We start from the raw sequence: 70,757 nt of genomic DNA, 5'->3' as shown, positions 1-70,757 counted from the left end.
GCTCAAGAGATTATTGTATTGAAGCACATAGGAGAGAGATGAACCACATAGCTACCGGTACAGCCCCGAGCCTCGATGGAGAACTACTCCCTCCTCATGGGAGACAGCAGCGTTGATGAAGATGGCGGTGGTGTCGATGGAGAAGCCTTCCGGGGGCACTTCACCGTCCCGGCGGCGTGCCGGAACAGAGACTCCTGTCCCCCAGATCTTGGCTTCGCGATGGCGGCGGCTCTGGAAGGTTTCTCGTACCGTGGCTTTTCCGTCTCGTGTTTTAGGTCAGGGACCTTTATATAGGCGAAGAGGCGGCATCAGAAGGTCAACGAGGCGACGACACAACAGGGGGGCGCGGCCCAGGCCCTGGCCGCACCGCCCTATCATCTGGGCCCACCAGGGCTCCCCTCTGGTGGCTCTCGGGTGTTCTGGAAGCTTCGTGGAAAAATAGGATGCTGGGCATCGATTTCGTCCGATTCTGAGAATATTTCCTTACTAGGATTTCTGGAACCAAAAACAGCAGAAAACAAAGAATCGGCCCTTCGGCATCTCGTCAATAGGTTAGTTCCGGAAAATGCATAATAATGACATATAATGTGTATAAAACATGTGAGTATCATCATAAAAGTAGCATGGAACATAAGAAATTATAGATACGTTTGAGACGTATCATCCGACAAAGTGACTCCTTGATTGTCTGGCCTCTCCACCCTGTTCTGCTGAAGCAGCTCTTGGAAGAACTTGTTTTGCTGCTCCATCGTCATCCGTTGCCTTTCCTCCAACATTTGCATGTATTGGAGGAAATTCTGCTGCGTCATGGGTGGTGGTGGTGGTGGAAACTGGTTTCTGGCTGCTTCATCATCCTCCTCCTTCTGCTTAGCCTCGCGCTCGAGACGCTGTGCTTCGCTCTCCTCACCCGGCGCTCCCGACATACCCCCCTAGTTCTGCAACACAAAGTGGTACTTATAATTACTCCATGCGCAAGCTTTCTGAGCTCAACTTTATGCACAGAACTAGTCACACAATGGAAATCAAGAAGCAAATCCAAATCATACAAAACATATACCATGTATATACATACTTAAGTGGTTTATTACAATACTCAGTAGCGATGTGAGTATGCAAACTCACTTATTAAAGTATATGTACAAATTTCTACAAATATTACATACTACAATACATGTGGTACAACTGTATTGTAGTCTCGCCTCCCATGGTGGTCTCTAGTCGTGCTTCACTCCCGGTACATCCCAGGCTTCCATCCGGTCGAACGTGTAGTCCTCCTGACAGAATCTGGAACATAGGGTCTTCCAGTCGGCTGATAGTCAGAATCAGAGGATGATCCTAGGGAGAAATCTGTGCTCATGAACTGGTCATTCAATGCATCATAATCCACCCATCGGGTGTACTCCCCTGTGACTCCGCCGTAGGTATTTCCACCATCAGTATCAGACTCAATCAGTATAGGATAGTCATTATAGTCTCCCCTATTATACTGAACGTTCTGGAACTGGGTTGTGGCGTCCTCCTCCATCTCAGAATTACCTCTGACTGGATCGCCATAGGTTCCCGTGTCTGACCCCCAACGCCAACCTGTGGAGTTCTCGATAGGAGTCTCGGAACGCTGATGGTTTCCGGATTCCTCTCCACCCTCATATCCTCCATGGGAACTACTAGGAAAGTACCTAGGTGTAATAGGTGTGGTTTGTTGTTCTGGATGGTCAATACTAATGAAGTCACCAGCTGAATAAACTGGTGTATGAACCTCACTCTCCATTGGTTCTTTCCCCTTAGTCTCCTCCTTGGGCTCAGTGAACTCTTCCAGCATTGTGTCAATTGCTCCCGACAGATGTCGGTTCAACTGAAAGAACAATGACAGTAGGTTGCGGCTGTTATCCATGTACTTAGCGGCTTCTGCTGGTTTGTGTTTTGCATACTTGAAGTGGTTAAGCATAGGATCATCTTCCTCCTCCATATGAGGAATGTGTGAGAATTCGGAACCAATAAGCTCTTTAGTCTTATGTTCCCGAATATCCGTGATAGCTCTCATGATGGCTATGTGGTAGGCTGTTTGGATAGTTCTAGCCTCACCTGCTGGCATCACTACACTCATTCCTAGGGATTCTGGAAGTCTTAGTCCTACCCTACACTTCGCTAATACTGTACCGTCGTAGTACATGTATTTCATTACTTGGATTTGGGGATCGCACCCAAATTCAAGCAACATAGCACGAAGAATGTCCGCAAGTCCTCCATCATATTCACATAGGTTTGATTCCATCACCTTCACGTTACGTCCCGAACGTGAACTTGCCATAGTTGGCTGTAGAATAGAAAGAATATTATATTAGTAATAATGCATCATAATAGAGATAATAAAGAATTATCGCACTAAAAGATATGATGGTTTTATTCTCAAGTGAATAGATACCATATTTTTAGAGAATTCTTTACTAATCCTATTTGACTCCTAACGTTTTCGTCCCATTTACTAGGTTCCAACCTAAGGTCAAAGCTTTTGATCTGATACCAACTGTGGTGACCCTGCATACCACTGCATGTTGTAGTATGCCAGTCGTTGATATAACATTCACGAAGTACCAATCCGCAAATATTACATCCCTCAGAGTAGTACAACAGAACATAGCAGGTCCATAACTCATTCACTTATTATTACAAGCAACATGTACATATCATCTCGGAGCTCCTCTTGGGTCCTAAGAGGGATACTCCTGGGTTCGAGGCGAACCCAACTTAACTTACAATATAACAGTCTTACTAGGTTACACATTTTATTCTCCTCGAGCAGTTAAGTACTAAGAGTTCGCACTGCTCGGATACTACTACCACTCGGTAGGTCTAAGCTTGCTCTCCTCCGGAACCCTCCCCGGTTCCGTAGACTATGAGGTAGTCTACTCCTTCGATACCTCCGGAGAGGTCTGGTTCTTCATAGCCGATGACTTCGGCTCCTTCAGGGTCGTCGTTGTCCTCCTCCAGTCAATTCAGACAGTCTAAGCAGGGGATTTAAGAGTGGTATGAGTACGAGCGTACTCAACAAGTTCATTATAGAAAAGAGGTGTTTAATGCACTAGCTACGGTATTAGACCAGAAAGTCTAATACCAATGCAGGTTTTCATCATCATTTCTTCAAAAGGTTGCTTTTATTCAGAAGAACTATGTCCGTCAGCCTTCACCGGTTTACTAGAACTTCATGGAGTTCCTTTCCAGCAGCGTTCGCAGTTCCAAAACCCGGAACAAGGAGTGACTGGTCACGATTCGTTACACTCTGCAGAGGTGTGTTGCTTTACCCATAAGAGATCTTAACCTTGGTGCCAACCGGGCAGCTTTCCCGTCCACACTTCCTTTGGTGTGAGGCCCGGTATAAGGTCCTAGCCAATTATGTTCCTCCGCTACCTCGAACACCCACCCTTTGTTGCAATTCCGACCTTGGGTCCTCGCCGGCCAGCGTATCCTAAGATACCATCCGACCTCGACTACTATCAGGCACGACGGCCTGATACCTTCGCCGGTCGTTGCAACCCCTCATATACCGCAATACCGTGGGGACTTAGGACTCCCCAGCCTCACCACTTGCTCCTTCGGGCGACAAGTGTACTACGGACAATGCCGTGGGGACTTAGGACTCCCCAGCCTCACCGCTTGCCCCCTTGGATTACAAGTGTACTACGGTAACGCGCGTCCGTTGATGAACGAGAGGTGGAAACACTTTTGACTACTCCGTCCCACTCCAGATCTTACGGCACAAGAATCACTGGACGACATTTGTTGTTTAATCCTAGATGGATATAAACCCTTGCAATGGAACCTCCACCATATCAACACAAACCATGGTTCCATTGCCCACCATTTATTCATATTCATCGTTATGAAAATAGTGGTTTTGCTTTTTTTTATGCAATAGTGATAAATATAGTATTTTGCAAGTAATTTGGTAAAAATACTTAAATGGCATGAGCAAGTGATGAACTTGCCTGAACACTGCAAAGTGTTGCAGTTGGATGGTGTGGACTGACCCTTGTCCTCTGTTGCTGAAAAATAACATCATTGTCCGATAAGGGCAATGGTTAAATAAGCAATTATGCATGATTCAGCTTTTAGGGTTGTTCCCCCCTTCCGATGTTTTATTATTTTATGTGAGAGGTTAATACTAAGAACAATTTAGGGATACTCTGTTTAGGGTAAAATACAACCTTGAAATGTTGTCAAGGTGTTTTTAAAGTCCGAAGAATTTATGGACTTATTTTCATTATTGAAAATATAAGGTGTGATTTAAATGATTATTTTAATCATCAATTTTGGCTTAATCATGTTTGTCTTCAAAAATTCCATTTCATATTTTATTATGACAGAGAATTTTATTCTTAGTGATTTTCATATTTTTAATTATTTTTTTAGAGCTATTTATTATTTTCTATGCATTTTCAAAGTTTCTGTTTATTTGAAAATGTGAAAAGTCATATTTGCCCCTGGGCCCACCTGTCAGGGTGGCCCAGTGGTTAAACCTAACCCGAGCTGTACCGACCGGCTCGGTCGGACTCAGTCGCCCCCTTCCTCACTATCTCTCGCGAAACCCTAACTCCTCGCTCCCGCGACGCCCGCGTCGCCTCCGCCGTTGACGAATTATTCCGGCCACCTCCGGCCATCGCCGGCGATGAGATGGGGCGCATCTGAACCGCCTCTCAACGGCGCACCAGATCCTCCGCGTCGATCTGGCCCCCGTCGCCTCCTCGTCTCGCCCCAGCGTGTCTGCCCGCAAGACCGTGGGGTTCCGCGGCGATTCGCCGCTCACCGGCGAACCAACGCGGTGACGCGGCCTTGTGCCTTGCCGTGGTGATGCTGGAGCACTTGTGCTCGGCGACGCCAGGCTTGGCCGCGGCTTGGCGCTGCCGTGGTCGGCCCGTGCCGCCGTGCCGCCATGGGCACGCCGTGGTGCTCCTGCTCTAGGTATGTGCGCCTCCCTCACTCTTTTGCTTGCTCTACCTCTTCTCCTTCCTCTGAATGCCCTTGCATCCATCTTCTTGGTGTGCTGGCCTTGCCAGTACACCATTACCTGCTTCTGCTGTGCTGCGTTCATGGCCTTCCTATGCCTGTGCTATGACTGCTGCGGATGTGTGATTAGCCCTGCCTTGCTCTAGCCATGGTTGCTACTGTTGTACTGCCATGCTTATTTCTGTTATGATGTCCTACTGCTGCTGCTACTGCTCCTGCTATATCTATGCTCACAGGTGTGTTGCTATTGCTGCTGTGATGATCCTGGCTCTGCTATGCTGTGCTAGCGACTAACACATTCTTTGGGCACCCATGTGTAGTAGTGATTCTTGCTCCTGGCCTGATTACTGTGAGTAATCCTTGCTTTTAGCAAGTGCCAGTGCCCCTGATGTGTTTGTTCATTGGGCTCCTTTCATGGAAATGCTCCATTGAGCATGGTTGTTGGCTAGACAGCTCCATCCTTTGATGGTGTGCTTCTGGATACAATTATATATGATTTATTTACTTATCTGTGATGCAGTTTATTATGAGATGTGGCTATCTAGTTAATCTAGTCAATGTGTTGGTGCTAGGCTTGGCTCCAGCATGTTCTTGTTAAGCCCTGATGGTCATATGATCATCAGTTACTTGGTAATTGGCTGTTGTTCTATGCCTGTGTCTCACCGTTGCTTACTCTGTGCTGTGTGTGCATCACACAGGCTTGGCCTGGTGTGTGATGGTGCTTGCTTAAGCATCAGTTGATGCTTGCAATGATCCCTTGGATCATCTGTAAGGCTCTGGTGCAACAATTACTTGTGTAATTCATTTATCTGTCTAGCTTGGCTTGATCATAATGATAATTGATGTGAACTGCTTGTAGTTGTGATCATCCTATTAACTATGGTAGGGCTAGATGGATGCCAACCACTGGTTGGGTACCCTAGCCCACTACTGAACCCTATTGGGTGATGATGTGGTGGCTTAAGTGTTGGCTGTGGGTGAGGTGGCCCTGACAGCCCTTTGGTGCTGTCATGGTAGCTCCCCCCTTCTCTGTGGCTTGCTGTGGTGCATAATTGCTCACTGGTTGATCCAAAACTGGACTTCTAGTGGCTTTTAATGCTGAGAGTTTATATAGACAAAAGTTTGTCTATTTGTCTGATGGTATTGCTAGCTATAGGTGCTAAGTGTTCATGGTTGACTAGATAGGATCAACCCTTGCTGGATTTCCTTGGTGGTTTCAGTGCTTTGATCCAACCAATGTTCCCTTGGTTGATTAACCTATTGGCTTCTTCCATATTTGCTTGCACCAAATGGTTTAGTAACCAGATGATGACACAAACAGGGTTCTACCCTTCTTTTGCTTCTGTGGCTTATGCATATGCTGGATTTGTATGAGCAAAACTTTGCTTGCTCATGATCTATTGGTATACCTCACTCCAGCTCCTAGTGATTTGTGTTGGTGTAGAGGATTGCTTCTGTGATGTGCTTGTGCTTGCCCTTCTCCTCCTTGCAAGCTGATGTTACTTGGTTACTTTCTGTGGCTGTGAGGATAGGTTGAACAGCAGTGGCTGTTCTTCCTGTTCTTGCTGTGCTCGTGTTCTTACCCTGGAGATTCTGCCGATGGAGCTGCTAGGGTTTTGGCTTGGTGAAAAGGTTTTATACCTAGCCCACCTTTCTTCCCTGGTCGACAGCTCCACCAGTTCACTTTGGTGACTCACTGTGTGTGTGTTGCTGTTGTGCATGCACACATGCTGTGTGTGATGCCTGTGTGTGTGTGTGTGTGTACCAGGCTTGGGAACTTGAGCTGTGAGAAGATCAGCTCGGCAGATCTTGATAATATCCTCTCCAGTACATTATTTCTTTGCTAACCTGCCAAGTGGCAATGCCACTTGGCATAACTTGTGTTTTGCTTTGTTTGTGTACAGGGATCTTGGAGATGATCAAGATGAAGTGCAAGATCATCTTGATCCAAGATTTTATGAAGTGCAACTGGTAGTCTAGGATAGATTATTTCGTTGTAATTTTCTTTCTTTTTCTTTTTCCATTTTATCAATTCTTGTAATGGGTTGTAATATTTTATATTTCAAATCTGGATATTGTAAAGACAATGTATCTTGTGTGGTTATCAATAAAGCTCCAATTTTCTCTAAAGAGCTTTACTTAATATTTGTATTGTTCATAATCTTTATTATTTAATATTTGTTTGAAGAATTACCTCAATATTGAATTATGAGATATTCAAATGGTGTTTGAATTTGAAATTCAAATGTAACTTGTATTTGAATTCAATCATGCAACTTAAGTTGTAATGCAATAACTCTCCTCTCTTCTCAAAACCCTAACTTAGTTGAATGAGAAGCAAGTTTGTCGCACTCTCGAAAACCTAACCCTGTAAGGTGTCGAGAGAGAAACTTGTCCCCCTTCGATGCAGTTTTGTTTTAAAAGCGCGAAATTTCCCCAGAATTTACGATGCAATGCACATCCCTTTCTAAAATCTACCCCTCGATCGTCTCTAAACCTGGGACATTACATTCCCTCTCTCATAATAACTTTCAGTAGCATCATGAACAAACTCAACAATATAACTATCACATGAAACATTCTTATCATGAGCTACATGCATAAAATTATTACTCTCCACATAAGCATAATCAATTTTATTAGTAACAGTGGGAGTAAAACTACCATAACCATCATTGTAATCATCATAAATTGCAGGCATGATATAATCATAATAACCTTTATCCTCCATAATAGGTGGCACCAAAATACCACTATCATTATAATCATCATAAATGGGAGGCAAAGTATCATCAAAGAAAATTTTCTCCTCAAAACTTGGGGGACTAAAAATATCATGCTCATCAAAACCAGCTTCCCCAAGCTTAGAATTTTCCATAGCATTAGCAACAATGGTGTTCAAAGCATTCATACAAATAACATTCCCATTAGCATGCATATAAAGTTCCATGGGTTTTTTAATTCTCTCTTCAAACACATCATGTCCTATGTCGAGGGTGCTCCTCGGCAATGCCCTCCGATAGGGGCTTAGGGTTGATGGAATCCTGCAAGCTGACACGAGACATCGGTACACAGACAAGCAGGGAGAGCGATTTACCCAGGTTCGGGGCCCTCGATGAGGTAAAACCCTTACGTCCTGCCTGTCTGTTCTTGATTATGATGAAAACAGGTTACAATGGGGTGCCGAATAGTTCGGCTGTGATCTCGTCGAGATAGCTAATTGCTAGGGTAACCTAGTTCTAAGCTTCTGTAGGCTAAGATTGCTAAGATTGGTTGTGTCCCTCGATAGCCCCTCTCCTGGCCTTTATATAGGTGGCCAGGTCCCGAGAGGCCTAATCGAGTACGAGTAGGTTTACAGTAGATCCATCTCCAACCTTTCCTTGTTCGGCTTCTTCCGTGTCTTGTACTCCAAGTAATCTTCCGCCGCACCGCCCTAGTGGCCCATCTCGCCATCGGGTACCTTCATGGGCCTCCAGTTGGACCGTGTAGGGTAGAGCAACATTGGTTACCCGAAGGGTAATGCCCACGTCAGTAGCCCCCGAGTGTCTAGTCGAACATAGTTCGGGTAGAGACTAAAGCACGTCTTCTTCCGAAGGTCTTCTCCTCGATTATTCTTGCCTTTCTTCTATCTTCTATCGGGTGCGCGTCAGCGCTCCCGATGGGAGTAGCCCCCGAGTCTAGGTACGGATGCTTGCAATCCGTGCGTAGACTCAAGTTGCACCACTCGAGCATCTTCTTCTGCCGAAGTTTTTTTTCTGCAAGTCTTCATAGGCCATCCGATACATTTTCTTTACGCAAGGGATAACGAATAATGTGCCCAACTTTTGTTAGTTAACTGCCGATGGCAAAACAACGTTACTCTACACAGAATCAAGTCCCCGGGCATGATCCTGGAGTGCGAAAAAAGTTTTATCGGGTGCGCGTTCTGCGCTCCCGATGGGAGTAGCCCCCGAGTCTGAGCACGGGCGCTTACGTTCGGGTGCAGACTCGAGTCACGTTTTTCCTTTGAATCTTTATTCTATCGGGTGCGCGTCAGCGCTCCCGATGGGAGTAGCCCCCGAGCCTAGGTGCGGATGCTCGAAATCCGTGCGTAGGCTCAAGTTGATCACCCGATACTTTCTTATCTCTTCGTATGTAATCAACAGTGCCCATGACGTCACTGATGACACGCCGTTGTTGTGACCTGATTGACAAGACTTAACCTCCCGAGCCCACCCTAGTTCTGCGCAGGCAGTTTTTAGGTTTTGACCAGTGCACGCGTAGCGACCGAGGCGTTTCCTCGATTTTCGCGCGACATGGGAATAATGGGCCGCCGGTTCCATCCTGTTTTCAAGCGCCACGTGTACAGCTAGATTCGCTCCACCTCCCACGACGCCCACGGAGTTATGGCCACGATCTCATGTTAATCCTTATGGTATAAATAGAGGGCTTCCTCATTTTTACTTTTTTACACCTCCTACTGCTCATCTCCTTCGTGCATCCTCTCCTTCTTCCTGCATCCTTCCCTCAAAAGCTTCAAGCGCCATGGGTAAAAAGAAGGGTGCTAGTGCTTCGGAGGCGGCCAAAGTTAGCCGTGATTGGAGTGCCTCCGCCATTTCCAACCGCGACATCAACAAACTGCGGGCCCTCGGATTCATCTCCGCATCTGAGGACGATATTCGCCTTCCAGGTGCAGTTTCTCGCCCAAAGCCCCCAAAGGGCTTCACCGTCATGTTCACTGCTTTTTTGTTCCGCGGCCTTTCTCTCCCAGCGCACGAATTCCTTCGCTCTCTTCTTTTCTTCTACGGGATTCAGCTCTGGCAGCTGACCCCAAACTCCATCCTCCACCTTTCTATCTTCATTACTGTCTGCGAAGCCTTCCTTGGCATTGATCCTCACTGGGGTCTCTGGAGGAAGATCTTCTACGTGAAGCGCCATAATGACAGCAACGGCCCCCCCGTCGTCGGTGGCGTTGGCTTTGTTGTTAGGAAGGAAGTCGACTACTTTGATTATCCAATGAAGGAGTCCGTCCAAGGCTGGCGCAACAAGTGGTTTTATCTGCGAGACCCGTTGGTGCCTGGGCGACGCTTAAACCTTCCTCCCTTCGAAGATAGGCTGATAGCTAAGCCGAAAAAATCTTGGCAAAACACTCTTTCTCCCGAAGAGAGGTTGACAGTCGACAGGCTGTTCGACCAAATAGTCATTCTGAAGAACACGGGAGGCTTGACAATGTGCGGTACTGAGGTTGTCTCGGTGTTCCTTCAACGTCGAGTGCAACCGTAGATGTCTCGCCCCCACCAGCTGTGGCTTTACACGGGCAAGGAGGATGAGTCCAGAGTTAGCTCTGCCGAACCTTCGGCTGAAGACCTCCGGGACGAAGTCCGCCGCTTAACGTGCCTTAGTATGAAGGACAACATCCTCCTGACATCGGCTCGTCCTCCTTACGATTATGATCATCCTCCAACTGAGGTAATCCTTTCTCTTGTTTCTTTTCTTCTGCTGTTATTATTCCTTTATCCGTCGTGTCTCACAAACTTTTTTTTTCTTTCGGCAGGCGCTCGCTGCTGCCCGATGCTATCCTCCTACACCCGAAAGCGGTGTGGTACTAGAGGATGACGACGAGGATTCTGACGGAACCGAGGAGGCCCCGCACGCCCTTGAGGATAGCGATGTCCAAGAGGAAGAGGCTACTGAAGACGACGCCTTCATCAGGAGTAGGCGTCGGAAGCAGGTACACGATGACTTTATCACTTCGGCTGAATCAAGTCCTCGCGGAGGAGATAATGATGCCGATGAAGCTGCCGCGCCTCCTCCCGTCAAGAAGAGCTCAAAAAGCTTCTTCGCAGGCGAAGATGACCTTGACCTGTGAGTGTCTCTTACTCCTTCCTTGATTTATTTCCCATCATCTTGCATGTTAAGTGTGCACTGTTTTTAAGCAGCTCTGATGATGATGATGATGAAGTCCCTCTTGCAAAGAGGGCCAAATTTTTCTCTGAGAGAGCTGCATCGGCCAAGGAATCCAATCCTTCTCCCGCGAAATCGACGCCTCCCACGCGAACGGTTGTAGAGAAGGTTCCAGTGTCGACGGTTATCCCTCCTGGCGATGTTCCTACTTCATCGGCTGGTCGCGACCATGTAATTATTCAACCTGCTCCATGTTGCCGAGTTTTTCTTTATATCGACTGAATCCTTATGATCTTATTTTGCCGCAGCCAATTTATGCCACAGTCGATGCTGTGGTGGAGTTCGCCAAAGAGTTCACCCGACTAGAAACCGAAAACTCCCAACTTCGAAAGACCATCAGATCTTCGGCTGATCAGGTGCTTGAGGCCAACAGGCTTGCCACTGACGCTAAGAATGAGAACGTCTTGCTGAAGGAGGAAGTGAAGAGGCTGAAGCAGCAACTGAAGGATGAGCTAGATGCCAAGCACGCAGCGGCGGCCGCAATCGACAAGAAGGAAGGCGCTCTTCGTGATTCCATCAGGGATTTGTTAGGTAAAGCCCATAGTTCACCATTTTTCGTCTTGGTGTTTCTAATACTGATTGCTGATCTGTCTTCCTTTCAGATGCTGCCGACCTAACCGTTACCCAACGTCATCAGCTTCGGGAGGACTCTACAGCCGATGCCTTGTCACTTGCTGCCGAGTCTAATGTCCAAGTACTTAGTCTTTTGAAAAAGACCAAGGGAGCGCTGTCGAGGTTATACTCGATGATCTTCCCGAAGATGAAGGAGGACAAGACTCTCGACGAGATGGCGGCTTCTTTCCTTGTTGACCCTTCCGAGCCTGTGTAGGTATTGAAACGCCGTAGCCGTTTATTTGGGGCGGTTCTTACTTTCCAACTGCTCATGGGCCATGGGATGGGGTCAGAATTGGAGGAGTTGTCCAAGGCGTTGCCTGTCGATAATGACAATCATTTAGTCGACCTTGAACCTTACAAGCGATCGGCAGTTACTTGTGCCAACCGACTTCTGAAGCTAGTAGATGAAGCTCAAGCCAAGCCTGCTCCCGAATCTGCCCCTGACTCATCGTCAGCGAATCCTTGAACTTTTCGTTCGGCTTGTTGTAAATAAGATCAGTCGTAACTTCGTCATAGTCAAATTTTATTTCGGCTCTGTTGCCAATTTGAACATGCTTTTGAATGTATCACATATGCCCCGCGCTCCCGATGGGTTTTTTACTTTGATACTAGTCTGAATTAAGGATTGCACTGCAGATTCCTCCGTCTTCTTCTCGTGCTGAACCTTTTCCGAATCCTTCAAGTAATGATGAGTCAAGCCTCGTTCGCCGCTTGCGTGACCAAGTGTCTAGTTTAGACAGAGATATCACTTCTCTTCGTGCGATGGTGGCCTTGGTGAAGAAAAAGGGGGAGATAGCAACAGCTATCAAACAGTACGCACTTGATGGTCTCCATATCGCTACCGAAAGTTTGGGTTGTAAGTATTAACCCATGCTCTGCTTTCTGCAATAGTTTTGAATATTCCTTTAACTAGTTCTTATTCCTTTCCAGTCGTAGCTTCAGATGTGACTGAGGAGAACAAGAAGATCCATGAAGAGGTTGAGGCAATGACTGACGTTGCGCACTCGAATCATGGTTTGTGGCTGCATCGTCCGAAGGCTGTTGTCATGGCGAAGTTTAAGTATCGGGTGGGGAAGGCGCATTATTACTTTGATAAGTTCCACGCTCATCTCACGATGGTTTGGAACACCTTGTTTCCCCTGGACCAAGCACCCGAAACCTTATCTACCTTGTTCACCCGATTCAAGTCTCCCGAAAGGATTCGGCAGCTGGTGCGGAAGGAACTCCTGGCTGGTGCGGAGCTTGCTTTTGCTTCAATATTGGCATGTCATCCATCCCTAGATTTGGGAGCCGTAGCAAACACCGAGAGGAACTTAGGCCAGTATTATGATGCCGCTAGAGGTCCTGCATACACCATTGTTTCCCGGATGGAGTCGTGCCTTGAGAAGGATCTGAAGGCCCATTGGGACCGGGAAGCTCGGCTATGAATGTAATAGCCTTATTTCCTGCATAAGATTATTTTGTATAAATTTATTGCGTACGTTGCACGCTATGTTAATTCGATTGATATTTTATTTGTCGGGGGCGGCTAAGTGATCAGTTCAGCCTGCTCTCCCGACGACTTCGTTGGATTATGCAATGTTATTGCGAAGCCTTTGTGTAAGTTTTGTAAAAGCGAGACCCGTCGACTTAGTCGAGGGAATTAGACGCTTGGCATCGTCACGCGGTGCACCGGTTTGAGCCTTATTTTGTGATAATGTAACCATCGACTGCAGCACTCGCGTATTTTCTCGAGGCTTGGATTGGTTGTTTTCTTTTTGTGTGTCACTAATCTTAGCTCCCGTTGAGAGTATTTGATTAATGACACTGCATGTTTTCTGGGCCAGCGCTCCCGATGGGAGTAAGAGCCGAAGGTAGGGGCCGCAGTCGACCTGTTCAGGTGGTGGGCCTAAATTGAAGAAAGGAGGCAGAAAACCTGATTAAAACTTTTTTTATAAGGAAAAGCAACCCTGAAGGCTATTTAAATAATAAAAAACCATCGCGCCCTATGTATAGAACCGTCGCAGGTGTGCGATATTCCATGGATTTCCGACATCTTTTCCCGAAGTTGGAGTTTTGAGCCTGTACGCTCCTCCTGGTATCACTTCGGTGACGATGTAAGGTCCTTCCCATGGAGACTCGAGTTTCGAGGGCCTTTTTTGTTTCAGCCGAAGTACCATATCCCCAACGCTAAAGCACCGGTTGCGTATTCGTCGACTGTGGTAGTTCCTCAGCGCCTGCTGGTATACCGTGGTTCTGGCTAAAGCAATGTCTCGAGCTTCATCTAGTAGGTCTACAGCATCTTGTAGTGCGATGTTGGAAGAGGATTCTGTGTATGCCGTCACTCGAGGTGCTTCGAATCGAACATCAGCTGGCAGGACTGCTTCGGCTCCATGTACCAGAAAGAATGGGGTGTACTGCATCGACCTGTTAGGCGTGGTACGCAAACTCCAAAGTACTGATGGTAACTCTTCGACCCAAGCTCCCTCTGCGCCTGTAAGACGTTTCTTGAGACCGTCCCCTATTAGACCATTGATCCTTTCCACCTGACCGTTTGTTTGCGGGTGAGCCAGTGATGCAAATTTCAGTTTTATTCCTCTGTCATCACAAAATTCTCGAAATTCTTTGGAGTCAAAGTTAGTCCCGTTATCTGTGACGATACTGTGAGGCACGCCGAATCAGCATGTTATTTCCTTGAAGAATTGGACTGCTGTTTTTGCCTTCTGGTTTCGTACTGGTACTGCCTCGATCCACTTTGTGAATTTATCGACTGCAACTAGTAAGTACGTGTGTCCTCCAGGCGATGATCTCGGCAGTGGTCCAACTTGATCGAGTCCCCATTGGGCGAACGGCCACGCCAAGGGTATCGTCATTTGGTCTGTTGCAGGGGCGTGCGGTTTTGGGGCAAACCGTTGGCAAGGGTCGCACTTCATGACCAGATCTCGAGCATCCGACGCCGTCGTTGGCCAGTAAAATCCTGCCCTGAAGGCTTTTGCTACGAGAGCCCTACTTCCCGCGTGATGCCCGCAAGTTCCCTCGTGTATCTCACGCAGCAGTGCTCTTCAGTCGTCGATGGCGATGCACCTTTGGAGGATGCCGGAAATGTTGCGCTTGTAGAGTTCACCGTTTACTATGGTGAAAGCTTTCGATCGCCTGATGATTCGTTTTGCTTCTACTGGATCTGCCGGCAGTTCCTGCTTTGCTAGGTACGCCAGGAATGGTTTAGTCCATAGTGGCTCAAGGAGGAGGACTTGTTCGGCTGGGAGAGTTGGAGCTTCGTCGGCAGCTTGCTGCGGGTTTGCCTCTGCTTCCTTAGTCGATGGTTTTAGAGGTGCTGGCGCCTTCTCTTTTATTGATCGCTGAGTGATCACCTCGTAAAATACTCCATCTGGGATGGGAGAGCACATGGAGCCGATGTTTGCTAAGGTGTCGGCTTCCTCGTTGCTGGCTCTGCCGATATGTTTGAGCTCACATCCCTCAAATTTGGCTTCCATATTTTGATACAGCTGCCGATAGGCGATCATGTTGTCGCTAACTGCGTCGCACAGATTCATCGACTGTTGTACTACCAAGTTTGAGACCCCGTAGATTTCCAGGCGAGTCGCCCCACACGCCTTTGCCATCTTCATTCCGTGCAGCAGTGCTTCGTATTCTGCTTCATTGTTTGTCGGCAGCGAGAAGTTCATACGTAGTATGTTTTTCATCTTATCTCCTTGTGGTGATATCAGCACCACTCCTGCTGCTGCGCCTGTGCTTCGTTTCGACCCGTCGAAATAGATTATCCACGATCCCGACATGTCGGGTGCCGCTGGTGTTTGGAATTGAATCCAGTCCGCCACAAAGTCTGGGAGGATTTGGGATTTTATAGCTGTCCGGTTAACGTAAGTTATGTCGTGAGGTGCTATCTCGATAGCCCATTGGGACACTCGACCTGTTGCCTCTGGATTGGTCATTATATTTTTCAACGGTGCTTCCCTCACGACGACAATCGGATGCTATGTGAAGTAGTGCCGTAGCTTGCGGGCTGACCTCCATACTGCATACGCCAGCTTCTGATGGTGAGGGTACCTCTGTCTTGCGGGTGTGAGTACTTCGCTGAGATAGTACACGGCCTCTGCACGCCATGAACTCTCCCTGCTTCTTCCCGTTCGACGACCAAGACGCTGCTGAAGACTTGGGCTGTTGCAGCTATGTACATGAGCAGCGTTTCCTTCTCGCGGGGGGTTACAAGGACTGGAGATGTCGACAAGATTTTCTTCAGGTTGTCGAAAGATTCCTGCGCCTCCTTTGTCCACTCGAACTTTTCCGATTTTTTCATCAAATTGTAGAAAGGCAAGGCTTTTTCTCCTAGCTTGGCGATGAACCTGCTGAGCGCTGCTAGACGTCCTGCCAACTGCTGCACTTGATGCAGATTCTTTGGCGGCTCCATGTCGAGAATAGCTTTGATTTTCAGAGGGTTGGCTTCGATCCCCCTGGCCGAGATGAAGTATCCTAGCACTTGCCCCCCTGGTACTCCGAAGAAGCATTTTTTGGGATTCAACTTGATCTTATACCTGTCTAGGTTATCGAAGGTCTCCCGCAAATCGTCAATGAGGGTGGCAGTGTGCTTTGTTTTTACCACGATATCGTCAATATAGACTTCGATGTTTCGCCCGATCTGCTCTTCAAGGCAAGCTTGCATGCAGCGTTGGTAAGTTGCTCCCGCATTTTTCAATCCGAAGGTCATGACGTTGTAGCAGAAAACGCCGTGTGGGGTGATGAACGCGGTTAGCTCCTGATCTTCCTTCTTCAATTTGATCTGGTTATACCCAGAGTAAGCATCGAGGAAGGAGAGGCGGTCGCATCCGGCTGTGGAGTCGACTATCTGGTCAATTCTAGGCAGCGGGAAGTGATCTTTCGGACAGTGTTTGTTGAGGCCGGTGTAATCGATACACATACGCAGAGCGGTGGTGTCCTTTTTGGGTACCATGACAGGGTTAGCCACCCACTCTGATTCCTTGAGCTCTCGGATAAATCCTGCGTTACGAAGTCGATTGATTTCCTCACCAATTGCTCTCCTCTTGGGTTCAGAGAATCAACGCATCGACTGCTGCACTGGTTTGGCTGTCGGGTCAACATTAAGGGCGTGCTCAGCGAGTTCCCTGGGGATACCTGGCATGTCGGATGGTTCCCATGCAAATATCTCCCAGCGCTCACGGAGGAACTCGATGAGCGCGCCTTCCTATGCGACCGTAAGGTCAGCCGATATATTGACCGTTTTCTTCGGGTCAGTGGGGTGCACTTGCAGCTTCTTGGCTTCCTTTGTAGCGTCAAACTTGTCGGATCTTACGTTTCGGTTGTCGGCTGGTGGCTGCGTATGATCCACGGCTGCGTCGATCGCATTGAGTTCCTCCTTAGCGCCGAATTTCGAGGCGATCTTCTGGAACTCCCTGTCGCAGGTGTCTGATCGAGCAAAACTCCCGTGAACGGTTATTGGGGTTCCGTTGTTGCCTGGCATCTTGAGTTTTAGGTACGCATAATGAGGCACGGCCATAAACTTGGCGAACGCCGGCCTGCCGAGGATGGCATGATACTGGGACTCCCAGTCGACAACTTTGAACTCGATCCTTTCTTTCCTGAAATTGGTGGGCGTGCCGAAGACCACATCCAACGACATTTTTCCAAGAGAATAAGCGGGTCGAGTCGGTATAATGCCATGGAATCCTGTGTCGGATTCCCTCAGCATATCGACTGTTAAACCCATTGCTTTCATCGTGTTGGCGAATAGTAGGTTTAAGCCGCTTCCTCTGTCCATGAATACTTTGCTCATGTTGTACCCTCCGATCTGCGCCTCGAGGACCAGAGCTGCATGACCTGGTCTAGGGACGGCTTCGGGTGGTCCGTCCTGTCGAAGGAGATACTTTGCTCCGACCAGTCGATGAATTCGGGTGTGTCGACCATAGCGACTTCTGCGTACTTCACTTCTCGCGAGAATTTCTTGATTTCCCTTTTTGAAAAGCTGGTTTTATGGATCATGCTGACCTGCCCGTGCGGTTCTGGGAATACCTCGGCTGGTACATACTCTTCCTTCTCCATTGGTTCGTACGGCTCCGGCACGTACGACTCTGCCCGATAGCTGTAGGATCTTGCCCTCTTCTCCATCATGTGAACTCTTGATATAGCTTCACTCCTGAGGTCATCACAGAACTGTCGAATCTCCAGGAAGTGTCGGCAGTTCTTTAATAGGTGACTGGATTTCTCCCGACCGTCCTTTGGGTCGATGTAGGAGTGGAGATAACATGGTGCATCGAGTTGCTCCGTGGCCGATAAGTGCGGTGAACGAGCGCGGCCATGGATCGATTGCACGCCCTCCTGTTCCCGTTCGGACTGACGAGGGTGAGGCGCTGCACGTTCTTCTTCTCCATGGTATAATTCCCTTCGCCTTTTCTTTCGCCCTGTTGTGGGATCGAAACTTCCTCGGCTGCCTCCATGCGTGCTTCTGGGTGGAATTCCCAAGGTTGCTACCAAGGTATCCTCTGCCGAAACCGAGGGCCCCAAACCGGACGTATCTGTCCTAGGGAGGCGAAGAAAGCCTCCGGAGTCGATGATGAAATGGACGCCTCCAAAGGTGGTGGTCATGTCGTCACACGATTCCGCAGGAATCGAGTGCGACGACTTGAGGTGTGGTACGAACTCGAAGGATCCGCAGCGAATCGGATCTTTTGGACCTGGAGGTGTTGGTGACTCGAGCACGAACGCTGCAGATGTGACTGGTGCTGCCGATGCCCTGCCTTGTGCCGACAGGCTTCCCACGGACGGCGCCAATTGTCGAGGGTGCTCCTCGGCAATGCCCTCCGATAGGGGCTTAGGGTTGATGGAATCCTGCAAGCTGACACGAGACATCGGTACACATACAAGCGGGGAGAGCGATTTACCCAGGTTCGGGGCCCTCGATGAGGTAAAACCCTTACGTCCTGCCTGTCTGTTCTTGATTATGATGAAAACAGGTTACAATGGGGTGCCGAATAGTTCGGCTGTGATCTCGTCGAGATAGCTAATTGCTAGGGTAACCTAGTTCTAAGCTTCTGTAGGCTAAGATTGCTAAGATTGGTTGTGTCCCTCGATAGCCCCTCTCCTGGCCTTTATATAGGTGGCCAGGTCCCGAGAGGCCTAATCGAGTACGAGTAGGTTTACAGTAGATCCATCTCCAACCTTTCCTTGTTCGGCTTCTTCCGTGTCTTGTACTCCAAGTAATCTTCCGCCGCATCGCCCTAGTGGCCCATCTTGCCATCGGGTACCTTCATGGGCCTCCAGTTGGACCGTGTAGGGTAGAGCAACATTGGTTACCCGAAGGGTAATGCCCACGTCATCCTAATTCAAGATAAAGTTCATAAAGATCTCTCATTTTGTTGTTGTTTTCCATTAAGCCTAACTAGTGAAAACAAGAAACAAAAAGATATAATTGCAGGATCTAAAGGAAATACCTTCGAGCACTCACACACCGGCAACAGTGCTAGGAAATAGCTTAGTAGTCGGAGGATGTGAATACCTTTTACCTTACCTCCCCGGCAACGGCGCCAGAAAATAGCTTGTTGCCGTGGGAGGCAATTCTCTGTGGTGTAACTTTTCTTTCGATCCCCGGCAACGACGCCAGAAAATAGCTTGATGTCTACGCACGCTTCTATTCCTGTAGACAGTGTTGGGCCTCCAAATGCAGAGGTTTGTAGAACAGCAGCAAGTTTCCCTTAAGTGAATCACCCAAGGTTTATCGAACTTAGGGAGGTAGAGGTCAGAGATATTCCTCTCAAGCAACCCTGCAATTACGATACAAGAAGTCTCTTGTGTCCCCAACACACCTAATACACTTGTCAGATGTATAGGCGCACTAGTTTGGCGAAGAGATATTAAAACGCAGATGATATAGATGGTGGTAGATGGTAATTGCGATATGAAGTAAATATTGCAGCAAGTAAACATGTAACAGAACTTGTTGGAAACGGTGTTTCAATGCTTAGAAACAAGGCCTAGGGATCATACTTTCACTAGTGGACACTCTCAACAACGATCATATAAATAAATAAGTTCTCTTCTCTTATGCTACTTTCAAAGACTCTATTGTTGGATAACAAACACCATTCATTGTGTAGGGCTACGAGAGCACCCTCAAGCCGGAGTAAACAAGCTCCACAACGTCATAAAGGAATCACACAAGATGCAAACAATGTCACTGTCACACCATAGAGAGTAATTCCGGAGTTCATATAAAGTAACTCTAGAGTGCATAGTAATAGTTAACTTCACAATCTACAAGAGATCACGATCATAACCTACGCCAAGTACTACATGATGCACACACTGTCCACATTACATCATGAAGGAGGAATAGACTACTTTAATAACATCACTAGAGTAGCACATAGATTAATAGTGATACAAAGCTCATCATATGGATCTCAATCGTGCAAGGCAGTTCATGAGATCATTGTATTGAGGTACATGAGAGAGAGATTAACCACATAGCTACCGGTAGAGCCCTTAGCCTCGATGGAGAACTACTCCCTCCTCATCATAGGAGACAGCAGCAGCGATGAAGATGGCGGTGATGTCGATGGAGATGCCTTCCGGGGGCACTTCCCCGTCCCGGCGGAGTGCCGGAACAGAGACTTCTGTCCCCCGAATCTTGGCTTCGCGATGGCGGTGGCTCTGGAACTTTTCTCGTATCGTGGCTTATTCTTTTAGGGTTTTCGCGACGGTGGCTTTATATAGGCGGAAGGGCAGCCTCGGAGGAGTCCTGGTGGAGCCACACCATAGGGGGGCGCCCCCCCTTGGCCGCGCCGCCTTGTAGGGTGGGGCCCCCTGGCTCCCCTCTGGCCCCTCTTCGGTGCTCTGGAAGCTTCCGGGAAAAATAAGATACTGGGCGTTGATTTCGTCCAATTCCGAGAATATTTCCTTTGTAGGATTTCTGAAACCAAAAATAGCACAAAACAGGAACTGGCACTTCGGCATCTCGTTAATAGGTTAGTTCCGGAAAATGCATCAAAACGATATAAAGTGTGAACAAAACATGTAGGTATTGTCATAAAACTAGCATGGAACATAAGAAATTATAGATACGTTGGAGACGTATCAGGGAGGCCATGACAACCATGATTCCGGAAGAGGCGTATGACTCCTCTTCCGACGAGTTGTTGAGGATGTCCTTGACGAAGAAGTCTATCGACTTCCCGAGGGCCATCTACGGGGTAATAATTATGGATCAATGGTCTGCCTACTTCAAGCAAATAGCTGAAAATGGTCCAAGATTTCATCCCGAGCAATTGGACGACCATGTCGTGGATCGAGGCTGGCGGGCGGTTCCGAGCGAAATGGCGGTGGGCAGGGACAACAACGAGGCCAACAGGGACACTCGGCGCCGCCACCAAATAGTCTTCTCCGGCGAGCTACGGGCCGAACAAAAAAGTACCGGCAATAACGAGCGGCAGGGCAGGCGGCGACCTAGCTCTAGGGTTGCAAAGGGGAGGGGAGGCCGCGAATGGTTGAGGTGGGTTTGCTGTCCGTGGCGAGCAGAGCCTGCGCGACTTGAGGAGGACGTGCGCAGACTCGCTTGTTATGCGCTGACGCATTATAAGCCCTAATTTTGGCCACGAATGCATCGACGCGGACACGTCGACCAGTTTGCGTCGGGCCTTTGAGATGTGGTTTTATCCAAATTCTGACTAGCCGGCCAAAAACATACACTTTTAGACCATTGGCTTCAGGCCGCTCGAGATGCCCTAACCTCCTTACACGACCAAAACATACACATCTTTGCATCACCAGGATCCAGGTGGACACATTTGAAAGTTCAAGTAATTTTATTTTCTCACTCCAAGCTTTTACCACGGAGCATGCAAAGATCAGATCTCAACTCTGCCATCTCATTTTGTCCTTTTTCCAGATCGTTCGTGCATAAAAATGGAACAGAATGAAACTACCGGTTGCTGAAGTTACTGTAGAGTGGAAAGGACGTACAGTACACGAAGTGGCGATTGTCTTTTCGATCGGAAATGGACGAGACACGCGACAACCCCGGCAGGAAAAAGGTTAACTGCCCAGGCGGCGACAGGAGAGAGCGTTCCAGTTTCGCACAAGTCGTAGCGTCGCTCTGGCTGACCGGCTCCCCAAAACCAGAGGGCAGCAGCATGGATTGCAGGCTGAGCTGCAAAGGAGAAAGAGAAATCGGCAGCTCTGTGACTAGCTAGCTAGGTCAGCCAGAGCGCTTATTTCTCAGTCATCTAATTGCACGCATAATTTGGTGCGTGATTCATATTATAAACGCGCGAGCAGATTTAAGAATGAACAAATCAAACTACACAGAAAATATAAGATTATAACATGGAAAAATCTCTCCAACAAGAAGAGGAAAAAAAACATGGACACCAGGCGTTTGCAATACATGAGTATTCTTCTACAACAGGAAGAAGAGGCAATACATAAATATTGTTCATAAAGACAATACATGAGATATCTCTGTATACAACTCTCCTTCTTCCGGTAGCACTTATCTCAGAAATTGCCCACTTATTTATGCATGTACACTTTTTCATAAGCGGTATCTTTGGAAACTTTTTTTTGTACTATTAACCGCCATGTTGGCTTAATCATTCATTTCTCGGATTAGAATTCCTAAAATATTCTAGTGAGATGAATCAAGGGTGAAATGCGAAAATGAGAGAATCCGAACAAGAATGAAAACCAGATATAATGCTTTGCCTACTCTCTCAAGATATTCCAGCGATAAGTGAATACTCCATCAATAACCAAGATTGTCCACTCTTATGCTTGTGGCACTGAAATATAACTATATAGAGAGTGTTTACAGACTGTCTCTTATCAATAAAGCGATCAAAAGTTAGTGTTCTTATGAATTTGGATCACAACATAATATTTTATTTCTAATATACCACCGCTAACCAACATCACAAACATGTTTGAAAATTGGTTAAATGGGGTAGATGATATGAAATACATTGCACGCATATGTGGAATGTCGGCTTTATGCTGATCTATTTGGAATTGTAGAAATAATATTATTTTTAACAAGAAAAAGTGCACAACTTTTTTGTAGTTGCTTGGTTTGCTCATTGGATTCAACTATTGTCTGACATTCTCATGTAGCTCAGTGGAAGTATACGGTTACTGGATGCAACCGAATGCTGGCGGTCGCTCAGGATTTTCTACACCTAGGCTAGCTAGCAGCGGTTTAGTAGATTTCAGAATGGATAGTCACTTTCAATGGCAGATCCAAGCCTAAGTTGTGTAGTCAGTTGACCACACAGTTTCTTAACAAGACAAGCTAAAAAGCATGCAAGAAATAATTAAAAATCCACAATTCATACAAATACATGTATTTGACTACACAATTTTCAGCTAACTACACATAGTTGATGTCCTGGCTCTGCCACTGGTCACTTTATGCTGTTTTTATCATATGACTGATCCTTGTTTCAACCCTTTGTGACCCATGATTGTAATACTCTGAATCACAAAGCTCTACAATAAAAATAGATGTATTACAAATCATGGGTCACTTGATGCAGAGGCCGGGTTAGGCCCCTATTTCAGAAAAAAGATGATGGTGAAAATGATCGCCTCGAGGCCAATTTGCTAAAATTCCTCATGTTTTCTCTTTCAATTTTGTAAGCTGATTTCATCGGTCTTGATGCCAAACATTTCGCCTATTTCAATACTCCGATGTATATAGATACATTTTAGCCATAGATATATTCATATCAACGACAAGTAACATGAATTGAAGGGAGTATATAATTCGGCTAACTTTCTACGGAGATGATGAAGTAGACAACATAACATAGTTTCAGGTGGCACACATTTGAAAGTTAAGATCCACGGTTCATTTTCACCCAACCTTGTTACCCTCAGACCATGCAAAGCTCAGATCTCAACTCTGCCATATGCTTTGGCACCGTGTCCACCCTTCCGTACAGCCCCCAAACATGACGGAGCGAGCGGTTATACCGGAGTTACTGTAGAGTGCAAAGGACGTGCATGTCTAGAACGCATCACGCACGAACTCGTGATTGGCTTTTCGATCGATGGATCGCAAATGGACGAGACACGCGACAGGCCAGCAGGAAAAAGGGATAACTGCCTGTCACAGGGCCGTCGTCACAGGCGCGCGGCAGCCGCAGGGAGGAAGAGAGCGTTTGCAGGTTTGCGCAAGTCGTCGATCGCTCTGGCTGGTTGCCCGGCACCCCAAAAGCAGAGAGCAGCAGCATGCATGGCAGCAGCTAGCTGAGCTGCAAAGGAGAAAGAGAAATTGGCAGCTCTGTGACTAGCTAGCTAGCTGTGTTCTTGTTCTATGCAAGCAGTAAGGGCATCTCCAGCGGCGCGTCGTCCGCCGTGATCGGAAATGCGTCTGGGGCCTGTTTCAGCGGGGCGACGCAAAGTGATCGGACCGTCCGCGGAGACGCAAACCTGGCCCAAATATACGCCAGGTTTGCGTCTCCGCGGACGCTCAGCGGTCGCTCCAAGCGTCCGCTCGCGTCCTCACGGGTACTCATGGCAGCGATCTAGGTTCGATCGGCCTCTAATTCACAACCGCCGGCGACCAACCGCCGCAATGGAGCGCCGAACCGCCGCGGAAGAGCAACCATCAGCCTTTTCGTTTTACGCGCCGCCGTTAATCCGCGCATATTATAACCCCCGCGTCTACGGTAATTCAAGTTCAACCGCCTCCTTCTTCATCCTCTTTTCTTCTTCAACACCGGCACGTCATGAGCGACTACACGCTGCCGTCCGACTCGGAGAGCGAGGGCAAGTCGCCCGGATTCCTGCATTGGTGGGAATCGCCGGCGACGCCAAGCGATCCGGGCTCCACGCCCAACTACCCTACCTCCACACCGAGTGAGGACGAGGAGGGAGGCGGCAATGGCAGCGAAGGCCAGGAGGAGGACGGAGGCGGCGCTGCCAGCGACGCGGACGACGAGGAGGAGGGCCAGGAGGAGGAGGAGGACTCCGACAGCAAGGCGGACGATAAGGCGGCGGCAAGGAAGAAGTCCAGGGCGCTGGCGCGGGCGGCGCGTCATCGTTCGTTCACCGACGACAACGAAGACGCCATTTCTTCCAGTTTCAAGTCCTCGACGGGCGCGTCGTCCTCCAGTTCCGACGACGAGGTGACAAGCAAGAGGCGGGGGAGTTTCCACGACGACGACGACGACGCAGGGCCTTCGAAAAAGAAGGCCAAAAAATAGTTTTAGTTTATATGTTTTTAAATTTCTTCTTATTTGTATGTTAAATATGTTTGAATCTAGTCGATTGACGTATCCGGTTAATTGTTTAGGCTAAGGAAGCCACAGAAAAAATAAAATCTTCCGATCAAACCAATAATGGGCGATCTGAGATCTGAGATCTCCACCGGCGGCGATCGCCGCTGAAAGGGCCGTTCCTCCCCCCTTCCTCGGACGCCTCCTTGAAGCTCAGCCTCCTCACGATGGTGGGGGGCTTCGCCATCTAGATGGCAGGTAAAATTTTGTTCCCTTCTCTCTACACGGCCGCTCTCGGCCGACTCGGACTCGGGCTTCCTCTGCCTCCGTCCGCAGGCGATGCGTCTGGCGCTGCTGAATTCTGATGGGCAGTTGGTTGATGCCCGGTATCTCACCATGGGAGAGGTTATCGCTGCTGGATCAGTGATCTCCCTCCCTTGCCACAGGGTTCTTGTTGAAGCTGAGTCCTCCGTGGAGACGCTGCAAGTCCGCGCTCCCCCGATGCCCCCTTCCCTCGATCTCAAACCAGGGATTGGGTTGCAAAAGCAGATCTGGCATCGGTTCCGCTGTCCTGTGGCGTTCTCTAGGGCTCATAACCGCCATGAGTTCTTTCTGGTTGCATCCTTTGGTCGTTCAAAGCATCGTCTTGACCCCTCCATGGTTGCCCTGCTGCTCCAAGTCTCTCTGGGAGGTATACCTCAAGATTTTAATGTTATTTTTCTTCGAGATCGCACCTATCGATTTTCAGTCTGCAACAAGGAGGTGGGTTTTTTTTTATCAAGAATCTTAAGCATTACAAGTGCTCAGAGTTTGAGGTGTTCTTCTTGTTATGGGGCAATGGTGGTCCGAACTTTTCAAGAGAATTCTATCTGTGGGAGCAGGAAGAAGAACAGTCATGGACTTCTGTTAGCAGAAAATTTTCCTCTAATGGCAGGAAAACCTTTGCTGATGCTGTTCGTCAACCTTTGACAGGGGCTAACACAATTCCCCTGGGCAGACAGCTGCAGGCTAAGCCTGCCACCCCTGTGCAACATAGGATCACTCAGCTCCCCTTCATTCAGGAATTCACTGTCTGGGAGAAGCAGCGTCTCTCAGAAGCCATTCTTGCAGGACTTAGCTATGATCAGATTCTGCAATGCCTGCGTTATGATGATGGTGACCGTCTGGTTGTCTCTCCTCTTGATTCGCTGCAACCTTCACACCAGCGAGATTTACGCACTCTGATTGCTAGTAAGCCTTCTGAGGAAATTATTGGGCATCTTTTTTGGGGTTATGATTTACCAGCTTCTGTCAACGTGCCCTCTACGTCAACAGTTCCCATTCAATCTGTGTTTGACAGACTGCAGGCTGCAATTCCGCCGTTGGGCGCGGAAGATTTCTTTCAAACTACCCAGCAGGCTCCGCCCTCAAACAGTGCCCAGGCCCAGTTTGCTCCCACGAGGCCACGGTCTTCCCACGCCCGTGTTTCAGCCTTTGACAGACTAAGGTACCCATCTGTCCCTGAGCGTGTCTCTGCTTTTGATCGTTTGGAGTTTCCGGCCCAACAATCGGGCCCATCAGTGCCGAAGCCCAAGCCTACGTGTCCTCGGTGCCTCCGGCTGGGTCACACTCGCCGTAATTGTTGGAATCAGATTATTTGTTATGCCTGTAATAAACCTGGCCACATTAAAGATAATTGTTTTGGTGCCGCCAAACGCATATGGGTTCAAAAGGAAGTCAATTTGCCATTTAAGGAAGGCCCTGTCGTTGCTACTCTGGATCTAAACCTTCCGCCTAATGACGATCTTTTGCAGCCGTCGATGGATGATCTTGACTTAACCCTAGCTGTTGGATCTCGGCCACCTGGAACCTTCCCCACCTGCCTGGAGAAAATTAAGGATTTTTCCTCCTTTTCTTTTCTTGGCCTGGGCCTTGCCTCTTCATCTCCCTGACACCCTGCTGTGCAGCAGCACTGTAGCTCCTCGCCGAACACGCCGCCTGCCGCCGCTGCATTGAGCCAATCTGTGATGGCCAACTTCCCGGTGGATCCTTCTCCGTTCATCCCTGGTCAGTACGAGATCGTGGAGGTAGCAAACCGCCCCCAGCTCTGCCGCTACCACCTCGCCCGCCCGGTCACCGCCAAGAACGAGGATGTCGCCATCGCCACCATTGTGCCTAGCTTCCCTGCGCATCAGCCTTTTGCGGCCACCAGGTTCTTTCTTCGTTCGCTGATTGAGGATGAGCTCGGCTTCTCGCTTGGTATCTCGCAGCGTTGTCCTATTGGCTCTGCATATGTGCGCCTTAGTTCCCCTTCTGATCGTGACTGGCTTGTCAATAATAGTCCTATTCAGTTCCAAGGCAGGGAAGTCTCTTTCGTTGAGCACAACAAGGGTCTGAATCACCGAGCTTTTACCTATAATAGAGAGTGCTGGCTTTTACTGTTAGCTTTCCCAACCGATATGTGGACTGATGAACACATCAGAGGAGCTGTTAAGGACTTTGGCGCCTTCATTTCTTGGGATAAAGAAGTTAGTACATATGGTGCCCTTGTTGTTAAAGTTCGAGTGGTTGACTTGCATCACATTCCTCATTCATGTGTTGTCTCCTCTGGTAATGAGTGGGCTGCTGAATCTTGGTCAGTGCCAATTTTTATCTTAAGCCAAAAATTGCTTGGTGGGCTCCCAGCTGATGAGGATATTCCCCCTGCTGATGGCTCTACTCCACATCCAATGCCCCAGGTTCCCTTTGCACCTGCTGATGAAGCACCTGCTGCTCCAGATCAAGCCCAACAGGCTCCACATGGTTGGCCACTTTGGCTACCTGGTCAGATTCAGGCCCAGAACCTAGCTCCTATCAATGTCAACCTTGCTGGTCAAAATCTTGGCTTTATTGACAATATGATACATGGACCACCTGATCTGAATGTTATACCTCATAATATCCCTATTGATCTCAATGCTCAGCCACATCAACTAGATGAAGAGGATTTTCTAGAGCTGAATGATTTGATTAATCCTGTTGACCATCTGCCTGGGGAAGATGTTGTGTTTGCTCTAGCTGCTCCTAATGCTATTGTCCAACCTCCTAATGCTAATGTCCAGCCACCTGCTGATGTTGACATGGATCAGCCTGATGAGTTGCTTAGTGATTTAACTGTTACCATTAGCTCTGCTAATACTCTGTCAGATGAGTCAGGAGCTTCAGTGAATGGGGTAGCTCAACCTCAACAGCTGCATATTGGGCTGGCACTTGTTCCTGAGATACCTGTAGACCCAGTGGCAAACATTTCCCCTTGCTATGGACCTGAACAAGCCTCTTTCCTCTATTCCGGAGAAGGTACAATTGCTTGGTCCTCATTCTTCAAGCCTGATGGTGCTCTGGTTAACACAGTTTCTGTTCCTGCTCAATGGGCAGATTTCTTTACTGCCAAGCTTCTAACTCCAGAGGATTTTGACTGGGCCAAGAGCCTCCTGCAGTCCAAGATATGGCAGATTGTCAGTGAATTTGATTTGAATAATCCTGCTGCTTCTAGAGCTTTTGCTCTCCCAAGGAATTGTCCTTCTCTGGCTCCACCTATTTTCACTCTTTCTGTGGAAACTATGAAGGTAACCCAGGGGTTCCTCACTCCACAAGCTCCAAGAATTCAAGCTGAAGAACAGTATTTCTCTACTTCTGTTCTGCATCACAAGAAAAAGGGTACTAATCTTCCCTTAGCTTGCTCTGAAGTGAGAAGAAGTGGCAGACTGAAGCTCCTCAATAAGGGGTATAGAGCTAAAACTTGTTTTGACAAGAATTGTCTTGCTTGTGCTGCCATTGCTCCCCCTGTCAAGAAGTCTGTTGTGAGAAATTTATGCCACAAATTTAACATCCAGGATTCCTCAGAGGTGGATGACAAGGATGACAAAGGTGAAGATGAACCACCAGTTGTGATAACTAGGGGTGGTCAAAGAAAGCCATCTAAGGATGATCCCAATGCAAGCAAGCCCAGGAAATCCAGGAAGAAGTGATGCATGCATGCTTCTTTTTCTGATAGCTATCCTCTTTTGGCCCCTTGTTTTGGGCAGTTTCTATGCTTGCATGATATGTAATGCATACCAGTACCTATATGAACTACCAGTTTTTATGTTTGGATGCTGTTTTTGGGGCTTCCTTGCCTATCTCTGTAATGGATTGGTTATGATGATGGACCTGGTTATTATGATGGATGGCTTTTTTCTTGTCAATGTTTTATCTGTCAGTGTGTACTTGACAGTTTGTCCCACTATCTATTCCTATTTCCAATGAATAAGATCTTTTGGAAAATCTTAAACTGGAATATTAGAGGCCTTAATGACCCTTCTAAATGGACACTTATTTTTGATAAAATTCGTGAAAGTGGATGCCATGTAATTTGTTTGCAAGAGTCTAAGAGAGAGCAAGTGGACCTCACTTTTCTCAGACAATTCTGCCCACACAATTTTGACTCCTTTGCTTTTGCTCCCTCAGTTGGTCGATCAGGAGGTATAATTACAGTCTGGGATAGTTCAGTTTTCACTGGAGTAGAAGTCTTCCAGAATAAATATCCACTTTCAGTAGAATTCCATGCAACAAAGTCTGATGATTACTGGACACTCACAAATATTTATGCTCCCTGCACTGACAATGAGCAGATTCAGTTTCTCCAGTGGATGCACAATATTCATATCCCTTCGGATGAAAATTACCTGATGATTGGGGATTTGAATCTCATTAGATCCCCTCAAGATAGAAACAGGCCTGGTGGTAATATCAATGAGATGCTTCTTTTCAATGGGACTATTAGTCATCTTGGCTTGGTTGACATTCCCCTAAAAGGTAGAAAGTACACATGGAGTAATATGCAGCACACTCCACTGCTTCAGAGACTAGATTGGTTTTTCTCTTCTCTAGCATGGACTCAAGCATTTCCTAATACTATTGCTGAGCCCCTTGCTATGACTACTTCAGATCATATTCCATGTGTTCTCTCGATCCAGACATCAATTCCCAAGTCTAGTATTTTTAGGTTTGAGAACAAGTGGCTAAATATGGAGGGTTTTTTGCCTCTAGTTGAAAGGGCTTGGACTCAATCTATCCATTATGCTGATGCTGCCAAGAGAATCACTGCTAAATTCAGATGCTTGCGAAAGGACCTCAAGGCTTGGGCTAAGAATCTTTCATCCATCAAGGAAGACATAGCTGATTTAAATTCTCTGATCTCACTTGTGGATGCTATTGAAAATTTCAGAGATTTATCCACTATGGAAAGAACTTTTAGAACTGCTATGAAACAACATTTGGCAACTCTTTTGCAACAACAGTTAGTTTATTGGAAGCAAAGGGGGAAAATTAAGTGGGTTACTTTGGGAGATGAGAACTCCAGATTCTTTCACTCAATGGCCTCAAGTCAGAAAAATAAGAATCATATTGCTACTATTAATGACAATTCTGGTGCCCCTGTCAGTGATCATGCTACCAAGGCCACTTTGCTCCTGCATGCATACAAGGACAGGCTAGGGCAAACAGAGAACATATCTTCTCTGTCTCCCTTTGCACATTTGCTGAATAATGAAGGGATTGACCTTGCTTTCTTGGAAGCTCCCTTCACTCATGATGAAATTGATGCAGTCATTAAGGAGTTTCCAAATAACAAATCTCCAGGGCCTGATGGTTTTAATGCTGAGTTTCTTAGAAAATGTTGGCCTATCATTAAAAAGGATTTCTATGATCTGTGTGACCAGTTCCATCAAGGAAACCTTTGCCTCCAGAGTATCAATAGCTGTTTTATCACTCTGGTGCCAAAGAAGGACAATGCTGAGACATTACATGATTTCAGACCAATCTCTCTCTTAAACTGCACCTTGAAACTTCTCACCAAGCTGCTGGCCAACAGACTACAAACTGTCATTCAGAGTATTATTCATGAGAATCAATATGGTTTTATCAAGTCTAGAACTATTCAAGACTATCTGGCTTGGGCCTATGAATACTTACATTTTTGCCATAAAACTAAAAAGAAGACAGTGGCATTTAAGATTGATTTTGAGAAGGCTTTTGATAAAGTAAACCACTCCTTCATTTTGGCAGTTCTTGAGGCAAAGGGTTTTGGTCCTGTTTGGTGCTCCTGGATAAAACAGCTTTTAACTTCTGCAACATCCTCTGTACTATTGAATGGTATTCCTGGATCCTTTTTTCAGTGTAAAAGAGGGGTAAGACAGGGTGATCCCCTCTCCCCTTTGCTTTTTGTTCTAGCTGCTGATGTTCTGCAAACACTGGTTAATGAATCTATGAGGGATGGCCTTCTCTGTAGACCTCTGGCCTTGCAATGTTCCACAGATTTTCCTATTTTGCAATATGCTGATGACACCCTTATCATCCTTCAAGCAGATGAGCAACAACTTAGACATCTCCAACAGCTATTGCAGGTCTTTGGGGATATTTCTGGCTTGAGAGTCAATTATTCTAAGTCCAGTCTTATCCCAATCAATATTGCTGATGAAGAAGTTATAGCTCTTACTGAAGCTCTACATTGTCAGCAGGGAAGCTTACCCTTTACCTACTTGGGACTGCCTCTGAGTACAACCAAGCCTCGAAAAGAATTTTTCATTCCACTAATACAGACTGTCCAGAGGAGATTACCAGCCTGTACTATGTATCTGAACTATGGTAGCAAATTAAGGATGGTTAACTCAGTTCTTTCATCATTACCCATGTTTTACCTTTGTTCTTTAAAGATCTATAAATGGGTTATTGATGAAGTTGATAAGTACAGAAGACACTGTATATGGAGAGACAAGGATTTACAGAAAAAGAATCCTCCCCTTGCTGCTTGGGATTTGGTATGTCGGCCAAAGGATCAAGGTGGTCTAGGTGTCCTTAATCTCTCAGTCCAGAATGACTGTTTGTTAATGAAGCATCTGCACAAATTCTACAGAAGAGCTGATCTGCCCTGGGTAAAGATGTCTTGGGAGTTATATTATTCCAATTGTCTGCCTCCAGTTAGAACTAGAGAGGTTTCTTTCTGGTGGAGAGACTGTCTGAAGCTGCTGCCCACCTTCAAAACCCTGGCTGAATGTGATTTTATGCAAGGCAACACCATTCTCCTCTGGCAAGACAAATGGACCACTCATATCTTGAAAGATACTTGGCCACACCTTTATTCCTTTTGTAAGGATGAAAACATCTCTATTCAACAGGCCTTGCTTATTAATGATATGGCCGAACTCTTTTATCTTCCTCTATCCGAAGAGGCTTTGCAGCAATTCCATCTTTTTCAAGCCCTGCTTTTGAATCTTGAGCCAACTACTGATTTGGATATTTGGACAGTTCTTGGGAATTCTATGGCTACTAAAACTTCCATAGTTTATAAATCTCTCATGAATAAGGGTGGCACTATCCAAGCCTTGAAATGGATGTGGAATAGTTGTTGTCAGCAGAAACATAAGGTTTTCTTCTGGCTACTGATTCATAATCGCCTTAATACCAGGGCCATGCTGCAAAGGAAGAATTTCTTCATGGATAATTACTATTGCGTTATGTGTGATCAGGATGAATTGGAAACAAGAACACACCTGTTCTTTCAATGTCCATTTGCTCAGATGTGTTGGCAATATGTAAGCCCAACCTGGATTCCCCCACAGCAGACAGATATTCAAAGCTTCATTACAAGCTTGAAATTATCTCTCAACGTTCCTTTCTTCATGGAGCTGATCATGTTGATTTCTTGGGCTATCTGGACTACTCGCAATGCTTTCATCTTCAAAAGTACTCCACCGAATTTATACAGATGTCGAAGAAAATTCAAGGAGGAAGTCTCGCTGCTTCTTTATAAGACTCCTAGAAAGTCTTATTCTGGCCTCAAACTTCGGGTTGAGAGATTTCAATAGCCCCAGATAAGTTTGTTCTTTTTTCTTCTTCTTTCTTTGGGCTTAGGGCCTGCTAGTTAGTCAGCTATTGCTTAACTCTAGCAATATGCTTTTTGTACATACTTCTTTTTGAAAATATACAAATATACACAGTGGGAAAACCCACTGATTTGCCTCAAAAAAAAATTGTTTAGGCTAATCTATTCGATTGGACCAACATGACATCATGAGTACATCTTTTTCACGTTTAAAACTTGATCATTCAACTACAAACTGTAAAGAAGTAGCACAAAAAAAATAGTTGCATGTCCAAAATACGTCGGACCGCTGGAGGTAGCCCCCGACGCAAACGGACATTTCGCCCCTTGCGGTCAATTTGGCATCCGCGGGGCGACGCAAACGGACGCTCGCGACCACTTTTGAGCGTCCGAAATGCGTCACCCCGCTGGAGATGCCCTAAGTCTAGCTATCGACCCGACCAGCTGTGTGCATGCCCTATCTGGAAATAGGTCAATGAGACTGTTTGAAGATTCAAAGGTGTAGGAGAATTCAACTGGATTCTGAAAATATGTTGTTTTCTCTCCATATGGGAATAAACACCCTGGTCTATCGATCAATCGATGAACACAACAGGTTTTTATCACGAAGCTCAAATATCAGAGCATCCTCATCGGTGCTCCCAAACTGCACCCAACAATTGCGCCGGAAGAGCCATTTAGGGGCGCCAACAAAAACTGCCGCCATTTGGGGGCGGACTAGCGCCTCCCAAATAGAGCTCCCAAATTTATTTTCAGTTTAAAATGGATAATTCAATCTAATAAACTGTTTATTACAATAATTCGAAGGAAATAAACCCACATGTTTACACACCAAATCAAATAATTTATTACAATAATTCAAACAAATAAGATTAAGCAATTCAATAGTTCAAGAGACACATCAAGGGGCGTTTTCTTTACTTGACCACAAATGCTCCACCAAGTCATGGCGAAGTTGGAGATGAACTTGCTTGTCATAAATTTCTTGATGCATGGCTACAAACTCGTTCGACACCTCGTGATCGACTTCAGCAAGAAGCCCCTAGCTCTCAAAGATCATGTCATGAGCCTCCAGATTAGAGCGCTCACTCTCGACGATTATGTTGTGCATGATCACATAGGCATTACTCATCTTCCATATCTGAGAGGTGGACTAGGTTAGAGCAGGGTATCTGACAATAGCAAAAAAAACTTGGTGCACACCAAATGCCCGTTCGACATCCGTCCTACATACTTCTTGGCACATCAGTCCATCTTCTCGGTAAAAGGGGTGGAGATCCATAGGTGGTCGAAAATGTCGCCCACAGAGGATAAATGCTATCAGGCAGGTATTACCCTTTCATATATGTGTTGCCGTTGATCTCATAGGTGATAGTAGGGGCATGGCCTCCAACAAGTTTACGAAAGACTGGTGAGCATTGGAGCACATTGATCCAGCCATGCCAAAATCCTTGTACATCCCATGGCAAGCAAACAGATAATTCTTCCAATCCCAATGCATCCAGTTGATGCTTCCAACTATACCTAAAAAATTCTCTCGCTGCATTTTGAACCAATATCCGAACCGTGTCTTCTTTATTGGGTGCCCTAAGATAGTGCAGCCCAAACACTGCCACCGCCGCCCGACAATACCTGTACACGATCTTGAAGGCCGTTGGACTCGGCCATGTATATGTAACCATCCTGAGCATTTTCATGAGCTCTATAGGCAAGACACCTTAAGGCACTCGTGCACTTCTGTTCAAAAGTGAAACCATATAATCTAGCGCAATTTTATTTTTCATAGGAAATAGGAATCGTACCCCCGCACAAAAATGCACAATCTTCCGAAATGTTTCTTTGTGCATCCGAAAGCAGCAACAATTTTTTTTAGCCCATGTGTGGCGCCATCCATAAAATAACCGTCTTCAAGCATCTCGGCTCTGGCCAAGTAGTGGCAAACTATGTTGTTCCTGTTCCCCTTAACTGAACCGCCAATGTGAGGCGGTTGTAGCTTCGCCCGTAAGAGGAGAGGAGAGACCATAAGAAGAAGTTGTTTCTTCCTCGCCGCCTCCTCTTGCATCAACTGATGAACCATAAAATCGTCGCCGCTATCTATTTATACGCATGGCACATATGTGCCAATCCAATATTAAACACATCCTAAATTTTACCGACCTAAATTATGGACAAACACTCGCCTAGTAAATGCACCGAGCAACTTCCGTGCGTGGTGGCTGTGTAGTGTAGCCGGATTCTTGTGCCTCAGGCGACAGTAGAAAATGGGCATGGTTGGTTACTCCTTCCATGGCGTGGCAACAACAGATGTGATGCTCCTCGGTAGACTTGGGTACGGCCGGTAGGAGAGAATCCATAACTGCTGGTGGTGGCGAGAGGCGGCGACGGAGGGCACGACAGGCTCAGTGAGACTAGTGGTAGAAGCTGCTGCCGAAGAGAGACAATGTTGCGTTGCCTTGGCGGAGCGCAATCTCCGTCGATGCGGGGTGGCAACGGCTACGATTCACGGGGTGGAAGAAACCATGGCTTGCGGGGACGAGGGGTGGGCTGGGCTAGGATGGAGTTGCATCGCTGCCATGATGGCCCTACCAAACTGTTTTGATGTGATACGCATTGCCGATGCCCCCTTTCGATCCCACCTCTCCGGGGCCGGCATGGGGGTGCCAGTCGAGTTATCGGGCCGCAGTTCGGGCAGGAAACGCTTTGAGGAAGGTGGTGGTAGGCGTTTTTGGCCCAGAACCCGCAAAGGCGTTTGGCCGGCTTTTGGGGGACACCCGTGGGTATGTTGTTACAACTCAGCATAGAGAGTTGATACACATATCAATCATCAAAATAAAAGGAATGAAAAGTATTGCATATAGCAACTATCCATTCCAGGTCTGTATAGTATGCAGCTAGTTAGCTAGTCATGCTGTAGATATTTCGAGCAACCATCAACAGTCGGTTGCATCCAATAGTCATAAAATCCCGCCGATCTAACGACAGGAGCGGAAAGACCATATCTGGATATGTGTACCAAAATAACAACTTGCGATTTTTTTAACCTTTCATCTTGTTATAAATAATGTTGCTTCTACATGTATGTTTTTTTACAAAAGAAGGACGCAGACGCTCATAGATACACACATACACTCACTTCTATGAATACACACATACCCTATCTCTATGAACACCTCTGAAAGATTGAGTCCAACAAACTAATGATCTAACGGGTCATGAGATTGATGAATCACCACACACGTCTCGCTATCGACGGGAAAATCGTCTCCTAGTGAAAGAATATTACGCCTTTATATATGAACTAGGCTAGGTTGCCACTACTCCTCTAACCATCAAACCACATGTTGGTTCTCTTGCTTCTACTTTTTCAAATAGATCATCATTTAAACGCTTTATTACTCAAAGCAAGTATTATACCCGGACTCTGCATATGTAGGATGCACACAACCGTATAGATCCATTTATTGCAAACCAACTAAAGAAGAAAAACTCTCAGAAAAGTGTTCAATAAAGAAAATAATGCATGGCTAAGACGAAGAAGGACCAATCTACAAATCATGTTGAGAAAAAATATCCCTCTTGCTTAAGCTCCAATGTGTATTCTCAGTAGGGAATTTGAGAACGGTGTAACTTCGACCAGAAGACTGACAAAGATCGATCAATATGGTACACTTGCCCGGCCCGTATAGTATGTCTATCCAGTTGCTGCAAAATCCAAAGGGTGCTCTGAAATCCAAATCTGAAGTTTTTTCGTTATCATGGGTGTGTTTTGTTCCTCTCGCTTTTCTTCTCTGTGCTGTGCATGAGGCTAAAAACTAATTTGTATGGTGTTCGTGGTACCACACCGTTCGGCAAGGTCTCGTGGCATACATGATTCGCCATGCTACAGATCTTGGCTCGCTTGGCACTATAGTGACAACCGGACGAACTGCCATATATGGCCTTGATATTCCCAGCCTGCCGTATGGTGAAATGCCACCGACTCATTTATATGTGTCATTCCTGGTCAGATGGCAAAATATCCAAATGTCCTCAATTACATGGGTAAGTAGTAGTACACAGTCTGGTCTGCAAACGTTACATGGGTAAATTTAAAAGATGCATATTATTTCTCATAGTCATCTATTTGTATAACATCAACCGATAAATTGGATTATCCGAAGGCTCAAACTAATGTAAGAGAAAATATAGCACACTAGAATCTAAACATGGAATATAGAAAACAAGATATGAGATGTATAGTATGTCAATTCTTTTACCTTTCAGTTATCTGTCAGTCACCCGAAATCTCCTGTAAAGATATTCAAACATAGGCAGAACAAAATTATTGGATAACATTTTTAATTCAAATACATTCTCTGCAGATATTTCATGAAGATGTTGGACATCGAATTAAAGGAGAGCCGTAGAACGACAAGTGCCGCACAAAAGTCTGAAAATTGCTGGCGACAATGCAAGCACACAATCTGCTGGTACGTTCTAGCTCTACAAGCACTTGTTGGAGGAACCTATCTGAACTCCTCCGTGTGAAGATGAACACGATTGGTTGGTACGTCCTGGCCATTCAATTCCCAAGGTTGATTGTGCGTTGTGTTGGAATTTTGGTAGCAACAATTAACCAGCTTGAGATTTCTCTTCAGCAAAATAAGTTCAAATAAGTTAACATGCTTGACATATGTTGCCAAGACAGCACAATTCCACATGTTCAATATTCATTCCCATTTTACTACTTAATGTAAAAGGAAATCTTCAAAACTTATCAGTGAATCAATGGTCAAGAAATTTATGAATGAATTCTAGCTAGACTTCTTGCTAGCCGTATGAGAAAACTTACTGATTCAACAAATTTGACAGGATAAAAGGTTTAAGAAAGTAACTACCAAACCGTCAAGAGATACTTTGAAGTGCAAATGAAGAAATATCTTGCAAAAAAAAAGGATCCAGCCCTACCAAGCCCTACAAGGGACAAAACAAAAAATAACCTCATCCTAAACACAAAGCTGGGATTTCTTTGGTTGGCTGGGAATAGCTCAAATGGCCCCTCCTCTCTATCATTAGTGATTGATCCCTGGGGACACAACGTATGGATCATGTCTACCACACATCCCCATTTCTGAATAGTAAAAATAATTAGTTTAAAAGGTCCAACGTGAGAACACTGGCGCTACACGCAGAAATTTAAAATGACTTTCTGGTAAATCCAACGTGCTAAAGACCCTACCAAATGATGTGGGTCGATTTGGATTGCAGATCTCTGTGAAGTATCAGTTCATTTTCCTATTCTATATGGAGCCAAATATATCACACACACAGACGACACTCCGACATATCTGCAGCTAAATTTTGCATACAGCGACTATCTTCTTTCAATTGTCTATGTGAATTATGAGGACTCAAATCTTCCAATTTGAAACCATAAATGCATATACAAAAGCAAATGAAAATAAAGAAACAATAGAAAGCTTTTGTGCCCGTGTAATCTCTCTCTCTCATCATCGGCCAACCATCGTCAGCCATGCATGCATGCATGCAAGCTTCCAAGATCCGGTAGGGCCCACGCCTTAGCTTCACGTGAAAAGGTTTTCGCAGCGATAAAAGAGAGCCGCCACGTTGGCAACGAGAATCCGGCGTGGCCAATGGTGTGCAGCCATGTCAGCAGATAAGAGAAAACAATAGGTTCTTTCTTTCCGTTGGGAGGTCCACTTGCGGGGTAGATCGCTTGAGGATGATGGGCAATCAGATAGGGTGTACCAGCAAGGCTAGATTACTGAAATGCCCTCCTCCGGTTTCTTGGCCTTTTGGTGGTTGCAATCCTCCAATCAAAAGTTTGAACATGTTTTGGTGATCATGAATGATTGTATTTTGAGAGACTTTCATATCAGGGTTTTTTTTAAGTGTTGATGGTGTGTTAGCATTATGATTCCAAACAAGGTTTTGGAGTGTGAATCTTAATGTAAGAATTTGCTTGCTCGATTTTCCTTCAAGCAGAGTAACTAAGGGTTTGCAAGGGGCAATAAGTAGGACTTAGTTGTTCCACGCTCTTCATCTGTCCTGATCAATATTACAAAGTTGTAAGATTTACTAGTCCAAGTTTTGTCCTCTGACCAAAGGAGAAATTGGGAAAGAAATCTACATAGTAAATGCCAACACACTTGTTCAACAGAATGATTCTATATGTGAGAGAAGAAGAACAAAAATAATTTGCTGGTTGTTAGGTTTTTACAAGGGTTTCCATTTTCCAAGTAAAAATACTACTAGTATATCCGACACGAGATCGAGGACAATTAGAACAAAGTGAAAGTACTTGACATTTCACAGAAAAAAGGCAATCTAAAGAAACCATCAAAGGTTTGCTTTCCATCCAACACAAGAGGCACGGGACAAGTGTATTAGTCCAAAAAGGTAATAGTTAACTAGTGCTTAGCCGCATGTTCCATTGGCCAGTGCCGTCTCTGAATAAAATACTGAATTTTTTTGGACATGGTTAGCAAGAAACAAACTGATGATTATTCTAATAATATATCTCCTTCTTCATGTTCTAATAATATACTAGTACTAAGGATGTAAATCATGCCATAGGATCATAATATACTAATAGACAAGATCTTCTACAAGGTAAAACTTACATGGTTGTATTTTCATGTTTATATCTCAAAATCTTGACCAGTAAACCAAACAAACCAATAATTGACTAGTTTTCTTGTGATTTTGTGAACCTTATAGAAGCCTAGGGCAAATTGGTCTCACACTCTAGACTTATCCATTGCAAATCCCAGATGACCCAGAACAATTCCAACACATGTACCACCTAGAGAGAGAGAGGAGAGAAGCAAAGGGAGAGATGGAGAGGGAAGGGCCAGCCTGCACAAACACAGTGTGGGCCCTCCAAATGGCATGGCCCCACAGGCAGAGGGAGGAAAGGGACACCATGAGAGGGAGGCTTGTCTCTTCCCCCAGCCCTCCTCTAGTCCCTTCCCCTCTCTAAAACCCCACCCCCTCCTCCCTCCTCTTGAACCCTTTCTTCCTCCTCCCCCGCCGGCTCCAATTCCCACACCCTTCTCTCTCTAGCTTCTCCCTAGCATGTCCTAGAATTAGCATTGCTGTTGTGTTCATCAGTCTCCAATCCCAAAGACATCAATCCCAGCTGCTCATCACTGAATAATTCCTCCCCCCTGTTCTGCTCCTGCTCTCAGTGCTCTGTTCTTGCTGGCTCTGCTCCTAGCTTGACCTCTTCCTCTTGCCACAGACAGAGGACTACAGCAGCTGAGCAGCAGAGAAGAATCTTTCTCCATTGCCTATTTTGTTTTCTTGGTGTTTTCATACACACACACACAGCTCAAGTCCCAGGTGGGGGCGGGTTCTTGACCAAGTTTTTTCCTCTTTGGAGTTTGCCCATGTCCCAAGGTTTCTGGTGCAGCTTTGCCTAGCGCCTTGTTTGTCCCTCCGAAGAAAAGGTTGCAGTTTTCTCGCTACCTTTTTCTTCTCCGTCTTGCACCTTTCACCAACAAGGACGGAAGTCCCTCTGTTCCCGCGAAATCTTGTTGGGGTTTAGGGGTTTAGAATTCGAGACTCTCGTGGTGGAATTGAACAGAGGAGAGCTGGAATTGGTTTGAGCGGTGGTGGTTGAGCTCGAGGGCGCATTACGATGACGTCTTCCTGCATACCCACCGGGCTGCGGCTCGACCTGGACATGGTGAAGGCAGCGGCATCGCCGGGGGCGCACTCCTCGCCGCTGCGGCCGGTGCACTCCTCGCCGTCGTCGACGCTCTCGGAGGCGTCCAACGCGTCCTCGTCGGCGACGTCCGTGTCGCTCAAGCGGGCGCGGGCGCCGCGGAAGCGGCCCAACCAGGCGTACAACGAGGCCGCCGCGCTGCTGGCGTCCATCCATCCCTCCGTCTTCCCCGTCAAGAAGAGCCCCAAGACGGCCAAGCCGCCGACGCTGGCGAGGCAGCTCTCGGGCCTCGCCGCGGCGTTCGGCGACACATCCTCCGACCTCCTCCCGCCGCTCCCCGTCCTCGCCGACGCCGCATTCCTCCTCCGCGGGGGCGCGCCGTCCCCGTCGCTGTTCCAGCCGCAGCCGCAGAGCCCGTCCGACGCCAAGAACTGCTCGTCCCCGACTCCGGTGAGCAGCGCTTTCCGGGAGTTCCGCGACCCGGCGCCGTCGCCGGCGAGCCCCGACACCGCGACCGGGGACGAGCCCGGCGAGCTCGACTTCGACGACGACGACGGCTTCGACGCCGAGTCCATTCTCGACGTCGGCGACGAGGACGCCGCCGAGGGCATCGACGGCATCATGGGCAGCCTCACAATGGAGGGCAACACTACGTCCGCCACATCCGACGACTCCATACTGTCCAGCTCTGGCATACACCCTTACCTCAGGAGCCTCATGGTGGTCGGCCTCGCCGGCCGCTTCGAGCTCGGCCTCGGCTCGCGGCAAAGCACGCGGCCCAACCTCAACCGCGCACTCAAGCGGCGGGATGACGACGGTGCATGGTGGATGTGGCCCGCCGTGCCGGTGAAGGACATCACCGTCGCGCCACCGCTGCCACCATCCCCACAACCGGCGGAGGCGTCCAACACCGCCGCAATGCCGCCACCCGCGTCGTCGGCGCCGGAGAAGAAAAAGAGTAAGAAGAAGAAGGTGGTGAAGGTGGAGAAGGTGATGGCCAAGGAGGAGGAATTGGCCAATGCCAAGTGTGTGGAGGGAGCCGATGGAACAGTGGATGTGGCCGACGGCAATGTCGACGATGACAGTGCACCGACCAAGGCACCGAAGACCGGGTTGGGGCTGAAGTTGGACACCGACGATGTGCTCAAGGAGTGGTCCGGCAAAGGCTCCATGTTCGCCGAGGGCAGCATGCCGGAGTCGCCGGAGTCGGCAGCCGAAGTGCGGGTAAGTACTTGTTTCACTGAATTTTACCTTTCACTTTATTCCCTGTGCCAAGCAAATCTCATTCAGAAAACATAAAAAATTGGCACAATTTGCTGATGAATTATACCCCTTCCATAGAATTCTTACTGATTCAGATTAATCGAGGGGACTTGTGCTCAAATTGATATGTGAAACTCTGAAATCTGAATAGGTGTTGCGATAGAAGATTTATTTCTGTTCCACTACCATAATCAGATTTCAGTGTGTGTCATGTTTTTATAGCTCAGTTTTACCTCTGCATACCCATTTCTTCAGTAAGTGAGCTCCTTTTACTAGGAAACAGAAGAACTTACCTCTTGTTCAACAAAGAAAAAGGGGCACCTCACAACCAGAAACCACATGTTTGACATGCATGCAACTGCCATTTGCCGAACTGATATCAACTATTAAGCCTATAAACACGGAAAAATGTTTTTTCAACTGATGGTCCCTCACAAAGTCAGAAGTAGTACCCAGTCGTGTACTGTTTCATATCTGTAAGTACAGTAGTACACACCTTTTAAGAGTATATCACTGATACTCCAGGAACCCATAAACTGGAAGTGTCAAAAAATGATGTATCAATAAAGACTAAATAGTCAGTCCCAGCAAACCTACTGCTTAGATTCCATGAGCCGCTCTTAGCTCTAAGAGCTGCTCTCTCCCATAAAATGGAGCAGCTGAGTTATATTTTTATTTTGTTTCTGCTAAACATGTGCGCAAATTAACTGTTGGGAACTGTTCTGTAGAGAAAATACGGTTAGAAATTGGATAAAATCAGTTCAACCATTATATTACACTACTAGTTAGCTACACTCAATTATTCAATAGTGGACCACAGGCAATTGAGCCTGGAGATTCTGGCATAGATTACATGCTTGTCTTCTTGCTAAGAGTCATTTGGGCTCAAATTTGGTGCCTTTTGGGCCACTGATGGAGCGACTGCAACAAACTCTAGCCCCAATTCAGTTGGATTTTCTGCAATTTGCTCTGATAGATGGCAAGACTTGCAGCTGTCATAACTGGCAAGAATCGTTACACAGATCTGTCCAGCTTCTTTGTAGTTTGTAGTCTGGACACATAATGGAACGAATTTACCTAGCTTAGGAGACGTTAATGGTAATGTAAAACTGTAAACATCTTTTTGCACTTGTTTTTCTCAGATTACTAAGAGTGAATTCCATGTTGCAGGCCAAACTTGCAGACATTGACTTGTTTCCTGAGAATGGGTCTGGTGGCATCAGGGAAGCGAGGGTGATGAGGTACAAGGAGAAGCGGCGCAACCGGCTGTTCTCGAAGAAGATCCGGTACCAGGTCCGGAAGGTGAACGCCGACTGTCGGCCTCGGATGAAGGCAAGCACTACTAGAACTGATTCTTGAAAGAATAAAAAGTTCTACTATAATATTTGTAAGCCATACACTGGAAAAACCTCACTCCTCACACCAGATCACCATCACCTACATATCTACTTCGTCTAAACCAAGTCTTGGAGTTTTACTGATGTGCTCCATGTTTTTCTGTCATTTCAGGGAAGGTTTGTTAGGAGCCCATCTCTTCTGCAGCAGGCCCTGGAGGAAGAGATCTAGATATAGAGATACTTGCTAGCCTTTTTATGGACACCTTTTTTGGCCCTCTAGTTTCTCTCATTAGCCAAGAGATGTCACTGAGTGAGTGAGAATTTTTTGTTCCCTCCCTTGTTTTTTCTTTTCATCTTTCGGAGTTTTGCTTTGCGGAGAGAGGATAGAGATGCCCTTGGAGTGAGTTGCCATGGGGATCAGAGCAGGTCAGGACAGATAGTTTGTTTCAGGTTTACAATGTGAGGTAAAGGAAGGAAATAAAGTGATGTTAGAATATTATTACTACAGTCATATACTATCAAGCAATATGCAGTTATGAACAGATGGTGCAGTTTTATCCCCTTTAACTTCACTCGATACGTCTGAACATTGCTTCTCGGAACATGCAAACTATAGCAAACACAAACCAAATGTCTCTGCAACTGAGGGATCGCTTGATGTAAGCAAGTGCTACCAAGTTGAATTATGCAGTACAGTAGGCAAATTATGTAGTGCCGTAAACTTTGTAATCAGAAGTACCTGACGTTCAGTAATAGGTTACCTTTTTTTTAGATGAGAAACAGATTACCTTGAGACATGAAACATCGCCTGGAAAGCAAGCGATTGGAACTAAGGTCAGTTGTAAATGGCGTGCGGTAGAAACAGCGGCGCTGGCTTGTGATGATGCGTCAAGTTAAGAAAGATGCCCTGGAAATATTGGGCCGGCTTTTGGCTTAGCTAGCTGAAGATAGCCTGTGAGGAGAAGCGGATCCTGCGTATTTTGTTAACTAGTACTACTATGAAGGGAGAAGTGGTTTGGAAATTTGATCCTGGGTGGTGAGGCTGCCATCCATCCAGGTCCAAACTGCTAAGCCATGTGTGTTCGTATTTTGGTAATCAACTACAGGAATTCACTAGGAGTAGTATGCAATTTGCATATCTTAAAGTTTGGCGATTAAATGTAACAGTAAGCATCACACAGATCCATGTTAGTTATAATAAACATAAGAGACTGACAGAAGGTCTGCTTCATAGATCACCGGGGAAGTAGGCAGTGAGAACTGCAGCAACAAACATTTGAGCAGCAGTACACTACCAAATCAACATTTACTGATTCAGTCCAACAGTACTTTCATCAACTCATACAACACAACAGTCAACTGCTTACATACACCAAGTAATGGTCCATAACAAGAACTATCCATATGCAGTTCTTATCGCACTGCATATCTACACAGAGATAACTCTCTCCACACTGCACATCGTAGTTACTTAATACATGCGATAATCGCACTAGGCTTTTCGAGGGAAAAAAAGTAAGTGAGCCTCCCGGGTTCTTCCCGGGGCACTGGAAGATCGTCACATGCTTACTGCTGCTGCAGCTTCAGGATGGTAGTGAAGCATCTCCTGCCACATCATTTCCCGGATCATCTCTGCACTGATGTTCTCATCTATGTCGAGATCAATGGGCACTTGCGCGGGAGGGTTTGCACTTGGGTCATACAGAGGAGACATGTAAGGGTGTTCGAGGGCCTGGGTAACGCTGATCCTTTTGGTAGGATCGAAGATGAGCATCTTCTGTAATAAATCGATGGCGAGGGGGTGTGCATGTGGGTACATACTTGCAAGGGAAACACCAGGAGTGTAGGGAAGAGTCTTGATGTATCTGCGAGCTTTTGGGTTGTCGATGAACTCTAGATCAGACTCGCTCATGGTGCCAAGAACATTGACTATCAGCTTTAACTGATTTAGGCACTCCGTCCCTGGAAAAATAGGCTTACGGCCAAGTAGCTCAGCAAAGATGCAGCCTACAGACCAAACGTCGATGGAAGTGCCATAGTTGTCACAGCAAAGCAGCAGCTCAGGAGCCCTATACCAGCGGGTGACGACGTATTCAGTCATAAACTGGCCTTTACTACTGTTTGTGCGTGCAAGACCAAAATCGCATATCTTCAAATCACAGTTTGCATTCACCAGTAGATTCCCAGGCTTTAGGTCTCTGTGGAGTATCTCTGCTGAATGGAGATATTTCAGCCCTCGAAGCAACTGCAATGTCAAGAAAGCAATAAGATCTTCAATTATTACAGAAGATGCAGATAGAATAAGTAAATAAGATCTAAATGTATTCAAAGGATCATGAGACAGCAGGTTAAATTAAGCTCAAAGGTTAACATGAAAAAAAAATCTATCGGCATGCTTATATTTCTTTTTGAATGCATGCGTATACTTCTTTTTGAATGCATGCTTATACTTCATGTAGTCGTAGATATGCTGTTGTAGGTTAATATATGCATATAACAACTAAATTTGTAATCAGATAGCCTAATTCACTCCATTCTCGTATTATTTGGATGTGGAGGTCTGACAAAGTAAACTCTAAGCAAGTCTTACCTGATATATCACCTGGAATAGGAGATCTGGCTTTTACTGCATTAACAAAGTAAGTTGTAGCCCATAAACATCTAAACAAAAAGTGCTAATTTCAGATTGCACTGGATATGAGCCTGTGTCTTATCTTTTTTTATGTATTTCTTGGTTACATGACAGTATAAGGTTCAAACTTGAGAAATACAAAATATGTCAAAAAAAGGTTCAAGGTGGCAGCTACTGAAGCCAAGGCACTTAGGAGGCTCCCACCACACTCGACACCGCCAGATTCTTTGGTCCCACTGTAGCGTAGCTTAGCTTAGCTTGCTTTCTGTTTCTTCTGTTCTGGTATTGTTTTGGATTTGGCTTTGTAGATCTAGTTAGCTTTGGTTTCGGTATATGACTATTGCCTGCAGTTTTCCTTGTTTTGTTCGACTGTGCGGATTTGGCGCCTTCTCAACGCTCCTCTTCTAATAAAAAAGATTAAAAGATAACACATTTTGATGTGTTTTCGAGAAAAAAAAGGGGCAGTTACTAATAGTCTAATACACACATCATGTTCAACATTTAGCTTTGTAAATCTAGTTAGCTTTGGTTTCGGTATATGACTATTGCCTACACGTTTCCTTGTATTGTTCGACCTTGTGGATTTGGCGCCTTCTCGACGCTCCTCTTCTAATAAAAAGGATTAAAAGATAACACAGTTTGATGTGTGTTCGAGGAAAAAAAGTGGCAGATATTAATAGTCTAATACACACAGCATGTTCAACAGGTTGCTAATCCAGACATGCAGAACAGCAAGGTTCAGGTATAGCATATGAAATATGCTATTGTGGCAAACAACAAAAAATGCCCAAGCTAAGTAGAAAAACTCAACAATTCCATGCCACCAAATTTGAGGTTGTCCAAATAGCTTCATAGTACAGTTTCTGTCCATTCCAAAGTTACTAGAAGCACCCGCCTTAAAGGCTGCAATCTGGGCTTATGTCAATTATCCCAAAATCTAGTGAGTGAAGGAACATATGAAACCAACCACAATCAAGCAGGATGACAATGATATGCCACAAGCTGCATCGACTACTTCAGATTGTATCTAGGTTTCAATTTTCTTTCGAGCAGGCATAAACATTAAGAAAGTTCCGTAAAAAATGAGAAAATAAGTTCATGGTGAATTGACTTTGATGTTAGGGCTGAAGGCATACATGAATTGGATCAGCCACTTGATGGTTCAGAACAACATCAAACTCAGATTATTCCAGTGTAAACACTAGTGCCTAACATTGAAGTGCTCACAGAACAGTTTGTGTATTTCAGGTGTTAACTGACAAAGAGACCTAGCAGTTGTGTACTGCAGTCACCAAACTTGTACTCCAACTAATGTGGAAGAGTGATAGAAAAGGTGTGATCTGAGCATTACCTGAAAAAGAAAATATTGGCAGTGATCATTGGAAAGCCCCTGAGGTGATTTGATTATCTGGTGCAGGTCGGTATCCATGAGTTCATAAACCAAGTACACGTCCTTAAAGCTCCTTCTTTGTATAGGCATCATTATATCCTTCAGTGAAATAACATTCTCGTGGCGGAGATGCCGGAGGAGTTTCAGCTCCCGCAAGGTCCTTAGTGCGTCCACACGGTTGTCGAATACATTATGTATCTTCTTTATCGCTACTTTCTCATTCGTCTCGCGATTTATGGACGAGCAAACTATTCCATAAGCTCCTCGGCCGATGGGCTTGATCGGCACGTACTTGGTATCGATCTCGAACAAGGTTTGCCACATAGAGTAGTAATGCTTCCCTTGGTTTCCCACGCCATTTGGAGGATCCACCAGCATTGCCATTTTCAACTAAGCGGAGAAAACGATGTAAATTAGTACAGTACAAATAAACACATATTTTTAAGAATTTTTTTTAGCTTACCACAAAATTACGAATGCAAAAAAAGTAAGACAACTTCATAATAGAAGACAAGTTGTAAAACGATGTGGCCCCACTCTATTCTGCAAACTCCAAGCCTCCAACTACGGCAGAGTTTGCTAATAAATTGGCATGACCTCATTTGTGGACAGAAGCCGATAGAAGCAACCCCCCTCCCCTCTTCTATTTTGGTAGGTGTTTCGGCGAAATTTCAACTAGGATTATTTGGAACCTAAACCTAGATTGTGCCATAATAAGCTACAAGGCTCATAAATTATAGTCAAACTCAACAAGGTGGTGCCAGCACTGAAGTGCAAGATGTACTCCCTCCGTCTCATTAAAGTCGTCTTAATTTTGTCAAAATTTTGGATGTATGCAGTTACTATTTAGTGTCTATACACATCCAAATTTAGAAAAAAATTAAACACTCATGGGACGGAGGGAGACAAATGCTTATAAATGCACATTGACATGTCTAACAGAGTGTACATATTTGGAAGGGTGTAAGTGAAGAAGTACAGAAGGCAGTAAGTGAAATGCCGGCTGTTGGATCAGATTTCTCTAAGGAAATACAGGGGTAAATTCAACGGTCACTGGCATTCTCAGCGTCCTCTGTGTTCAAACTCCAAACCAAGTTACTAATCGCGGAGACCTACACATATTGCGTGCGAGGAAGGCATAGCTCCTCGACCGCCACCGAGCAACCTACCACCCCGGCAACGGATCAGCAGGCTGCCCGCCAAGCAACGCGGCACGATCCATGAGCGGAGAGCGAGCGGCCAGAGGCAGGGTGCAGGGAGTCGAATTCCTCCCGCTCCGGCACTGGATTACGAACAGACACACGCACCCGCCGCGCAGCCGAGCTCGGCAGCTCGGATTGTTCGGATCAGGGGCACCCACACCCCGCGGGGCGGGGATCGGTGGCGGTCCGGACAGGCCCCCGCCGATCTCGGACACACGCAGACAACCCATCGAGACGGATTACAGAGAGGGAGACTTACAGGAGGGAGAGGGAGGGGGGCAGCAGGAGGTGGGTGGGCAGGATCAGAGAGGGCGCGGCGCCATGGGCATGGTGGAGGGAATTGGGAGGAGAATTGCGCCGAGTGGGAGAGAGGGAGGGAGGAGGATGCGGGTGGGGTGGGGGAGGACGAGGACGAGGCGAGGAATATTCCTCGGCCCGGTGGGACGCTGGCCGTCGGATGGGCGCGGTGGGCCGTCGGATGGGGTCCGGTGCGGCGCCACGTGCGGGACAAGCGGAGCCGTGGAAGGGAGGCGATTGATTCGATTGTCACTGTGCGCGGCGCGGCGGTCGGTGGCAGGCGGGCGGCAGGGCGGCGCGCCTCGTTTCAGACGTGCGTGTTCGGCGACGAGGAGGAGGAGTGTGAGTGATGGGTCGCTTCAAGTACTGTACAAGGGATTTGTACAACAATCTCTGAACGGGATTTGCGTGGCTCCAAAGCATGGATTACAGATCGATCTCATCTACGAGTACGACTAAGAGGATCCACCATTATATTGAGAATCCCTTAAGTACAGAAACCCTTTCAATAGTTAAGCCAGCTGGCTATAAGATAATGACATTTCATCCAGGGGAGTATAAGAGTGTACTACCCGACGTAGCAGATTTATCTAAATTCGAGTACATCAAAATTTTGATAAACTTGTGATTTTTTTCTTGTAGATGGATGGGAGTACTTTTCTGGTATATAGCCCACCTCTCCCTCTCACAAAACGTCTACAAGCACGTGCTGCAACTTGCACCGATGTTAAAGCATGTGAGCAGCGCCTACTTTTTTCATGTCTCTTTCCCTCTAAATACGCAAAAGTGCCACGTATACGGCCTATAAACCCACTATTGCTCTCAATGGCGCGTATTTGGCACGGCGCCGTTAAATGTTAAAGCCGACGTGCCATCACTTGTACCACTACTAAGGGCATCACCAGCGGGGCGGCCCAGCTGGTCTAAATCTATCCATTTGGGTCGCATCACGGACAGAAATTGGACCGATGATCAGCCTGCCATGCCAGTGTTTCCAGCCACGTGACCCATTCAATCCGTTCTGGCCATTTTGGGAGGGCCCGGAGTGGCCAAACAAAGGACTCGCTGGCGGAGGGCCCAGGAGGACGCGCGCACTATCCGACCCGATGCACCCGTGACGATACGTTTAGGTCGCGCCACTGAAGCGTGCGCTGCCTGTCCGTTAGTCCGCGTGGACTGTTTCGAACTGGCCAGGAGAGGACGATGGGTCGCCCCGCTGGACATGCCCTAACTGAAAACGTTGGTGGCATGAAATATTTGTCTGTGCCACTCCACCGACAGACACTAGAATCGTGAGTGTCATCACAAAAAAAAAACACGGCACTAATGTTTTCTTTAAAAATGAAAAAAATATATATTGCATTTATCCTGAAATCCACTAGGCTAACAATAGGTCATCTAAAAGTTACACTACACTGACATAGATCATCACAACTACAACTTTTTACCAACAACACTAACATATACACTAGCTAACAGTACATAAACATTCTACAAGGGGGGGAGGGGGCAGCGGAGAGGCGCCGCACGGATCGATAGAGATCGACGGTGGCCAGGATGGAGGCGGCGACACGAGGCAGATGGAGACGATGGCATGGGGAAAGGGACAACGGAACACCACTATAGCCCAACCTTCAGCAACTCCAGGTTCATCATCCTTGGTACCTACTGGTACCGTTTCTGTCGCGCGGGAGATGTTCAGAGAAATGCCCCATTCTTATGGTTTCCATAATCTCAATACTCAAAGTGTAATTCGAGCATATGGAACGGAGCACAGCTCAGATTATCCCTTAGAGCGAGCTGTTCCTGAGCCGGTGTTTGCTCTCTATGATGACAAGTCTGGTGACTGCTCAAATGAGTATGTTAATATGTTCACCAGCACTCATGAGCAGCAGACATACAAAGAAGAGAAAAAGGAAAGTGAACAACCTCCCAAGTGCTTCAGTAGGCCATCTGAAAATCCATTAACTGAAGTTGTTTCAGAATTTGCACCTCCATATAAAGTGGATGTTTTTGTAGGAAGATACATCAAGTTTAGACACGACAAGTACTAGAGTCTGGTCTCATATCTGGTTATGCATTGGGAGATGTACAACTCCTTAAGTCCTTAAACACTATAAGTGGAACATGTTAGTAACTGAAAAAGGAAGAGAAGTCTGGGATCCAGGAGCTACAAAATTCCATATCTTCATGACTGCTGCCGGTGCTACAGAATTGCAATGTGTAGATGTCTACAAATCTGCAATGGTATATATACTAGATGTGCAGATTGGTGCAAGGACACTCATTTTTGAATTTGCTATGATGTGTTCCTATGCTTTTGGTCTGGGATATATGGACAGAAGTAAACGTACAATAGCTAAGAGACCCGTCGTTGAAGGTGTTGGTAACTCATGAGAGTGGAAAAGAAATGGGATCCAAGATACAGTACAGTTTTGAGTTCAGCACTGAACAAAGCTATGGTCGTTGTTCTTTAAACCTCAATACTGACAACAAGTGGAATTTTTGCACTTCCTTATATACTTATATACTTACAGTGAGAACACAGTTTAGAGAATTTCAGTTCTTATGGGATCCAGGCATTTTGAACCAAATTGATATGATGTAGTACTCTCTGCAAGTTACAGGGAAGTTACAGACGATTGCCTTGCTAACCAGGAGCTCATGACAAATGATTCATGTAATGTGACAGCGCTTACATGGCATCACGCAATAACTGGGATTCTATTCTTACTACTGAACAATACCAATTACACATGGGACCCCAGTGTTCTGAAAATCAAAGATACGATGCTAGATAAATGTGCAGTGCCACATCAAGTTCAGTTCCTCCAGCATACAACTGAACTGTCAATTCTTATTTCGGAAGACTGGATCCATTATTATGCTCCAAATGGCATCCACTTTGTACTGCATGGTACATCCTTTGTGCTGCTGAGGACTACACATTCATCTCCAGATAATTACTTCCGTTCCTTCCATTGCCAAGCTGAATATTGCCAGATGAGATATGTGTGGGAGTTCTCAATCAGACCATCAAATAGATTAATATAGGATCCTAAAGTTAATGTACTTATGCTCTCATCTACTGCAACCTATTCTATTCTCACACATTTCAGTACAAGCAAATGGAAGCCACACTAGATTGAAGGTAACATCTCTATGTTCAGTGATATGGACTATCGTGCCGCCTTTCAGCAAACCAATCAACCAAGTGCTTATCATTCTTACCCATGTATCTTAATTTGCGGGAAAGTGATGTCTACTTCATTACATATCTACCTCCTTGAAAAGACTGAACTGATTCTGGAGGATAATTTCAATTTCCCTTGACGGACAAGGCTATGCACTGCATATTGCTAGATTTTCCAGAAATGCTATGTAGTAGTAGTATGTTGGTACCTAAGGGGTATTAGGTATTGCACCTAAGTATGTATCTAGTAGTTGGTTTGGTCTATATAACCTGCCATTGTATCCTGTGATCCAATCAAGTAATATGAATCCTAATTTTATCTTTTATTTCCTGCAATTTAGCATCTATTTAGTTCTAGCAATTTATCCCCTTTTATCCTTAATTACCCTCAAATTCCTGTTCTTGATGATCCTCTTCCGGTCAGCTCCATCGGGATCCTGACACATGGCTTCGTACTACTAACTGCCATCTCATAAATAAATAAACGGATGACAAAATGGTAACATAACCCTGTACTCGCTGGAGAAGGAAGGACCCATAACTGTTGCAGCGTGCTATGGCATAGTTTACCTACAAGGCTACAAGTCCTTCCCTCTCCTGTATCCTGTGAGGGACTAGTAATGCTATGTAGCAGTAGTATGTTGGTACGTAAGGGCATATTAGGTATTGCACCGAAGTAGGTATCTAGTAGTTGGTTTGGTCTATATAACATTATAACCTACCATTGTATCCTGTGATCCAATCAAGTAATATGAACCCTAATTTTATCTTTTATTTCCTGCAATTTACCATCTATTTAGTTCTAGCAATTTATCCCCTTTTATCCTTAATTACCCTCAAATTCCTGTTCTTGATGATCCTCTTCCAGTCAGCTCCATCGGGATCCTGACACATGGCTTCGTACTACTAACTGCCATCTCATAAATAAAAACGGATGACAAAATGGTAACATAACCCTGTACTCGCTGGAAAAGGAAGGACCCATAACTGTTGCAGCGTGCTATGGCATAGTTTACCTACAAGTCCTTCCCTCTCCCGTATCAAGGCCATATCAACCCCATGTTCCAGCTCGCCAGGCACTAGATCTGGAACTCAGAAGATTTTGCTTATGTAATATAAGACACAAATACTCACTGCTAAGACTCTAGTGTCTAGTGTTATATTACGTAGCCCGCTATCTTAAACTATGCTACAGAAGCAAAATCGTAGCCCACCAAAGGAAGGTGACTGATCAGATGGGGTGAGCTATTGAATACGTACTGAGCTTATGTGTTAAATGAACCCTATCTAACTTTAAATGAAAACCGTCCAAACATTTCGGAACTAAACCGTTGTAGCTCTGCGCACTGTGACAACTGATGCATCTGGTAATAAGGCATGATGAACCAGATCGTATGGTTCTACAATGTAGTTCCACACACCATATGTTTGACATGACACATCTGGTAAACATGCATTTTTAACTGACTTCTGGAGAACCCACACCCACAGGAAGAGATTAGCCAGTTCGTCCGTATATGATCAAAGCCATACCAGCAGAACACCTTGAAGCAAATGTCTCAATATATATGATGTGAAGCCGCCTCTGCCATTGCAAAAGAAAAGTGATTAGGTACTGTTCCAATCGAGCTGGCAGCCAAGCGTTTGAAGCTTTTCAGCATAAACAACCATCTGTGTACAGTAATCCCTCTTCTATTAAGCAGAGCTCCTACTATTCCCCGTAAAAGAGAAGTATGAACAAGCAAAGGGTGTACAAGAGTGAACAGTGATGGATACATGCAATCAGTGAACTAGCTGATAAGAAAAGACTAAAGAGAAAGAGAAGCCACCACTTAACATAGTTGAACAATCAACTCTCTGCGAATGTTAATTCCTAAAAAACCTATCTTCAAATGTTATAAGAATCTATTACTTTGTACAGGGCGCTCTGGTTAACATTTACTTTTTGTTACTTTTGTTTACTATCAGCTACCTGTAATCTCCAGTAACCCGTTACCTCCAAAATTTATCTCGCTACAAAAGAACGTACCCAAATTATAGAACTGTGCATGTTGCAGGCATGGCAAGTGAAAAGAGACTCTAATCCATGAATTAAAATTCCAATCGAAGCGCAAAACCCACAAATGCAGGATGCACTGAGCAAAACACTACATGTTGTGTAAGTGGCAAGTTAGCAACCAACTTCACAACATAATTGCTTTCACTGTGAGTTTGTAAATTCCCTACTGGAAAAAATGGGCAAGAAGTAAATCTGTAGAGATTTCCACCCTTAACACCTGCCAGCAAAAAATGGTACTCCCTCTGATTCATATTAATTGACTTCAATATGGATGTATCTAGAACTAGAATGTGTCTAGATACATCTATATTAGAGTCAATTAATATGAACCGGAGGGAGTAAAATAATTCCAAAAATGACTGTAGTGAGCTTGAACACTAAGTGTCGGTCCTGCTAAAGTGTTGCACTGGAGATGTTCCATTTCAATGAAACAGAACAAGCAAGTCTCCTACTAATTTCTTATACTCCCTCTGTCCCATAAAGGATGTCCTAGATACATCCAAAATTAGACAAATCTAAGACATCGTTTATGGGACCGACCTTTATGGGACAGAGGGAGTACCAAAACTCTCAAACTTTCACAATTCAATAGAGCAACACCCTTGATCATGTAAAGAGGCTGACTAATAACCTAATAACCTGGTAATAGTAATAATGAACAATCTATTCTTGCTGGCTATACCATTCACAAACCAAAAGTGAAAAAAACCAAGAAATAGTGTAGCAGTAGAAAGGCTAACACCGACTAGATCACCTTGCAACTTTGAGCAGTAATTTTTTTTTTCATGGCATACCCTGTTGGAAATTACAGATATTTTTTTCAGAGCTTACAATGTAAATAGAGCAGCCAAGACGTTTTGGAGAAAATGACAAAACAATTCTCGGGCAGTTACCCAGTCTACAAAATGACTAAAGACAATACAATCTTCAAGCATCAATTCCATCTACAAAACGAGCAGTCGAAGGCATTGGGAATTAAAAATCATGGGCACGCTTCTTCTGAAAGAGCATCACCTCATTCAGAACAGAAGCACTCGAAAGGATCTGTCAGTGACAAGTCATGGATACCCAAGTAGTTAATGAAATCATCCAAACCACATTCGAATTCAAACTCAGCGTCTCGAGAAGCCCTATTGTTCACTTCCAGCAGACGCCGTTGGATAGCGACCCATTCGTTGTTGTAGTTCCTAGGGACTCCAAATTTGATTTTCTTTAGCACCGCTGCATTCAAAACAAAGAACTTGGCAAAGCCAACATCTTGCTCACAGCCGAGGTAATTCACAAACACCATTTCTGTGAGATTGGTCTCAAGACATTTGACTTGATCTAACGGGTCATGGTGAAACACATGTTTCACATCCATCTTTAAGTCTTTCTGCAGCTAGAAAATGAAAGAGGGTGTATATGTCAAAGCTAATCCAGATTACATGCCAATAAAAATATCCAATGTTGACATAACAGAGATGAATACTCACAATAACGTAGAGCTTTTCCAAGCAGGGGAAGCACTTGAGGACGTCAAGAACCACATTCAATTGTGGGGCAGAAGTAAGAGCTAAAATCTTCACGGTGTGTACGGAGTTTGCCGAGCTGACTGGGATCATCCCCTAGAGAACAGAGTGAGCATTAGGAAAAAGCTAATCTGCAGAGGAATGTGCAATGCAAGATTTATTAACAAGGCTGCTGCTTCTACCTGCAATACTTGAACGGTAGGTGACAAAGGGCCCAATATCTCCAGTCTAGGTGCATCGGCTACCCGGAGAGTGTCACCACCGCTGCCCACAAAAACAGTTAGCAGCCTTTCAAGGCGAGGGGTGTTGTCGACGACAAGTTCAGCACGGCCAGCACAGAGGCGGAAGCCAATGCTCCGAAGAGTCGGCGAGGCGATAGAGATGCGGCCAGTAGCAGCGAAGACGTTCCACAGCAAGAGGCTCTCCAACACACGGCAGCCAGAGAGCAGGCCATGTAAGAATTCCTCCGACAAGGAAACGTAATGTAGCTCGAGGTCCTTCAGCCGGGGGAAGATAGAGGAGGATGGCACGATCTGTTTGGAGAAGTTGCAGCCCCCAATTCTGGCCATGACGAGGGTGGATGATGCCAGGCGGAGCAGAGACGACGCCACCGCGTCGTCCGTCTCGGGCCGTGGCGACGGGCGCAGGAAGCTGACGTCGAGCTCCTGGAGGTTGGCGAGGGCTCGGAACCAGCCGTCGAGCAGGGCGCGGTCGTGGTCGTCGGCGAGGCGGATGGAGTGGCAGCGGAAGCGGCGCGCGGGGCCGGAGTGGTCGGAGAGGATCCTGGAGACGAGGGAGGCGCGGGCGCTGTCGCTGGGGAGGGCGGCGTCGAGGTCGAGGTTGAGGGGCGCGGAGCGCCAGAGGGGGCGCCATCGGAGGGAGATGGCCTGCGTGCGGGCGCCGTCCTTGGTTGGGAGGAGGGAGATGATGGTGCCGAGGATGGCGTCGGGGAGGCCGCTGATGATGTCGCCGTTGCAGCTGCTGCTCAGAACCCACTTCCATAGGCTGCGTACCGCGGATTCGCGAGTCTTGGCCGTGGGTGCTGCCGTTGCCTTCTCCATGGCCGGCGGCCGGCGGCCGGCGGCCGGAGAGAATGGGGTTTGGTCGGTGGAATGGGGTTTGGGGATCGTGGCGTGGGTTTGGGGGAGCGGTTGGTCCATTAAGCGTCTTCAACCTTTCCGTTTTCTCAGATTTGAAAGCGTATTCTAATATCCAACACTCCGAGATAGGTACCCGAGCCCTGAAAGGAGGGGATAGTGAAGGACGAGGCTCAACGGCACCCTATCTCTAACGGGGGCCGAGGGTATTCCAGACGTCTAAATTATTCGCGGGAGCGCGTCTATTTAGGTCAGCCGTGGATATCGAAATGGTGATTATCCGTTTGCGTCGAGGGGCAACCTTAGCGGCCCGACGGATTTCGTCGGGTGAGTCCGCAATGTGAGATTTCTGTTCCTCTTGTTGTGAAGAGGTGAAGAGGAAGAGATTTCTATTCCTCTAGAATTCGGCTTGATATCATATATTTCTATGGTAGACACGATTGAGACATTTAAATTTCTAGGTAGAATCGATATTTTGAAATTAGTGCAATATGTTTAAACAAATTAAACATACAAATTACGAAAATAAGTTAAAATTGTAAACTAGCTACTTCTTCTTTGAAGGCCCCGCTTCGCCATCCTCACGGAGGGGCTTCCTGCTCGTCACCTCCTGCGAAGAGGTACTGGCGGTCGACGCGCCTGACAAGCTTGAGTCGCCCTCCGATGAGTGTTCATTGGGGTCTTCGTTGTCGTCCGTGAACGGATGATGCGCCTCCATCCTCGCTCGGGCCCTTGCCTCCTTCCTTGCCGCCGCCTCCTACGCCTCCAGCCATGCCCCCCTTGCATCTTCATCTTCTTCCCTCTCCTCCTCGTCCTGGCCGTCGTGGCCAACGGCGTCCCCCTCGTGGACGACGGCCTCCCCCTCCTCATACAGCCCAGCCAGAAGACTCCCAGCTAGGCCAACAGGAAGGACTAACACGGATGACAGGGAAACAGAGATTAGAGGACACGTCTTGGTGGCTAGCGCGCGCTAGCTTTCAGTGTTGTTGGTTCCAGGGCGAGCTAGACATCGACGACGACGGGCACCTGGGCGAGGGGATGGCAGCAACGGCGTGGAGATCGGCCACCGTCCTCGAGCTCATGGGCCTGCGGACAACATCAAGGGCTTTGCTTTTCAGCACCTTGGCGCGCAGCTTCGGAGAGCAGTCAATGAGGGAGTCACGTAGACCGCGGCGCTTGATCGCCCGCGACTCCACGACAGCTTCCTTACCGGCGAGGCGGGCACTGAGACGACGGGCAGCGCCCGCGCGGTCGTGCCGTTTCCTCATGTCTTGGCTGCTCTATTTACGTCGTAAGCTTTGAAATATATCTGTAATTTCCGACAGGGTATGGCATGGAAAAAAAATACTGCTCAAAGTTGCAATGTGATCTAGTTGGTGTTAGGCTTTCTACTGCTACACTATTCCTTTTTTTTTTAATTTTTTTGGTTTGTGAATGATATAGTTAGCAAGAATAGATTGTTCATTATTACTATTACCAGGTTATTAGGTTATTAGTCATCCTCTTTACATGATCAAGTGTGTTGCTCTATTGAATTATGAAATTTTGAGAGTTTGTGTACTCACTCTGTCCCATAAAGGTCCGTCCCATAAAGGACTGTTTCATTGAAATGGAACATCTCCAGTGCAACACTTTAGCAGGACCGACACTTAGTGTTCAAACTTAGTCATTTTTGGAATTATTTTACCATGTTTTGCTGGAAGGTGTTCCCTGAATAAGGGTGGAAATCTCTAGAGATTTACTTCTTGCCCATTTTTTGTAGTAGGGAATTTACAAACTCACAGTGAAAGCAGTTATGTTGTGAAGTTGGTTGCTAACTTGCCACTTACTCAACATGTAGTGTTTTGCTCAGTGTGCCCTGCATTTGTGGGTTTTGCACTTCGATTGGAATTTAATATTCATCGATTAGAGTCTCTTTTCAGTTGTCATGCCTGCAACATGCACAGTTCTATAATTTGGGTAGATGCTTTTGTAGCGAGATAAATTTTGTTTCCAACATTTTGGAGGTAACAGGTTACTGGATATTTACAGGTTGGCTGATAGTAAACAATGGTAACAAAAAGTAAATGATAACCAGAACGCCCTGTACAAAGTAATAGATTCTTATAACATTTGCAGATAGTTTTTTTCAGGAATTAACATTCGCAGATAGTTGATTGTTTAACTATGTTAAGTGGTGGCTTTTCTTTGGATGCATAGAAAGTTAGTATGGAATTGAATTGGACTAAGATTCCAAATCTGAGATGGAAATGAATTGACTTATAATTCAATTCTATTGTTTGGATGTGTTTGGAATTTACTGTTGGAATCAAATGTGTAACTAATTCCAAATCCTGTTTGGATGTGCAAACTATGAATTTGATATTTTGTTGAATTTGGACATTTTTAACATCATAAAACATTTTGATGTTGACTTTTCTCCACAGCACCTGGATCTGGAAATTAACTGTCAGCAAATGGAGCTGCTGGCGAGGGGAACTGCTGGCGAGACGAGCGGCGGTTAGGGGAGATGCCGGCGAGGGGAGATGCGGCGAGGGGAACTGCTGGTGAGGGCTGCCGCCAAGCGCGCGGGCCAGCAAGGGGAGCTGCGGTGAGGGCTGCCGGCGAGCGCGCGGGCCGGCGCATCAAAGATGCGGGCCGAATCGGCTGCCGGCGAGGGGAGCTGAGGCGAGGGGAACTGCCGGCGAGGGCTGCCGGTGAGCGCGCGGACCGGCCCATCGAGGAGCAGTTGGGCGCACAGCCGGAGCAGGGCCCTCCCCTGTGCATCGAGGAGCCGACCGGGGTGCGGACGTGTGCGACGTGCTCGCAGGAGAAGCGGCCGGACGAGGGGCGCGTAGGGGAGGAACAGCACCGGCGGCGGGAGCTACCGGAGCGGGGACATGCGGCAGCGGGGGCACGTGCCTGAGGGTGCGGGGAGAGAGACGAGAGGGAGGTGGGGAGGGAGACGGGAGGAGGTGCGGGCTGTTTCCGAGCCTTTCTGAGGGTGAGAGCTCGGAAATTTTTCCAATCTGTTTGCTCACGAGGTGGGATGGCTCGGAATTTAGTTAGCTTTCCACAGATGAATTCAGAGCGCAAGCCAAACGCGAGAATTTGCGGAATCGACCCAAATTCCAATTCCATGCCCAGTTTCTATGCATCCAAACACAGCATAATTAGTCTTTTCTTATCAGCTATTTCACTGATTGCATGTATCCATCATTGTTCACTCTTTTACACCCTTTGCTTGTTCATACTTCTCTTTTACGGGGAATAGTAGGAGCTCTGCTTAATAGAAGAGGGATTACTGTACACAAATGGTTGTTTATGCTGAAAAGCTTCAAACGCTTGGCTTCCAGCTCAATTGAAACAGTACCTAATCACTTTTCTTTTGCACTGGCAGAGGGGGCTTCACATCATATATATTGAGACATTTGCTTCAAGGTGTTCTGCTGATATGCATTTGATCATATATGGACGAACTGGCTAATCTCTTCCTGTGGATGTGGGTTCTCCAGAAGTTAGTTAAAAATGCCTGTTTACCAGATGTGTCATGCCAAAAATATGGTGTGTGGAACTACATTGTAGAACCATACATCTGGTTCATCATGCCTTATTACCAGATGCATCAGTTCTCATAGTGCGCAGAGCTACATGCGTTTCAGTTCCGAAATGTTTGGATGGTTTTCATTTTAAGTTAGATAGGGTTCATTTCTAACACATAAGCTCAGTACTTATTCAATAGCTCACCCCATCTGATCAGTCACCTTGCTTCTGTAGCATAGTTTAAGATAGCGGCTACGTAATATAACACTAGAATCTTAGCAGTGAGTCGGGGCTCAAAATTAATTTTCATAAAAGTGAGATTTTTTGTTTTGGAAAGGCAAAGGAGGAGGAGGACCAGTATAAGCAGATCTTTGGATGTGATGCTGGACAACTCCCCTTTAGGTACTTGGGTATTCCAATTCATTACAAAAAACTCAAAAATTCAGATTGGTATCTGGTAGAACGGTTTGAAAGTAAATTAGGATGCTGGAAAGGGAAGTTACTATCCTATGGTGATAAGCTAGTTCTTATTAATTCAATGTTAACTAGCTTACCGATGTTTATGTTGTCTTTCCTGCAAATACCTGTTGGGGTAAGGAAACGTTTGGACTTCTATAGATCAAGGTTCTTTTGGCAGTCCGACGAAAACAAAAGAAAATACCGGCTTACAAAGTGGAACATTGTCTGTAGACCCAAAGATCAAGAGGGTTTAGGCATTGAGGTCCTCGAAATTAAAAATAGATGTTTATTGAGTAAATGGCTTTTTAAGCTTCTCAATGAAGACGGGGTGTGGCAGGAATTGCTGCATAATAAGTACCTAAGACAGAAGACATTATCATAGGTTCAAGCGAGACCCTCTGATTCCGCTTTCTGGAAAGGTTTAATGGAGGTCAAATAGGAGTTTTTTGCTAGGGGTTTTTTCAAAGTGGGTAATGGGTTGAATACCCGCTTCTGGGAAGATACGGGTTAGGAAATACTCCGCTAGCTCAACAGTATCCGTCTCTCTATAATATTATTCATCATAAGAATGTTACAGTGGCACAGGTGTTAACCCAATCCCCTATAAATATTACATTCCGACGTATGTTGACTGGTAATAAATGGAATTCCTGGTTGCAATTATGTCGGAGACTTATGATGGTACAATTGAGTAAAGAGGATGATTGTTTTGTCTGGAATTTGACAACAAATGGATTGTTTACAGTGAAATCGATGTATGAAGATCTTATGTGTGACCATACCCCTTTCCTCAGAAAATATCTATGGAAGGTTAAAATCCCACTAAAGATAATTTTTTTCATGTGGTTCTTAAGTAATAAGGTGTTATTAACTAAGGACAATTTAGCTAAACGTCATTGGAATGGGTGTACCAAATGTGTTTTCTGTGGGGAACAGGAGACTATTCAGCATCTTTTTATTGAATGCCCCTTAGCTAAGCTCTTATGGCATACGGTTAACTTTACATATGATCTTCCACCTCCAACCAATGTTACTAATATGTTTGGTAATTGGTTAAATGGAGTAGATAGACAATCTAAGGATTTTATCCGGATTGGGGTTTCTGCTTTATGTTGGTCTATTTGGAGGGTCAGGAATGATATTATTTTTAATAACAAAACCTCTTTTCATTTCTTGCAGGTTATCCATATGGTTTCCCATTGGGTCCAGCTGTGGGCTCTACTCTCTCCAGAGGGGCAGCGGGATGCCATGGTTTCTGGATGCACACGGCTCCTGATGGTCGCTCAGGATATCTTGTGCCAGACTGGTTGGCGACATACTAGAAGGCTATGTTGATGTGTAGTCCTAGTATGTTTTTTTGGGGTCTTTGACGACGGTTGATTATTGTACCGATCTTCGAGGTTGCGTGAATTGTAAACAATGCTATTTTGAACCTTCTTCTAATAAATGGCTGTGTGCATCGTCATGATGCAGAAGCCGGGGACTACCCCATTTCGAGAAAAAAATTATTTGTGTCTTACAGTAATACATAAGCAAAATCTTCTGAGTTCCCGTGCCTGGCGAGCTAGAACATGGGGTTGATATGGCCTTGATACGGGAGAGGGAAGGACCTGTAGGTAAACTGTGCCATAACACGCTGCAACAGTTATGCGTCCTTCCTTCTCTAACGAGTAGTACCATTTTGTGATTTATTTATTTATGAGATGGCAGTTAGTAGTACTATACACGAAGCCATATGCATGTTGAACAATAATTACTTCAGTCAGGAGGCACTGGGAGCTCCTTGAGGATTAGAGGGAGGCCGCCTTGCGTGGAAGGAATAGAGGGATGAGATCAGAGGCTTCAGTTCTTTCTCCTGACAGATGGATTGGTTGGGTTTCGTCTCTCATCTCCAACCAACCACAACTTGTTGTCTTTTTTGTTGCCACATATCAAAAGAATCAACTGATCTTGGCTAAGGGGCAAGAGTGTCATTTTGTGTGCCATTATTGGAAAATAATTGAAATAATTAAAATGGCATGTAATAATTGTTTGCAAAGCAAATAGGGAAATATGACCAATTGAAAATAACCGAAAAATATTATCAATGGTTTGCATAATATAGGGCATATGATCAAATCCTCCAAAATAGCCCCTACCTCCGGTTCGCAACCACTTCCCAAACCCTAGGTCGATCTAGCCGCCACCCATGGAGAAGGCGGCGGCTGCAAGGAAGCGTAGATCCAAAGAGACCGCCGGCAATAGAAAAAGGAAAGGGGCACGCGGTGGCAACAATGACGGCGTTGGGGAGGCAGAGGATCACATCAGCAACCTCCCCGATGTCATCCTATACATCATCATCTCCCTCCTCCCCACCAAGTATGGCGCCCGCACACAAGCCCTCTCTAGCCGGTGGCGCCACCTCTGGCACTCCGCGCCTCTCAACCTCGAGGCTGATGGTACCCTGTGTGGATATGTTCGCAAGCGTGTCCCCATCGTCTCCAAGATCCTCTCTAACCACCCAGGTCCCTGCCGTCGCTTCTACTTCCCTTGCATATACGTGAATTACAATAGCGTAGATAGCCAGCTCGATGAGATTGATAACTGGTTCCAATCTCGAGCACTTGATAAACTCCAAGAGCTCGATATCGAATACGCGCGTCGTTGGTGGAATCCTCCTGATATGAGTTTCCCCTTGCCGGCATCTGTGCTACGATTTGCACCCACCCTCGTCGTGGTCAGAATCGGCGGGTGCAATTTTCCCAGTCATATCACAACATCAGTGATTTTCCCCCTCCTCAAGCAGCTCACCCTAGAATATGTTTCAATCTCAAAGGATGTATTTAACAGTGTTTTGTCCGGATGTCGTGTCTTAGAAAGCCTTTTGTTGTTTGACATTTTTACTTCTGGTCGCCTCCACATTAGCTCGCTAACTCTTAGGAGTATTGGCTTCCGTGCTCGTAGGACTTCCACACAAGAACTGATCATCCACGATGCCCCCTGCCTTGAAAGGCTTATGTCATTTTATCCTCCAGACATGAGTTATGAGTCTATTAGGGTAATATGTGCTCCAAAACTGAAGATACTGGGACTTCTGTCACCCTTTCTCTCCAATCTAGAGATTTCCACTCTATTCTTCCAGGTAGCCCTTTTTGAATCTTGCATTCTCCGTACCTGCATGCACTGCTATTATTTTATTTTATTTTCATTTATTTTCTCTAGGAAATGACCCCAATCAGCATGACAAACCCGATATGCACTGTGAAAGTTTTGGCTCTTAACTCATTTGAACCTCAGTTGGATGCACTTCTAGACGTCCTTTGGTGCTTCCCCTGCTTGGAAAGGCTCTATGTCAATGTGAGTATTTATCTTTTCTAATGCCAAAATGATGTTTTTGGTAAGTCCAAATCTATATTTGATTGAAAATGATATAGTCTAGTTAGAACATCTATAACATACACCTCTTCTTTCCCAGTTATGCCAACACTCAACGATGGATATGGAAAACATGCTTCAGTGTGACACACTAGGTCCAATAGAAAGCCTCGAGACCCATCTAAAAAGAGTTGTATTTGAGAATTATGAAGGCAATGACCAAGATGTTGATTTTGCCAAATATTTCATTTTGAATGCAAAAGTGCTAAAGGAGATCAAAATTGCAGGCCCTAAGAGCCACCATACAGAATGGGTGGCTGATCAACACATACTACTGCAAGTGGAAGATAGAGCTTCTAGAGACCTTGAATTTGAGTTCATGAGCGAGTGTAAAAATTTCGGTTACAACAAGCATATCCATGATTTCATCGATGATCCATTTGACTGCTCATGTTGTAGACGTGAGCTGGATTGATGCTTTTTTTCAGATGATTCATGTTCTCGATGTTGCGATGGTACATTTTTCAACTCATGTTGTAGACAGGGGTTTTCCCATATATTGTGTAGTATTTGCTGGATCCTTCTCTAGAACTGGAAGAGATTGATACTTGAAATTTGTCTTGTCTTTTGACCATACACCAAATTGATATGGCTGCCCGATTTCTAGTTTGAATTTATTTCATGTGTTTGTGTCTCATTAAGTTACCTCTACTGAAATTGCAAAATGTATGGATGCAAAAAGATTTATCAAAGTCATTACTGCTGATCTGCCAACTGCTCGGTTATGGCTAGTAATTCAGTTATCTTGGTGATTGATGAATTGTTAACCGCATAGTATAACAACGAACATTTGTGAAAGATCGAGATGTCGCCTAGAGGGGGGGGGGGGGTGAATAGGCAATTACAAACTCTTGCGGATTTGTCTTGTAAGAATGCGGAATTAAACTATCGTTTAGTTTACAAGCACAAACCCTAAATATGCTAAGCTCAACTAAGTGTAACAATAGCAACTAGAGCTAAGCAAGATAGGCACAAGATATATGTAGCACAAGTGATAGCAAGATATATGTACTTCAAGCACGATGGCTATCACAAGGAAAGAGAGCTCGGGTATAGAAATAACCGAGGCACGCGGAGACGAGGATGTATTCCCGTGTTCCCTTGCTTTGCAACAAGGTACGTCACGTTTGGAGGAGTGGAGGTCCCACGAAGGATTCCCCGCGCCACGAAGGCTCACCCTATTCTCCGAACCACACCCACGAAGGATAATGGCCCTTTCCTTATGGTTAGCTTTTCCTCCGCTCCGGAGATGGCAAGCTCCACAACCACTTCACAAGCTCCACGAAGGAGAAGCCCGGGCCCCTTCACAATCTTCCACGAAGAGATCACCGGGACACCAACCAAGCCAACTAGGAGGTCACCCTCCAAGAGTAACAAGCTCACGGTCTCTCACTCGAACAAATCGTGGTGGAGAGCTCAACACTATGCAATGATGCAAAGCAAGAACACCGGAGGTGTTCAAGTCCTTCACACTCAAATCCCACCAAAGCAACGAATGCTAGGATGAGATTGGAGAGGAAGAACAAGGGGGAAAGTCAACCAAAGACTCCAAGATCTAGATCCCAAGAGATTCCCTCACTTAGAGAAGAAATGGTTTGGTGGAAGTGTAGATCTAGATCTCCTCTCTCAAATCCTCAAGTATGAGCAAGAATGGTTGGAGGAATCAAGGGAGAGAGCAACTTCTTCAAATGCAACAATGGAGGTGAGAGAAAGGGGAAGAAGTTGTTGTCTCAAGGTAGGAGAAAGGTATTTATAGTGGGGGAAGAAGAAATAACCGTTGGGGAGAAAACCGGGTGAAAATCGCATAAAAAACGGGCTAAAAGTGCCCAAAGCCGGCCAAGAGGCCGCCGACCGAGCCTGGGCCGGAGAGGCCGGTGGCCTGTCCGTCCGGACCGGCCCACCGACCGGCGAGGCGGAAGAGGCCACCGAGCGGCAGAATGCCTGTGGGCGCGCGGGGCGCGTCGGGCGCAGCCGCGTGGGCCTCGGACGGAGAGGCGGCCCGGTCAGATCCCGGTCGGGCCGGGGAGGCTGCTGGGCCAGGCCGGCGCGTGGGCCGGATGGCGCCCGGTCCGGTTGGCGCCCGGTGCGGACCGGGTGGGCCGGCGTGCGGCCCGGCAGGCCGGGCGCCCAACCGGCAGCCTTCCCCTTTTTCTTTTCTTTTTTTCTTTTTATATTTTCTCCTTTTCCTTTTTCTTTAATAACTATTGCTCCCGAACTCCGATTGACATGAAACTAATTTCGTTGGAAAGATAACAACAAATGCTATCCAATAGAAAGTGCAAACACAAGAAACTGTAGGAGGGGATTTTATCATGAATATAAAAGTGTAGAACCTTATATCATGAATAACTGGTAAAATCACCCAACCTCGAAAACGCAATAGAAGATGCATGCGAACTCCGTTTTCGATGAACTTGGGCTTGTTGTAAAGCTAGCAACAAGCTCAAGAACCTCACATAGAGAAACACCAAGAAGCAATAAGGATATGCAAAGTATGCAAAGGATTGAGCTCTCTAAGACGATGTGATCAAGTTACTCAACCGAAAGCCCCTCTTAATAGTGCGGCTATCTATCCTATAATCTGGTCTCCCAACATCCACCTTGAGACCGGTAAAAGGAAAACCTAGCAAGGCCATACCTTTGCCTTGCGCACCCCGCTTGATCTTGATGATAACTCTTCAAGCTTCACTCAAGCCGGAATGCCTCACTTGACCAATGTTGCTTCGTGAAGACTCACAAATGCTCCCCATACACTATGATGGGAAAGCTCCATTGATGCACATCTTCACTAGTCCATTATCACCAAATGGACGGCAAGCTTCAAGCATGTGATTCACTTGAGATGCTCATCTTGAACTTGCCCAACTCAACCTTGTATCTTCTCATACTCACATAAGATAGAGCATGGCTAATATTGAGTTCCACATAAGAACTCCATCTTCATTTCTTCTTCTTGATCATATCACATATATATCTTCATACCGATGATCTTGATGCCAATACACAAGGTATACCTTTATCTTCATGGCATCCATACTTGAATCCAACACATGGAGTACAAGTAGCACCTATGGAATATTCCTTCATATAAACTCAATGAAAAACATTAGTCCATAGGGGTTGTCATTAATTACCAAAACCACACATAGGGGCAATGTACCCTTACAATCTCCCCCATTTTGGTAATTGATGACAACCACAATAAGAGGGTTTATATAATGAATATTAGTGACAAGTACGCAACTTATCCGAGAATAAGTTGTATACAAGAGGTTGTATTTGATATGGTCAAGTAACACAAAGCTACTAGCCCATATCAAAACCGGCTCTACTCACACAACTACAACAAATGCAATGGATGTGAGTAGAACCAATATATATAGAGAAAACTCCCCCACAATGTATGCACGTGTGATGAACATGAATTCATTGCATACATTGTCAAGATTAACCTTTGGGATAGTTTCCACTATATATATACAACCATGCAAGACATATAAATATGGAATGCATGAGAGGCATAACACTTAAGCACAAACCAAACTTAAGTATAAAACCATTCCCTTAAACCCTCTAAACTTCTCCCCCATTGGCATCGATTGTCAAAATGGGTGAAAATTTTAGAAGGCCAATATAATGTGAGTTCCTCCCCAAAGTGTGCACTTCTCATAATTTGAGTGGAATCAAGTGCACATATCCAATGATGAATACTTGAAGGAAGTCAAACTATATTGAGGATCAAAGATTGCATAAAGATAACATGGTGAAGTGAGCTTCAACAAATAAAGCAAGCAATCAAAGATCCAATTGGACAAACAAAGATATCATGATAAGAGAGATATAGTGCTTCTAAAAATAAGAAAGCTCCCCAAGGTTCGTGCACAATTTATAATGTTTGCATTTGAATACAATATGCACAAACATGGAATCCCCACTCCCTATATATCATTTAGAACACAACTAAGATAAAGAGAGTATGCTTATCAAGAACAACTTTAGTCCAACAATTACGAGATATGAGTGCATGAAGAAAATAAATAAACCAAGCACTCATAAATTTTCTTTACCAACCCACTAAAAATAAAAGGGGTAAAAGATGGTCGGCAAAGAACAAGGATATCAAGATGATGGATTAACGCTCTTATGTATATGAGTTTCTAAAGTGGACAAAGTGATCCATAAAGAAACATGCACACACAAGAGGTTAACAAAATAGATAAGACAAGATATCCAAGATGAAGTCATAAAATATACCAAAGGATGTTTGCTTAAGAAGCATATATAGCCTATGGCTCCAATTTTCACTTATGGTATATGAATGAACTTCAACCAAGTTAGATCTCAAAAACATTACAACTAACAATAAGGGATGTAGAGCTAGTTGGAGTGTTTTGAGAAAGGCAACAAGTATCACAAATACGGATTTATTTCACAAATTCATCAATATTGCACACAAGAGCTCTTTGAGGAATTGATATGCAATAAATTGCTAGAGGGCATATTTGTGATAGGTGAATCATAAAATATGATAGATATATATATAACCTTGTTATCACCAGAATTTGACCGAGTCAGAGGTGGGCCGCGATCAAGATGGATTTAAAGAATATACATGGAAGAATTACGTGAATCGGCCTGTTATGCAAAGTTTGGGCTAGTTTGCCCTTGTATCTGTAACATAGTAGATTACGTGTCGGTTAGTTAGAGTTTGCCTCGTGCACGGTTGGGATTATTCCCACGTTAGAAAGTCCCCTGGACTATAAATATGTATCTAGGGTTTATGAAATAAACAACAACCAACGTTCAACCACAAATCAATCTCGGCGCATCGCCAACTCCTTCGTCTCGAGGGTTTCTACCGGTAAGCATCATGCTGCCTAGATCGCATCTTGCTCCTTGTTCTTCAAGGATTAGTTTAATATCTGCAATAGTTAGGCCTTACAAAGGGTTGGAGGATCCAGCGGCACGCAGGGTGTCGTTTGCTAGTACTAGACAGGATGTTCCGGGGATCAACCTCGTGTTGGTTTTTAGGCCTTGTCTAGGATCGGCTTACGTTCACCGTGCGTGGCCGCGAGGCCCAATCGTGAGTAGGATGATCCGATTATGCGGTGAAAACCCTAAATCGTCGTAGATCGCTTTAGCTTTATTTTGATCAAGCAGGACCACCATATATTCGTGCACCTCGTACGAATCATGGGTGGATCGGCTCCTTGAGCCGATTCACAGGATAACCTGAGAGCCGATCGAGGCTCGTATTTAATGTTTACGTGTATGCCATGCAGGAAACTAAGCGAGGCATCTCCATCACCTTCCTGACCAGGTATAGGTCAGGTGGCACGCCCTTGCATCAGCATCGGACGTGTGTACCAGAGGCTTTGCGGGCCGTCGCTCGGAGGGACCAGGGCCAGCCGCAGCCCTAAGTTGTTCCCGGCTCTACTGTGTTGCCCGTCGCTGCTCGCCGGTGGGTTTTGACCGCAACACATTCTGGCACGCCCGGTGGGACAAGCTTCGTCATCAACCACATCGCCATCTACATCTGAGATGGCGGACGGCACTCCAGTCACGTACGAGGATCTGACCGACGAGCTCAAGAAGAAGTATGACGAGGTCAAAGCGATCCTCGAAGCCGACCTCATCGGCTCTTTTCACAGAACCCGTTCACATGGCATCAGGTGGAAGGGGTTCACGCCTGATGGTGCACTCGATGGGATAGACCTCTCTGCCCCGTCAGAAGAACGCACCAGGTCCCTACGTCAGGAGATCAACTACTTGGTGGCTCACTCGCTACACCGCCACTCTGAGAACCTGGTGAACACTTTGGAGCGTGTCGCTCTCCGGGTGATCCAGGAGATCATGAGGCACCAGTACTCTCCGTCAGGACCAGCTCTCGGGACACACCAAGGAGAGATGCCACTCCAGTCTCGTCCACCGCTACCATTTGCGTTGGCAGCACCAGAAGTGCCGAATTCACCGGCATTCATCATCTACAAGATCGGTGGTGACCCTAGTGACTGCCAGTTCTTGCATGAGGCGCCTAAGGAGATCCCTCACGGGTACATGTGCACATACGTGCCAGACTGCGGTAACTGGGCGCTCACAAACCAGGCCGCGACATCAGGGACTTCTGGGAAAGCAGGAGGAACGTCAGCAACAGATCTTGAGAAGCAGACGTGGCTAACTAAATATGCCACCCCGACGAACCTCCGTGAGCGCGACTCCTGCAGTTGGCTCGTAGCTGGAAAAGCAAGCATGGCTGGCTAAGCACGCCACCCCGGCGAATCTTCGTAGTTCGACTCCTGCAGCCAGCACCGTGGATCAGATCAGCACGATCCTGAGGGACCAGTTCGGCATGGTGCCGAAAAGGAGGACAATCGGCTATTCCAAGCCGTACCCCGATGAATACGAGTTGGTCCCGCTACCACCCAAGTATCGGCTCCCTGACTTCTCCAAGTTCAGTGGATCGGATGGTTCCAGCTCCATCGAGCATGTGAGCCGATATTTGGCACAGCTAGGAACGGCCTCAGCGTCGGATCCACTACGCGTGAGGTTCTTCGCACAGTCCCTCACGGGATCGGCTTTCGGGTGGTACACTTCGTTGCCACCGGACTCGATCCGGACTTGGAAGCAGTTGGAAGAACAGTTCCACATGCAGTTTCACTCAGAAGCTTCCGAGTCTGGCCTTGCCGATCTAGCACAGATACGTCAGAAGCGTGGAGAAACTATGGCAGAGTACATCCAGCGCTTCAGAAATCTGAGGAACCGATGTTATTCGGCTCGTGTGACTGAAAAGGAAGCAGTCGAGTTGGCAGTGGTGGGCCTGGCCTCGGAAATCAAGGACATGGCCTCCCAAGCAGACTATCCTTCACTGGCGCACATGGTTCAGAAACTGTCAGCATATGAACAGCGCCATCCAGACTTGTACCAGGACAAATTCAAGCGTGCGGTAGTCCTGGTTGAGGCAGATGAAGATGAAGGCTTTGCGGGAGACCAAGAAGTAGCAGTGGCTGAATGGACTCGGGGGGCAACCCCCGTGTCCTGCAAATGGGTTAAG

At 46.1% G+C, this 70,757-nt stretch overlaps 4 protein-coding genes across 7 annotated transcripts; 2 read left to right on the top strand and 2 right to left on the bottom strand.

Annotated features, from left to right (window-relative positions):
- Positions 1 to 39,654: 39,654 nt before the first annotated feature.
- Positions 39,655 to 43,429, top strand: LOC127308927 (protein CHLOROPLAST IMPORT APPARATUS 2). 3 transcript variants are annotated; one of them, XM_051339863.2, is made up of 3 exons: positions 39,658 to 41,554; positions 42,764 to 42,980; positions 43,103 to 43,429. In XM_051339863.2, exons 1-2 carry the CDS (start codon positions 40,304 to 40,306, stop codon positions 42,950 to 42,952), a joined length of 1,440 nt encoding a protein of 479 aa, XP_051195823.1. In that variant the 5' UTR covers positions 39,658 to 40,303; the 3' UTR covers positions 42,953 to 42,980; positions 43,103 to 43,429. The 3 variants fall into 3 exon arrangements, with proteins under 3 accessions (XP_051195824.1, XP_051195823.1, XP_051195822.1); XM_051339862.2 differs by having other exon boundaries at positions 39,659 to 41,554; positions 42,764 to 42,925; XM_051339864.2 differs by lacking the exons at positions 42,764 to 42,980; positions 43,103 to 43,429 and adding an exon at positions 42,404 to 42,683 and having other exon boundaries at positions 39,655 to 41,554.
- Positions 43,430 to 44,205: 776 nt separating this feature from the next.
- LOC127308928 (mitogen-activated protein kinase 3) lies at positions 44,206 to 48,509 on the bottom strand. The gene is made up of 3 exons (XM_051339865.2): positions 48,414 to 48,509; positions 46,914 to 47,342; positions 44,206 to 45,175 (listed from the first exon to the last, which is right to left on the bottom strand). The coding sequence occupies exons 2-3, from the start codon at positions 47,334 to 47,336 to the stop codon at positions 44,489 to 44,491; spliced, it is 1,110 nt and encodes a 369-aa protein (XP_051195825.1). The 5' UTR covers positions 47,337 to 47,342; positions 48,414 to 48,509; the 3' UTR covers positions 44,206 to 44,488.
- A 4,491-nt stretch (positions 48,510 to 53,000) lies between these two features.
- On the bottom strand, positions 53,001 to 56,353 carry LOC127308929 (FBD-associated F-box protein At4g10400). Of its 2 annotated transcripts, none has more exons than XM_051339867.2 (4): positions 55,397 to 56,353; positions 55,179 to 55,310; positions 54,718 to 55,078; positions 53,001 to 53,229 (listed from the first exon to the last, which is right to left on the bottom strand). In XM_051339867.2, exons 1-3 carry the CDS (start codon positions 56,273 to 56,275, stop codon positions 54,719 to 54,721), a joined length of 1,371 nt encoding a protein of 456 aa, XP_051195827.1. In that variant the 5' UTR covers positions 56,276 to 56,353; the 3' UTR covers positions 53,001 to 53,229; position 54,718. The 2 variants fall into 2 exon arrangements, with proteins under 2 accessions (XP_051195827.1, XP_051195826.1); XM_051339866.2 differs by having other exon boundaries at positions 54,718 to 55,084; positions 55,397 to 56,351.
- A 6,127-nt stretch (positions 56,354 to 62,480) lies between these two features.
- Positions 62,481 to 64,121, top strand: LOC127310807 (F-box protein At5g03100-like). The gene is made up of 3 exons (XM_051341444.2): positions 62,481 to 63,110; positions 63,494 to 63,628; positions 63,747 to 64,121. Exons 1-3 carry the CDS (start codon positions 62,481 to 62,483, stop codon positions 64,119 to 64,121), a joined length of 1,140 nt encoding a protein of 379 aa, XP_051197404.2.
- Positions 64,122 to 70,757: the final 6,636 nt, after the last annotated feature.

The sequence above is a fragment of the Lolium perenne genome, chromosome 6, assembly GCF_019359855.2.
Source record: "Lolium perenne isolate Kyuss_39 chromosome 6, Kyuss_2.0, whole genome shotgun sequence".
NCBI classification, from domain to species: domain Eukaryota; kingdom Viridiplantae; phylum Streptophyta; class Magnoliopsida; order Poales; family Poaceae; genus Lolium; species Lolium perenne.
The sequence above is the reverse complement of the archived record's forward strand: the minus strand, read 5'-3'. Positions and strand labels throughout refer to the sequence as shown.

Excerpts from the sequence above, each read along its gene's own strand:
- LOC127308927 (XM_051339862.2), top strand. The coding sequence starts at position 40,304 with ATGACGTCTTCCTGCATACCCACCGGGCTGCGGCTCGACCTGGACATG. Across the intron at positions 41,555-42,763 it reads AGTCGGCAGCCGAAGTGCGG|GCCAAACTTGCAGACATTGA; the intron begins GTAAGTACTTGT and ends TCCATGTTGCAG. Across the intron at positions 42,926-43,102 it reads ACTGTCGGCCTCGGATGAAG|GGAAGGTTTGTTAGGAGCCC; the intron begins GCAAGCACTACT and ends CTGTCATTTCAG.
- LOC127308929 (XM_051339866.2), bottom strand. The coding sequence starts at position 56,275 with ATGGAGAAGGCAACGGCAGCACCCACGGCCAAGACTCGCGAATCCGCG. Across the intron at positions 55,311-55,396 it reads CTACCGTTCAAGTATTGCAG|GGGATGATCCCAGTCAGCTC; the intron begins GTAGAAGCAGCA and ends TCTGTTCTCTAG. Across the intron at positions 55,085-55,178 it reads TGGAAAAGCTCTACGTTATT|CTGCAGAAAGACTTAAAGAT; the intron begins GTGAGTATTCAT and ends TTCATTTTCTAG.
- LOC127308928 (XM_051339865.2), bottom strand. The coding sequence starts at position 47,336 with ATGGCAATGCTGGTGGATCCTCCAAATGGCGTGGGAAACCAAGGGAAG. Across the intron at positions 45,176-46,913 it reads GCCAATATTTTCTTTTTCAG|TTGCTTCGAGGGCTGAAATA; the intron begins GTAATGCTCAGA and ends TTGACATTGCAG.
- LOC127310807 (XM_051341444.2), top strand. The coding sequence starts at position 62,481 with ATGGAGAAGGCGGCGGCTGCAAGGAAGCGTAGATCCAAAGAGACCGCC. Across the intron at positions 63,111-63,493 it reads ATGTTTCAATCTCAAAGGAT|GAAATGACCCCAATCAGCAT; the intron begins GTATTTAACAGT and ends TATTTTCTCTAG. Across the intron at positions 63,629-63,746 it reads TGGAAAGGCTCTATGTCAAT|TTATGCCAACACTCAACGAT; the intron begins GTGAGTATTTAT and ends CTTCTTTCCCAG.